The following is a 72,089-nucleotide window of genomic DNA, read 5'->3' as shown; positions in this document are numbered from 1 at the left end:
CATATGAACGACGATTCACAGAGTTATGCTTATTGTGTCCGGGAGCATTCGAAGATGAAGAAGAGAAGATCGACGCATTTGTAAAAGGGTTACCAGTAAGGATTCAAGAAGATGTGAGTTCACACGAGCCCGCTTCTATACAGAAGGCAAGTCGAATGGCTCATAAACTCATAAATCAGATTGAGGGAAGAATTAAAGAGCAGGAGGCCGAAGAAGCCAACACGAAACAACTCAAGAGGAAGTGGGAGGAAAACGGTGACAAGAGTCACCAGTACAACAACAACAACAATTACAACCACAATCGCAACAACTATCCCAACAACCGCAACAACAATCGCAACAATAACCGCAATCCTAACAATAACTACAACAAACATCCCAACAACAACCTCAATAACAACAACGGCAACAAAAACTAAAAACAGCCATGTCATAGGTGTGAAGAAAATCATCAGGGGTTTTGTACGACATTTTGCAACAGGTGTAAAAGAAATGGTCATAGCGCGACAAAGTGTGAGGTCTACGGATCAAAGTTTAACAGAACTAAAGGAACAAATAATGTCGGAACAAGTAATGCCGAAACGAGTAGTTTCGGAGCAAGTAATACCAACGCTGTTTGTTATAAATGTGGAAAACTGGGCCACATTATTAGAAATTGCCTGAATCAGGGGAATACTAATGGGCAAGGCCGTGGAAGAGTTTTCAATATTAATACGGCAGAAGCACAGGAAGACCCGGAGCTTGTTACGGGTACGTTTCTTATTGACGATAAATCTGCTTATGTTTTATTTGATTCGGGTGCGGATAAAAGCTATATGAGTAGAGAATTTTGTGCTAAATTAAGTTGGCCATTGACGCCTTTGGATAGTAAATTTTTACTCGAATTAGCAAATGGTAAATTAATTTCAGCAGATAATATATGTCGGGAGAGAGAAATTAAACTGGGAGATGAAACATTTAAAATTGATTTAATACCAGTCGAGTTAGGGAGTTTTGACGTAATAATTGGCAGAGACTGGTTGAAAAAGGTGAGAGCAGAGGTCGTTTGTTACAAAAATGCGATTCGCATTATGCGTGAAAAAGGAAAACCTTTAATGGTGTACAGAGAAAAGAACAACGCGAAGTTAAATCTTATTAGTAGTTTGAAGGCGCAAAAACTAATAAAAAAAGGTTGTTACGTCATTCTAGCACACATCGAGGAAGTTAAACCTGAAGAAAAGAACATCAGTGATGTTCCCGTCGCAAAAGAATTTTCCGATGTATTTTCGAAAGAATTACCGGGATTACCCCCACATTGATCCGTTGAATTTCAAATAGACCTTGTACCAGGAGCAGCCCCAATAGCTCATGCTCCATACAGACTCACACCCAGCGAAATGAAAGAATTACAAAGTCAGTTACAGGAACTTTTAGAGCGTGGTTTCATTCGACCAAGTACATCACCATGGGGAGCTTCTGTTCTGTTTGTCAAGAAGAAAGATGGTACATTCAGGTTGTGTATCGACTACCGAGAGCTGAACAAACTTATCATCAAGAACCGTTACCCATTACCGAGAATCGACGACTTATTTGATCAACTACAAGGCTCGTCAGTTTATTCGAAGATCGATTTAAGTTCTGGATATCACCAAATGCGGGTGAAAGAGGATGACATTCCGAAGACTGCTTTTAGGACGCGTTACGGTCATTACGAGTTTATGGTTATGCCGTTTGGATTGACTAACGCACCAGCTGTGTTCATGGACCTCATGAACCGAGTGTGTGGGCCATATCTTGACAAGTTTGTCATTGTTTTCATCGATGACATACTTATTTACTCGAAGAATGATCAAGAGCACGAAGAACATTTGAGAAAAGTGCTAGAGTTGCTGAGAAAAGAAAAATTGTACGCTAAGTTTTCAAAGTGTGCATTTTGGTTGGAAGAAGTTCAATTCCTTGGTCATATAGTGAACAAAGAAGGTATTCAGGTGGATCCAGCAAAGATTGAAACCGTTGAAAAATGGGAAACCCCGAAAACTCCGAAACACATACGCCAATTTTTAGGGCTAGCTGGTTATTACAGGAGATTCATCCAAGATTTTTCCAAAATAGCAAAACCCTTGACTGCATTAACGCATAAAGGGAGGAAATTTGAATGGAAGGATGAACAAGAAAAAGCGTTTCAATTGTTGAAGAAAAAGTTAACTACGGCACCTATATTGTCATTACCTGAAGGGAATGATGATTTTGTGATATATTGTGACGCCTCAAAGCAAGGTCTCGGTTGTGTATTAATGCAATGAACGAAAGTAATTGCTTATGCGTCTAGATAATTGAAGATTCACGAGCAGAATTATACGACGCATGATTTGAAATTAGGCGCGGTTGTTTTTGCATTAAAGACTTGGAGGCACTACTTATATGGGGTCAAAAGTATTATATATACCGACTACAAAAGTCTTCAACACATATTTAATCAGAAACAACTGAACATGAGGCAGCGCAGATGGATTGAATTGTTGAATGATTACGACTTTGAGATTCGTTATCACCCGGGGAAGACAAATGTGGTAGCCGACGCCTTGAGCAGAAAGGACAGAGAACCTATTCGAGTAAAAGCTATGAATATAATGATTCACACTAACCTTACTACTCAATTAAAGGAGGCGCAACAAGGAGTTTTAAAAGAGGGAAATTTAAAGGATGAAATACCCAAAGGATCGGAGAAGCATCTTAATATTCGGAAAGACGGAACCCGGTATAGAGCTGAAAGGATTTGGGTACCAAAATTTGGAGATATGAGAGAAATGGTACTTAGAGAAGCTCATAAAACCATATACTCAATACATCCTGGAACGGGGAAGATGTACAAAGATCTCAAGAAATATTTTTGGTGGCCAGGTATGAAAGCCGATGTTGCTAAATACGTAGGTAAATGTTTGACGTGTTCTAAGGTCAAAGCTAAGCATCAGAAACCATCAGGTCTACTTCAACAACCCGAAATCCCTGAATGGAAATGGGAAAACATTACCATGGATTTCATCACTAAATTGCCAAGGACTGCAAGTGGTTTTGATACTATTTGGGTAATAGTTAATCGTCTCACCAAATTAGCACACTTCCTGCCAATAAGAGAAGATGATAACATGGAGAAGTTAGCACGACTGTATTTGAAGGAAGTCATCTCCAGACATGGAATACCAATCTCTATTATCTCTGATAGGGATGGCAGATTTATTTCAAGATTCTGGCAGACATTACAGCAAGCATTAGGAACTCGTCTAGACATGAGTATTGCCTATCATCCACAAACTGATGGGCAGAGCAAAAGGATGATACAAACGCTTGAAGACATGCTACGAGTATGTGTTATTGATTTTGGAAACAGTTGGGACCGACACCTACCGTTAACAGAATTTTCTTACAACAACAGCTACCATTCAAGCATTGAGATGGCGTCGTTTGAAGCACTTTATGGTAGAAAGTGCAGGTCTCCGATTTGTTGGAGTGAAGTGGGGGATAGACAGATTACGGGTCCGGAGATAATACAAGAAACTACCGAGAAGATCATCCAAATTTAACAACGGTTGAAAACCGCCCAAAGTCGACAAAAGAGCTACGCTGACATTAAAAGAAAAGATATAGAATTTGAAATTAGAGAAATGGTCATGCTTAAAGTTGCACCTTGGAAAGGAGTTGTTCGATTTGGTAAACGAGGGAAATTAAATCCAAGGTATATTGGACCATTCAAGGTTATTGATTGTGTCGGACCAGTAGCTTACCGACTTGAGTTACCTCAACAACTCGTGGCTGTACATAACACTTTCTACGTCTCGAATTTGAAGAAATGTTTTGCTAAAGAAGATCTCACTATTCCGTTAGACGAAATCCAAATCAACGAAAAGCTTCAATTCATCGAAGAACCCGTCGAAATAATGGATCGTGAGGTTAAAAGACTTAAGCAAAATAAGATACCAATTGTTAAGGTTCGATGGAATGCTCGTAGAGGACCCGAGTTCACCTGGGAATGAGAAGATCAGATGAAAAAGAAATACCCGCACTTATTTCCAGAAGATACGTCAACACCTCCAACTGCTTAAAATTTCGGGACAAAATTTATTTAACGGGTAGGTACTGTAGTGACCCGAACTTTTCCATGTTTATATATATTAAATGAAATTGATATTTATATGATTAAGTGTTTCCAACATGTTAAGCAATCAAACTTGTTAAGACTTAATTAATTGAAATAGGTTTTATATAGACAATTGACCACCCAAGTTGACCGGTGATTCACGAACGTTAAAACTTGTAAAAACTATATGATGTCATATATATAGATATATATATAGCTGACATGGTATTATGATAAGTAAACATATCATTAAGTATATTAACAATGAACTACATATGTAAAAACAAGACTACTAACTGAATGATTTCGAAACGAGGCATATATGTAATGATTATCGTTGTAACGACATTTAATTGTATATATATCATATTAAGATATATTAATACATCATAATATCATGTTAATATAATAATTTAACATCTCATTTTATATAATAAACAATGGGTTAACAACACTTAACAAGATCTTTAACCTAAAGGTTTCAAAACAACACTTACATGTAACGACTAACGATGACTTAACGACTCAGTTAAAATGTATATACATGTAGTGTTTTAATATGTATTCATACACTTTTGAAAGAATTCAAGACACTTATCAAAATAATTCTACTTAACAAAAATGCTTACAATTACATCCTCGTTCAGTTTCATCAACAATTCTACTCGTATGCACCCGTATTCGTACTCGTACAATACACAGCTTTTAGATGTATGTACTATTGGTATATGTAGTGACCCGAACTTTTCCATGTTTATATATATTAATTGAAATTGATATTTACATGACTAAATGTTTCCAACATGTTAAGCAATCAAACTTGTTAAGACTTGATTAATTGAAATATGTTTCATATAGACAATTGACCACCCAAGTTGACTGGTGATTCACGAACGTTAAAACTTGTAAAAACTATATGATGACATATATATGGATATATATATATATATATATATATATATATATATATATATATATATATATATATATATATATATATATATATATATATATATATATAGTTAACATGATACTATGATAAGTAAACATATCATTAAGTATATTAACAATGAACTACATATGTAAAAACAAGACTACTAACTTAATGATTTTTAAACGAGACATATATGTAACGATTATCGTTGTAAACACATTTAATGTATATATATCATATTAAGAGATATTCATACATGATAATATCATGATAATATAATAATTTAAAATCTCATTTGATATTATAAACATTGGGTTAACAACATTTAACAAGATCGTTAACCTAAAGGTTTCAAAACAACACTTACATGTAACGACTAACGATGACTTAACGACTCAGTTAAAATGTATATACATGTAGTGTTTTAATATGTATTTATACACTTTTGAAAGACTTCAATACAATTATCAAAATACTTCTACTTAACAAAAATGCTTAATTACATCCTCGTTCAGTTTCATCAACAATTCTACTCGTATGCACCCGTATTCGTATTCATACAATACACAGCTTTTAGATGTATGTACTATTGGTATATACACTCCAATGATCAGCTCTTAGCAGCCCATGTGAGTCACCTAACACATGTGGGAACCATCATTTGGCAACTAGCATGAAATATCTCATAAAATTACAAAAATATGAGTAATCATTCATGACTTATTTACATGAAAATAAAATTACATATCCTTTATATCTAATCCATACACCAACGACCAAAAACACCTACAAACACTTTCATTCTTCAATTTTCTTCATCTAATTGATCTCTCTCAAGTTCTATCTTCAAGTTCTAAGTGTTCTTCATATATTCTACAAGTTCTAGTTACATAAAATCAAGAATACTTTCAAGTTTGCTAGCTCACTTCCAATCTTGTAAGGTGATCATCCAACCTCAAGAAATCTTTGTTTCTTACAGTAGGTTATCATTCTAATACAAGGTAATAATCATATTCAAACTTTGGTTCAATTTCTATAACTATAACAATCTTATTTCAAGTGATGATCTTACTTGAACTTGTTTTCGTGTCATGATTCTGCTTCAAGAACTTCGAGCCATCCAAGGATCCGTTGAAGCTAGATCCATTTTTCTCTTTTCCAGTAGGTTTATCCAAGGAACTTAAGGTAGTAATGATGTTCATAACATCATTCGATTCATACATATAAAGCTATCTTATTCGAAGGTTTTAAACTTGTAATCACTAGAACATAGTTTAGTTAATTCTAAACTTGTTCGCAAACAAAAGTTAATCCTTCTAACTTGACTTTTAAAATCAACTAAACACATGTTCTATATCTATATGATATGCTAACTTAATGATTTAAAACCTGGAAACACGAAAAACACCGTAAAACCGGATTTACGTCGTCGTAGTAACACCACGGGCTGTTTTGGGTTAGTTAATTAAAAACTATCATAAACTTTGATTTAAAAGTTGTTATTCTGAGAAAATGATTTTTATTATGAACATAAAACTATATCCAAAAATTATGGTTAAACTCAAAGTGGAAGTATGTTTTCTAAAATGGTCATCTAGACGTCGTTCTTTCGACTGAAATGACTACCTTTACAAAAACGACTTGTAACTTATTTTTCCGACTATAAACCTATACTTTTTCTGTTTAGATTCATAAAATAGAGTTCAATATGAAACCATAGCAATTTGATTCACTCAAAACGGATTTAAAATGAAGAAGTTATGGGTAAAACAAGATTGGATAATTTTTCTCATTTTAGCTACGTGAAAATTGGTAACAAATCTATTCCAACCATAACTTAATCAACTTGTATTGTATATTATGTAATCTTGAGATACCATAGACACGTATACAATATTTCGACCTATCATTTCGACACATCTATATATATTTCGGAACAACCATAGACACTCTATATGTGAATGTTGGAGTTAGCTATACAGGGTTGAGGTTGATTCCAAAATATATATAGTTTGAGTTGTGATCAATACTGAGATATGTATACACTGGGTCGTGGATTGATTCAAGATAATATTTATTGATTTATTTCTATACATCCAACTGTGGACAACTAGTTGTAGGTTACTAACGAGGACAGCTGACTTAATAAACTTAAAACATCAAAATATATTAAATGTGTTGTAAATATATTTTGAACATACTTTGATATATATGTATATATTGTTATAGGTTCGTGAATCAACCAGTGGCCAAGTCTTACTTCCCGACGAAGTAAAAATCTGTGAAAGTGAGTTATAGTCCCACTTTTAAAATCTAATATTTTTGGGATGAGAATACATGCAGGTTTTATAAATGATTTACAAAATAGACACAAGTACGTAAAACTACATTCTATGGTTGAATTATCGAAATCGAATATGCCCCTTTTTATTAAGTCTGGTAATCTAAGAATTAGGGAACAGACACCCTAATTGACGCGAATCCTAAAGATAGATCTATTGGGCCTAACAAACCCCATCCAAAGTACCGGATGCTTTAGTACTTCGAAATTTATATCATATCCGAAGGGTGTCCCGGAATGATGGGGATATTCTTATATATGCATCTTGTTAATGTCGGTTACCAGGTGTTCACCATATGAATGATTTTTATCTCTATGTATGGGATGTGTATTGAAATATGAAATCTTGTGGTCTATTATTATGATTTGATATATATAGGTTAAACCTATAACTCACCAACATTTTTGTTGACGTTTTAAGCATGTTTATTCTCAGGTGATTATTAAGAGCTTCCGCTGTCGCATACTTAAATAAGGACGAGATTTGGAGTCCATGCTTGTATGATATTGTGTAAAAAAACTGCATTCAAGAAACTTATTTTGTTGTAACATATTTGTATTGTAAACCATTATGTAATGGTCGTGTGTAAACAGGATATTTTAGATTATCATTATTTGATAATCTACGTAAAGCTTTTTAAACCTTTATTGATGAAATAAAGGTTATGGTTTGTTTTAAAATGAATGCAGTCTTTGAAAAACGTCTCATATAGAGGTCAAAACCTCGCAATGAAATCAATTAATATGGAACGTTTTTAATCAATAAGAACGGGACATTTCAGTTGGTATCAGAGCGTTGGTCTTAGAGAACCAGAATTTTGCATTAGTGTGTCTTATCGAGTTTGTTAGGATGCATTAGTGAGTCTGGACTTCGACCGTGTTTAATTGAAAAATGATTGCTTAACAAATTTTGTTGGAAACTATATATTTTTAACATGTGAATATTATGTGATATATTAATCTCTTAACGCGTTTGATATTATGTGATAGATGTCTACCTCTAGAACAAGTCCTATTGACTCACCTAATAATAAAGAAGAGTCAAATGTAAATTGGAATGATTCGTGGACTGATTCACAAGTTCCCGAAGAGGAACCGGAAGAAGAGTCGGAACCGGAAGAAGAATCGGAACCGGAAGAAGCATCGGAACCGGATGAAGAAATAGAACCGGTGGGGGAAATAATAAAACGGTTAAGTAAAAGAAAATCCTCAACCAACCGACCAAGGTTAATTATGGTCAATGGTGTTTCCGCCAAGGAAGCAAAATATTGGGAGGATTACCAATTCTCCGATGAATCGGATTCCGACAAGAATTCCGATGATGTTATAGAAATTACCCCAACTGAATTTAAAAAGGCAAAAGAAAATAATAAGGGAAAGGGCATAAAATTAGAGAAATCTAATTCCAACCCCGATGAACTTTATATGTATCGTCAACCCCCGAAGTCCTTAAGTTGTAACAATGACCCGGGAACCTCTAAACCACCAGGTTTTTCTAAACCAATGTGGAAAACGACGGCTCGTATTAGGGGAACATCATATATCCCTAGAAACTTGGCAAAACGAACCAAAACCAAAGAAGAAGAAACAAGCGAGTCGGAATAAGATAGTTGTATTCGTGTGGTGTAATATATGTAATATAGTGTGCTTATGCTTTATGATATATGTAAAAATTGCTTGTATTAATAAGTATTTTTTTATGAATCTAACTCTTGTCTATTTTACAGTATAAAAACACAAAATGGATAGACAACCCAATATTTTAAGAGACCTACCCGGAGACATGATTGATGAAATCTTGTCTAGAGTCGGTCAGAATTCTTCGGCACAACTATTTAAGGCGAGATCAGTTTGCAAGACATTCGAAGAACGTTCCAAGAATGCCTTGGTTTATAAAAGGCTTTCGTTCGAAAGATGGGGGATATCACATTGGGAAATCCATAAGTTACGATGTGTTTACTTTGACGCATATATTGCGGGGAACCCAAATGCTATTTTACGCAATGGGTTAAGAAATTATTTTGACTCAATATATCCGAATATTGGACTTCGTGATTTAGAAAAAGCGGCTAACATGCAACATAAAGAAGCATGTTATGCTTACGGATTAGTAATGTTCGCTTCTCACCAAAGTGAGAACAAGAACATCGGGCTACAACTATTAAACAAAACGTTCCCACAAGTGACGGAGTCGGTAATTGGGGTAAGAAATGAGGTTTTTAGATTGTTACGGGACTGTTGGACATTACGTAACCCTCACCCCTTTGACGATGTTACAACACGCTGTCTTATCAACGGCCATAACGGTTATGTTCCACAAGACCAAGGATGGGAAGTAATCCTAGTAAAACCAGAATGCATGACTTGTTTCTGGACGTATGAATTACGTGTCTTTATTGCCTTTGCTGAACGACTTGTGTACTAGCTAGAATTATCTTCACAACCATCTTGTATCAAATTTATTGTGTGCTATATTTCATGCTATATGTAAAATAAGCGGTATTGTAAGTTCGTAAAATATTGTGTAAAAGTTTGAACGCGAAATATTATTATAATCAGTTTTTCATATAGAATTGTAGTAGTTGAATTGTATATTAGCTACTAAGTATGAACTTAACGGGTAGGTACTACCCGAATTTAAACTTATAAAACGCTAATATGAAGAAAAAGCTTTTATAAATGAGTTCATATTATGCTACGAAATACTATTAACTACTCTTAATATTATGTATGATTAACTTGTTCCATTTGACTATTTTGAAGGAAATGGCACCGACTACTCGACACACCGTGAATATGAATGAAGAGGAATTCTGTACTTTTCTAGCTTCAAACATAGCCGCAGTACATGCTGCGCTACATACCAACAATAACCTTAGATCTAGCAGTACAGGAAATCGTGTAAGATGCACCTACAAAGAATTCACTGCCTGCAAACCTTTGGAATTTGATGGAACCGAAGGACCGATCGGATTGAAACGGTGGACCGAGAAGGTCGAATCGGTGTTTGCCATAAGTAAGTCTACTGAAGAGGACAAAGTGAAGTACGCTACGCATACCTTCACAGGTTCTGCGTTAACATGGTGGAATACCTATCTAGAGCAAGTGGGACAAGACGATGCGTACGCACTACCGTGGTCAGCATTCAAGCACTTGATGAACGAGAAGTACCGTCCCAGAACTGAGGTCAATAAGCTCAAGACAGAACTTAGAGGGTTACGAACCCAAGGATTTGATATTACCACGTACGAAAGACGATTCACAGAATTGTGCCTATTGTGTCCGGGAGCATTCGAAGATGAGGAAGAGAAGATCGACGCGTTTGTGAAAGGATTACCGGAAAGAATCCAAGAAGATATAAGTTCACACGAACCCGCCTCCATACAACAGGCATGTAGAATGACTCACAAACTAGTGAACCAGATTGAAGAAAGAATTAAAGAACAGACTGCTGAAGAGGCCAATGTGAAGCAAGTCAAAAGAAAGTGAGAGGAAAATGGTGATAAGAATCACCAATACAACAACAACAGCAATTACAACAATAATCGCAACAATTATCCCAACAATCGCAACATCAATCGCAACTACAACAAACGGCCCAACAACAACAACAACAACAACAACAACAGCAACTACAACAATCATCCCAACAACAATAATAACCGCAACAACAACAACAACAATCAGAAGCAGCTATGCCAAAGGTGTGAAAAGTATCACTCGGGGTTCTGCACCAAATTTTGCAACAAGTGTAAAAGAAATGGTCATAGCGCGGTGAAGTGTGAGGTCTAAGGACCAGGGGTTAATAGAACGAAAGGGACAAATGGTGTCGGAACGAGTAATGGCGGAGCAAGTAGTGTTGGAGCAAGTTATGCCAATGTAGTTTGTTATAAATGTGGAAAACCGGGCCACATTATTAGAAATTGCCCGAACCAGGAGAACACGAATGGATAAGGACGCGAAAGAGTTTTCAATATTAATGCGGCAGAGGCACAGGAAGACCCGGAGCTTGTTACGGGTACGTTTCTTATTGACAATAAATCTGCTTACGTTTTATTTGATTCGGGTGCGGATAGAAGCTATATGAGTAGAGATTTTTGTGCTAAATTAAGTTGTCCATTGACGCCTTTGGATAGTAAATTTTTACTCGAATTAGCAAATGGTAAATTAATTTCAGCAGATAATATATGTCGGAATCGAGAAATTAAACTGGTTAGCGAAACATTTAAGATTGATTTGATACCAGTAGAGTTAGGGAGTTTTGATGTGATAATCGGTATGGACTGGTTGAAAGAAGTGAAAGCAGAGATCGTTTGTTACAAAAATGCAATTCGCATTATACGAGAAAAAGGAAAACCCTTAATGGTGTACGGAGAAAAGGGCAACACGAAGCTACATCTTATTAGTAATTTGAAGGCACAAAAACTAATAAGAAAAGGTTGCTATGCTGTTCTAGCACACGTCGAGAAAGTACAAACTGAAGAAAAGAGCATCAATGATGTTCCCATTGCAAAAGAATTTCCCGATGTATTTCCGAAAGAATTACCGGGATTACCCCCACATCGATCCGTTGAATTTCAAATAGATCTTGTACCAGGAGCTGCACCAATAGCTCGTGCTCCTTACAGACTCGCACCCAGCGAGATGAAAGAACTGCAAAGCCAATTACAAGAACTTTTAGAGCGTGGTTTCATTCGACCAAGCACATCACCGTGGGGAGCTCCTGTTTTGTTTGTCAAGAAGAAAGATGGTACATTCAGGTTGTGTATCGACTACCGAGAGTTGAACAAACTTACCATCAAGAACCGCTACCCACTACCGAGAATTGACGACTTATTTGATCAACTACAAGGCTCGTCTATTTATTCAAAGATTGACTTACGTTTCGGGTATCATCAAATGCGGGTGAAAGAAGATGATATTCCAAAGACTGCTTTCAGAACACGTTACGGTCATTACGAGTTTATGGTCATGCCGTTTGGTTTAACTAATACACCAGCTGTGTTCATGGACCTTATGAACCGAGTGTGTGGACCATACCTTGACAAGTTTGTCATTATTTTCATTGATGACATACTTATTTACTCAAAGAATGACCAAGAACATGGTGAACATTTGAGAAAGGTGTTAGAAGTATTGAGGAAGGAAGAATTGTACGCTAAGTTTTCAAAGTGTGCATTTTGGTTGGAAGAAGTTCAATTCCTCGGTCACATAGTGAACAAAGAAGGTATTAAGGTGGATCCGGCAAAGATAGAAACTGTTGAAAAGCGGGAAACCCCGAAAACTCCGAAACACATACGCCAGTTTTTAGGACTAGCTGGTTACTACAGAAGGTTCATCCAAGACTTTTCCAGAATAGCAAAACCCTTGACTGCATTAACGCATAAAGGGAAGAAATTTGAATGGAATGATGAACAAGAGAAAGCGTTTCAGTTATTGAAGAAAAAGCTAACTACGGCACCTATATTGTCATTGCCTGAAGGGAATGATGATTTTGTGATTTATTGTGACGCATCAAAGCAAGGTCTCGGTTGTGTATTAATGCAACGAACGAAGGTGATTGCTTATGCGTCTAGACAATTGAAGATTCACGAACAAAATTATACGACGCATGATTTGGAATTAGGCGCGGTTATTTTTGCATTAAAGACTTGGAGGCACTACTTATATGGGGTCAAAAGTATTATATATACCGACCACAAAAGTCTTCAACACATATTTAATCAGAAACAACTGAATATGAGGCAGCGTAGGTGGATTGAATTATTGAATGATTACGACTTTGAGATTCATTACCACCCGAGGAAGGCAAATGTGGTAGCCGATGCCTTGAGCAGGAAGGACAGAGAACCCATTCGAGTAAAATCTATGAATATAATGATTCATAAAAACCTTACTACTCAAATAAAGGAGGCGCAACAAGGAGTTTTAAAAGAGAGAAATTTAAAGGAAGAAATACCCAAAGGATCGGAGAAGCATCTTAATATTCGGGAAGACGGAACCCGGTATAGGGCTGAAAGGATTTGGGTACCAAAATTTGGAGATATGAGAGAAATGGTACTTAGAGAAGCTCATAAAACCAGATACTCAATACATCCTGGAACGGGGAAGATGTACAAGGATCTCAAGAAACATTTTTGGTGGCCGGGTATGAAAGCCGATGTTGCTAAATACATAGGAGAATGTTTGACGTGTTCTAAGGTCAAAGCTGAGCATCAGAAACCATCAGGTCTACTTCAACAACCCGAAATCCCGGAATGGAAATGGGAAAACATTACCATGGATTTCATCACTAAATTGCCAAGGACTGCAAGTGGTTTTGATACTATTTGGGTAATAGTTGATCGTCTCACCAAATCAGCACACTTCCTGCCAATAAGAGAAGATGACAAGATAGAGAAGTTAGCACGACTGTATTTGAAGGAAATCGTCTCCAGACATGGAATACCAATCTCTATTATCTCTGATAGGGATGGCAGATTTATTTCAAGATTCTGGCAGACATTACAGCAAGCATTAGGAACTCGTCTAGACATGAGTACTGCCTATCATCCACAAACTGATGGGCAGAGCGAAAGGACGATACAAACGTTTGAAGACATGCTACGAGCATGTGTTATTGATTTCGGAAACAGTTGGGATCGACATCTACCGTTAGCAGAATTTTCCTACAACAACAGCTACCATTCAAGCATTGAGATGGCGCCGTTTGAAGCACTTTATGGTAGAAAGTGCAGGTCTCCGATTTGTTGGAGTGAAGTGGGGGATAGACAGATTACGGGTCCGGAGATTATACAAGAAACTACCGAGAAGATCATCCAAATTCAACAACGGTTAAAAACCGCCCAAAGTCGACAAAAGAGCTACACTGACATTAAAAGAAAAGATATAGAATTTGAAATTGGAGAGATGGTCATGCTTAAAGTTGCACCTTGGAAAGGCGTTGTTCGATTTGGTAAACGAGGGAAATTAAATCCAAGGTATATTGGACCATTCAAGATTATTGATCGTGTCGGACCAGTAGCTTACCGACTTGAGTTACCTCAACAACTCGCGGCTGTACATAACACTTTCCACGTCTCGAATTTGAAGAAATGTTTTGCTAAAGAAGATCTCACTATTCCGTTAGATGAAATCCAAATCAACGAAAAACTTCAATTCATCGAAGAACCCGTCGAAATAATGGATCGTGAGGTTAAAAGACTTAAGCAAAACAAGATACCAATTGTTAAGGTTCGATGAAATGCTCGTAGAGGACCCGAGTTCACCTGGGAGCGTGAAGATCAGATGAAGAAGAAATACCCGCATCTATTTCCAGAAGATTCGTCAACACCTTCAACAGCTTAAAATTTCGGGACGAAATTTATTTAACGGGTAGGTACTGTAGTGACCCAAACTTTTCCATGTTTATATATATTAATTGAGATTGATATTTACATGACTAAATGTTTCCAACATGTTAATCAATCAAACTTGTTAAGACTTGATTAATTGAAATATGTTTCATATAGACAATTGACCACCCAAGTTGACCGGTGATTCACGAACGTTAAAACTTGTAAAAACTATATGATGACATATATATGGATATATATATATATATATATATATATATATATATATATATATATATATATATATATATATATATATATATATATATATATATATATATATATATATATATATAGTTAACATGATACTATGATAAGTAAACATATCATTAAGTATATTAACAATGAACTACATATGTAAAAACAAGACTACTAACTTAATGATTTTTAAACGAGACATATATGTAACGATTATCGTTGTAAAGACATTTAATGTATATATATCATATTAAGAGATATTCATACATGATAATATCATGATAATATAATAATTTAAAATCTCATTTGATATTATAAACATTGGGTTAACAACATTTAACAAGATCGTTAACCTAAAGGTTTCAAAACAACACTTACATGTAACGACTAACGATGACTTAACGACTCAGTTAAAATGTATATACATGTAGTGTTTTAATATGTATTTATACACTTTTGAAAGACTTCAATACAATTATCAAAATACTTCTACTTAACAAAAATGCTTACAATTACATCCTCGTTCAGTTTCATCAACAATTCTACTCGTATGCACCCGTATTCGTATTTGTACAATACACAGCTTTTAGATGTATGTACTATTGGTATATACACTCCAATGATCAGCTCTTAGCAGCCCATGTGAGTCACCTAACACATGTGGGAACCATCATTTGGCAACTTGCATGAAATATCTCATAAAATTACAAAAATATGAGTAATCATTCATGACTTATTTACATGAAAACAAAATTACATATCCTTTATATCTAATCCATACACCAACGACCAAAAACACCTACAAACACTTTCATTCTTCAATTTTCTTCATCTAATTGATCTCTCTCAAGTTCTATCTTCAAGTTCTAAGTGTTCTTCATATATTCTACAAGTTCTAGTTACATAAAATCAAGAATACTTTCAAGTTTGCTAGCTCACTTCCAATCTTGTAAGGTGATCATCCAACCTCAAGAAATCTTTGTTTCTTACAGTAGGTTATCATTCTAATACAAGGTAATAATCATATTCAAACTTTGGTTCAATTTCTATAACTATAACAATCTTATTTCAAGTGATGATCTTACTTGAACTTGTTTTCGTGTCATGATTCTGCTTCAAGAACTTCGAGCCATCCAAGGATCCGTTGAAGCTAGATCCATTTTTCTCTTTTCCAGTAGGTTTATCCAAGGAACTTAAGGTAGTAATGATGTTCATAACATCATTCGATTCATACATATAAAGCTATCTTATTCGAAGGTTTAAACTTGTAATCACTAGAACATAGTTTAGTTAATTCTAAACTTGTTCGCAAACAAAAGTTAATCCTTCTAACTTGACTTTTAAAATCAACTAAACACATGTTCTATATCTATATGATATGCTAACTTAATGATTTAAAACCTGGAAACACGAAAAACACCGTAAAACCGGATTTACGCCGTCGTAGTAACACCGCGGGCTGTTTTGGGTTAGTTAATTAAAAACTATGATAAACTTTGATTTAAAAGTTGTTATTCTGAGAAAATGATTTTTATTATGAACATGAAACTATATCCAAAAATTATGGTTAAACTCAAAGTGAAAGTATGTTTTCTAAAATGGTCATCTAGACGTCGTTCTTTCGACTGAAATGACTACCTTTACAAAAACGACTTGTAACTTATTTTTCCGACTATAAACCTATACTTTTTCTGTTTAGATTCATAAAATAGAGTTCAATATGAAACCATAGCAATTTGATTCACTCAAAACGGATTTAAAATGAAGAAGTTATGGGTAAAACAAGATTGGATAATTTTTCTCATTTTAGCTACGTGAAAATTGGTAACAAATCTATTCCAACCATAACTTACTCAACTTGTATTGTATATTATGTAATCTTGAGATACCATAGACACGTATACAATGTTTCGACCTATCATGTCGACACATCTATATATATTTCGGAACAACCATAGACACTCTATATGTGAATGTTGGAGTTAGCTATACAGGGTTGAGGTTGATTCCAAAATATATATAGTTTGAGTTGTGATCAATACTGAGATACGTATACACTGGGTCGTGGATTGATTTAAGATAATATTTATCGATTTATTTCTGTACATCTAACTGTGGACAACTAGTTGTAGGTTACTAACGAGGACAGCTGACTTAATAAACTTAAAACATCAAAATATATTAAAAGTGTTGTAAATATATTTTGAACATACTTTGATATATATGTATATATTGTTATAGGTTCGTGAATCAACCAGTGGCCAAGTCTTACTTCCCGACGAAGTAAAAATCTGTGAAAGTGAGTTATAGTCCCACTTTTAAAATCTAATATTTTTGGGATGAGAATACATGCAGGTTTTATAAATGATTTACAAAATAGACACAAGTACGTGAAACTACATTCTATGGTTGAATTATCGAAATCGAATATGCCCCTTTTTATTAAGTCTGGTAATCTAAGAATTAGGGAACACACACCCTAATTGACGCGAATCCTAAAGATAGATCTATTGGGCCTAACAAACCCCATCCAAAGTACCGGATGCTTTAGTACTTCGAAATTTATATCATATCCGAAGGGTGTCCCGGAATGATGGGGATATTCTTATATATGCATCTTGTTAATGTCGGTTACCAGGTGTTCACCATATGAATGATTTTTATCTCTATGTATGGGATGTGTATTGAAATATGAAATCTTGTGGTCTATTATTATGATTTGATATATATAGGTTAAACCTATAACTCACCAACATTTTTGTTGACGTTTTAAGCATGTTTATTCTCAGGTGATTATTAAGAGCTTCCGCTGTCGCATACTTAAATAAGGACGAGATTTGGAGTCCATGCTTGTATGATATTGTGTAAAAAAACTGCATTCAAGAAACTTATTTTGTTGTAACATATTTGTATTGTAAACCATTATGTAATGGTCGTGTGTAAACAGGATATTTTAGATTATCATTATTTGATAATCTACGTAAAGCTTTTTAAACCTTTATTGATGAAATAAAGGTTATGGTTTGTTTTAAAATGAATGCAGTCTTTGAAAAACGTCTCATATAGAGGTCAAAACCTCGCAACGAAATCAATTAATATGGAACGTTTTTAATCAATAAGAACGGGACGTTTCAGTATATACACTCTAATGATCAGATCTTAGCAGCCCATGTGAGTCACCTAACACATGTGGGAACCATCATTTGGCAACTAGCATGAAATATCTCATAAAATTACAAAAATATTAGTAATCATTCATGACTTATTTACATGTAAACAAAATTACACATCCTTTATATCTAATCCATATACCAACGACCAAAAACACCTACAAACACTTTCATTCTTCAATTTTCTTCATCTAATTGATCTCTCTCAAGTTCTATCTTCAAGTTCTAAGTGTTCTTCATAAATTCTATAAGTTCTAGTTTCATAAAATCAAGAATACTTCCAAGTTTGCTAGCTTACTTCCAATCTTGTAAAGTGATCATCCAACCTCAAGAAATATTTCTTATTTACAGTAAGATATCTTTCTAATACAAGGTAATACTCATATTCAAACTTTGATTCAATTTCTTTAACTATAACAATCTTATTTCGAGTGGAAATCTTACTTGAACTTGTTTTCGTGTCATGATTCTGCTTCAAGAACTTTCAAGCCATCTAAGGATCCTTTGAAGCTAGATCTATTTTTCTCATTTCCAGTAGGTTTATCCAAAAAACCTGAGGTAGTAATGATGTTCATAACATCATTCGATTCATATATATAAAACTACCTTATTCGAAGGTTTAAACTTAAAATCACTAGAACATAGTTTAGTTAATTCTAAACTTGTTCGCAAACAAAAGTTAATCCTTCTAACTTGACTTTTAAAATTAATTAAACACATGTTCTATATCTATATGATATTCTAACTTAATGATTTAAAACCTGAAAACACGAAAAACACCGTAAAACCGGACATACGCCGTCGTAGTAACACCGCGGGCTGTTTTGGGTTAGATAATTAAAAACTATGATAAACTTTGATTTAAATGTTGTTCTTCTGGGAAAATGATTTTTCTTATGAACATGAAACTATATCCAAAAATCATGGTTATACTCAAAGTGGAAGTATGTTTTTCAAAATGGTCATCAAGACGTCGTTCTTTCGACTGAAATGACTACCTCTTACAAAAACGACTTGTAACTTATATTTCCGACTATAAACCTATACTTTTTCTGTTTAGATTCATAAACTTAAGTTCAATATGAAACCATAGAAACTTGAAACACTCAAAACGGATTTAAAACGAAGAAGTTATGGGTAAAACAAGATTGGATATTTTTTTGATTGTTTTAGCTACGGGAAATATTGTAACAATTCTATACAAATCATATCCTAGCTAACTTATATTGTATTATACATGTATTCTAATATATTATGTAATCTTGGGATACCATAGACACGTATGCAAATGTTTTGACATATCATATCGACCCATGTATATATATTATTTGGAACAACCATAAACACTCTATATGCAGTAATGTTGGAGTTAGCTATACAGGGTTGAGGTTGATTCCAAAAATATATATACTTTGAGTTGTGATCTAGCCTGAGACGTGTATACACTGGGTCGTGGATTGATTCAAGATAATATATATCGATTTATTTCTGTACATCTAACTGTGGACAACTAGTTGTAGGTTACTAACGAGGACAGCTGACTTAATAAAATTTAAAACAGTAAAACGTATTAATAATGTTGTAAATATATTTTGAACATACTTTGATATATATGTACATATTTGTTATAGGTTCGTGAATCGACCAGTGGCCAAGTCTTACTTCCCGACGAAGTAAAAATCTGTGAAAGTGAGTTATAGTCTCACTTTTAAAATCTAATATTTTGGGATGAGAATACATGCAGTTTTATAAATGTTTTACGAAATAGACACAAGTAAATGAAACTACATTATATGGGTGAATGATCGAAGCCGAATATGCCCCTTTTGCTTGGTAGCCTAAGAATTAGTAAACCGATCTACTAATTGACGCGAATCCTAAAGATAGATCTATTGGGCCTAACGAACCCCATTCAAAGTACTGGATGCTTTAGTACTTCGAATTCGTTTATATCATGTCCGAAGGATTTCCCGGAATGATAGGGGATATTCTTATATGCATCTTGTTAATGTCGGTTACCAGGTGTTCACCATATGAATGAATTTTATCTCTATGTATGGGATGTATATTGAAATATGAAATCTTGTGGTCTATTATTATGATTTGATAATATATAGGTTAAACCTATAACTCACCAACATTTTTGTTGACGTTTTAAGCATGTTTATTCTCAGGTGATTATTAAGAGCTTCCGCTGTTGCATACTAAAATAAGGACAAGATTTGGAGTCCATGCTTGTATGATATTATGTAAAAACTGCATTCAAAAAACTTATTTTTGATGTAATATATTCTTATTGTAAACCATTATGTAATGGTCGTGTGTAAACGGTATATTTTAGATTATCATTATTTGATAATCTACGTAATACTTTTTAAACCTTTATAGATAAAATAAAGGTTATGGTTGTTTTAAAAATGAATGCAGTCTTTAAAAAACGTCTCATATAGAGGTCAAAACCTCGCAACGAAATCAATTAATATGGAACGTTTATAATCAATATGAACGGGACATTTCAACTGTGATATATAATGGTAGTAGGATGTTCCAGGTTAATGGCCCACATAATGATCTGATGGTGGTTGACATGGGTCAAGAGACATGTGCTTGTAGAAAATGGGAACTAACCGGTATGCCTTGCAAACATGTTATTGCTTGTATTTGGAATATGAGGGCAAATGATCCTAAAGTTCCAAGACCAGAGGCTTGGGTTCACCAAGTTCATCACCTAAAAAGATGGTTTGACACTTACCAGTATGCTATTATTCCATTGAATGGAAGGAGTATGTGGCCTAAGTGAACTGTGAAAATACCAATACTTCCACGTTTAAACAGGGCTACTGCTGGGAGACCCAAGAAGAATAGAAGGAAGGGACTGCATGAGAATGATGAGATAGTTTCTGGTAGTAAGTTGTCAAAAAAAGGGCAGGTTATTCAATGGTTTTGGGCATAACAGGAGGGGTTGCGACAAAAATGGTGTCAAAGGTGATCAAGAAAGTGGATCAAACAAGAAGTCGAAGTCTAAGTAATTTGTTTCTTGTCTTTAATTTTTTTTTTTTTTTTTTTTTATTTCAGCAACTATTGTTGAACTTTTTTTTATTTTTATTTTTTTATTTATTTTGTGGAAGTTGTCTTTTGAACATGTATTTTGATTCAGCACAACATTTATGACTATGTTTTGATCAAGTTATATTTAATGCCTTTATGGATTTTGGATATTTTGTTGACTTTGGTTGATCTTCTGCTTACTGTTAATAACATGCCTAGTTGTTAGTTGTTAAAAAAAGGTCATAAAATTTAGTCTTTTGGTGAAGAACATGTTATTTGTCTAGTTAGGTCAAAACCGGTCAAGAACAGTTCATTTGACAGTGTTGCAGGTCATCATGTCATGACAGGTCATTTGACAGTGTTATGGCAGGTCATTTGACAGTGTTGCGGGTCATAACAGATCATTACAGTGTTCTAAAAAAAGAATTCCTGGTCATAACAGCTCAAATAGGTCATTTGGTGATGTTGTGAGAAAGTACTACCAAGTCATAACAGTATTCTCTAATTAAAAAAAAAAAAAGGTTGAAACACTTAAAACAGGCATGACCTGCAAAGTTGGTCAAAACACTTAAACTTTGTTATTTAGGTCAAAATTGTGCCCATTTTATCATTTGGGTCAAAACAGTGCCCATTTGATCATTTGGGTCATATCTGTGCTTATTTGATCATCAGGGTCAAAACAGTGCCCATTTGATCATTTGGGTCAAATCTGTGCTCATTTGATCATTAGGTTCAAAACAGTGCCCATTTGATCATTTGGTCAAACTAGGTCAAAACAGTTCAAGTGGTACTAAATTGTGGTACATTTTGTGAAGTCACTTTAAATTTGTGTCAAAACAAGTGGCACTAAATTGTGTGAACTACACAAACTTACTATTGCCACTTGAAAAGGTCACAAAGTTGACTGCACTAAACTGTGTGAACTACACAGACTTACAATTGTCACTTGAAAGGTCACAAAGTTGACTGCACTAAATTGGTCACTTGAAAAGACCATAAATATATTTGGCATTTTGTCAAAACAAGTTAATCTGATTCAAGTAGTACTAAATTGTGGTACATTTTGTCAAGTCACTTTATATGTGTGTCAAAGCAAGTGGTACTAAATTGCGTGTCAAAGCAAATTCTTGTTGTATACAATGGGTGTCAAAGCAGATGTTGTGTGAAGTTGGTCAAAACTGGTCAACACCAGTTTATTTCCAGCTTTTTTCAGTTTCATAACAGTTGTCATTAGGTCACAATGCATAAATTGAAAGTACTACCAGGTCAGTATGTGTGTAAATTGGTCATTAGGTCACAATGTTAAAACTAGTCATAATAGTCATTGTGACTAGTTCTTATATCATTAGGTCATTATGTGTGTCAATTGGTCACAAAATTGTGTTATCTGGTCACAGAATTAAATAGTCAATGTACACTTGCATATGTAAATAGTGTCATCTGGTCACAGTAGTAAACAATCAAACTGTATTAATTGTAAGTTATGTATAAAGCTAAACATTGCAAATTGTAAGTCAAACTGTATAAATTAATACTGTACAAGCCACGAAAACATAATACACTATAAATGACTAAACTTGGAATTTGATCAAAATTTATTCGTTCATAATGGTCTGGAAATACAATACACCAACAATGGTCTGGTAATACAGTACATAACCAAATTTAAATACGTAGTCCACTTAAACCATGAAAACAAAAACAAAAAAAAAATCCCTAGCCAAGTACTACAAAACAACAGAATCTTCAACATGAAAGCTTGAGTTTCTTGCATTCTTGATTTTAGCATCACTCTTATTCTTTGCTTTTAGCAGACCATGTATAATCATTTTCGCACGATCACAAATTGGTGGATCATACCAACCAACAAACCTTCAACTTGATCCCTGAAACAGCAAGCAATGCATTCAATTTAATAAAAATAGGTAAAATTGAACAAAATAGAAAAAGAAAAAACTATGACCTGGATTCGTATTTGCCCAACCTGTCGTGATGATAGCGGTACGACCACACCATCATTGAACCATCTCAGTCTTCAATTCGGGCTATTAATCAATTTGGACGATTGTTACAAATTAGGGTTTTGACTTTGTGGAATTGGGAACGATGACAGAAAAGAGGGAGTACATATGCAATCAATCGTCATCTTGCTTATGTTTGATAGAAAAGAATGAATCGATCGTCATCTTGCTTATGTCTGATCGTGCCTTCTTTTTTATTTTAGGTTACGTAAGTCGTAGGGTTTTTGAGGATGAAACAATTGTACGTATCTGACAATCAAGGATTTACATCATACACTTTATTTCAGTAACTGGACGATCTTGCCCTGCACGTGAGTAAATTTAACGCCAGATAATTAACAGTGTTTATCCATCGGGTCGTCCATGTCAAGGGTCAACGACGCTAAAAATATAGATAAAGGTTATCTGTGCAGTTTGATACAAACATCATGAGCCAACGGTGCAATTTTGTCTATATTATGGTTACGTTGGTTTACAGGATGGCAGGGATGATGATACGATTGGAAGAGTGCTTGAAAAATTTGTTTAAAGACACATAAGTGGGTGGTTCGTGCAAGTGATCTTTATGTGGGCTCGAGTTCGAGGCGAGTGTTAGAAAAATGGGCTTTTTCGAGGAGCTTAAAAAGCACGATTTCAATTCGACGGGTATTCTCACCGGTGATGGGACCGAATATGGTTCAACCTTTTCGTTCAAGGCTTGTTTGGGAGATGGAATCGATAGTAACAAAACCGGACAGAAGGATGACAAGTCGGTTAATGAGGTTTGGTGTTAGTTTGTAATTGGTAGTTTTTAGTCTTATTTTCTTGCTTGTAATTTTTTCGTTGGCTCTCGATGGGGCTCAGGTTTAGTCACCTTTTGCTCAATGTTTGTACTTAGGTTTAGTTTACTGCTTTCGAGCTTTTTCGATTATAAAGTTTACGTTATTTCGCAAATATATATATATATATATATATATATATATATATATATATATATATATATATATATATATATATATCCCCTACATCACATAAAGCGTAACATCAAATCCGATGTGTCAGACCATTAGCTACCCCACTTCCAAACTTACATGTGTCCTACCCCACTGATTTTGTTTTATTTATTTTTTATTTCCACAAAAAACAACAGCAAAACACGTGTCCTAGACAAACTTTCTCATTATTTCATTCGTTCATGTACTGCAATCTCTCTCTCCTCTTCAAATTACACATATCCAGAACACAAAATCACGCCATTTTTACAGACCTTCAGCATCAAAATCATATGGGAACATCACAGTATTACTAATCAGATTTTTACAAATAGATTGGTATAAGTTTGGAATTTACGCGTTGAAATTGGTCACATACGATTCACTTCGAACACATCATTTCCGATCCATTTTCCGTCATCATACAAATGCTGTGTTGCGCAACAGCCCTAATAAATTCATTCATTTGGTTCAACTTACGATCGATTCATGCACTTTCTATCTCCACGGGTTTTATGCTTTGTTCCTCAATTCAGACACCAATTTTGCCCTAAATATATTCTCAGTTATTCCCTAAATCGAATCTCATTTTTGCCCTAAATTGAATCTCAGGTATGCCATTCAAGTCTGATTTAGTAAATTAACATTCGTTTACTATCGATCATAAACTTAAAGTCATGGATTTTCATTTTAAGGTATGTAAAATTCATTTATTATTGATTTGTATTATATTGTTTCATAATGGAAATTAGGGCTTTGATAAACCAGTTGTACCACATTTGGATACAAATAATATAAGTTTTTTGTTGTATAAAGGTAAATTCTTTGACTGGAATTATACTACTGTATTATGCATGTTTGGGTTTCATACTAAATTATATTGATTTGGGTTGTTACGGGTAATGACTTTAGTTTAAACAGTGTAAAAATCATTTAGTTATATTGATTTTTATGATTCTAATGTTACTCTTTTTACGATTACTTTAGTAGACAATTATACAATAATGAAATCGCTTTATTAATATATCAATTGTATTAGATAGTTAAATACTTAGTTCTGCCAATGGACAGGGAGTTGGGTTGATTAGTGTGCAAACTGTATTCATGATTACCTTATCATGATTAAGTCCTTTTGAGTTAAAGACTAGAAGTGTCAAATTGGGTTGTATTGTATATTAGACGTAAAAACTTAATTTAATCATTTTGTTTAGTATTAATGCAGGCACTAAGAAAAGAGCATGCATCTGTTTATGGTGATGGGAAACACACAAGAAATTTCCAATCAGAGATTCTGATTTGGTTAGTATACGTTTTTCTTCTTCTTCTCTTTATCAAATTTGTAGCTACCTTCATTTTAAGATGATTAATTTTTATTTTACTTTATATGTATTTAGTATCTTTCCATTGAGATATGGAGTATATTATGTATCGTCACTTAGTACTATGTGGCTAAATTGCCTAACTGTCATCTCGAGTTTGTTTTTTGGCATTGCGTCTACTCGGGATTATTCATTTAAAGTAAAAAAAAAATTAGTATAGTTCACCCAGCTGTTCACAGTCAGCAAAAAGTATGTTAAAGGATGCTTTCTGATTGATAGTAATTGAGTTGACCCATATTTAGGGTAGCAATTAGGATGCATAAAGTACACAGGTTATTATATATTAAGAATTACAATAGGATGACATTTGATCATATTTGGAGTCTCTTTTTGGCTAAAGTAGTAGGACAATTCAAATTAATGAATTCCTTGTGCATATTTTGATGAGAGATGCTAGCCTTACTTAAAGTTTACAAAGAAATATACATAATGTATTATAGTGTATCTAGGTGTAATGCTTATTGCTTATTCTTGCGTATTCTATGTGCATATCAAAGTAGTATTTAGTCTCCATTACATATAATTCTATAGATCATCATCTTTAAAAGTAAATATAATAAATTTCAAAATTTGGCAGGTTGTAACTATTTTTTGATTTTTTTTTTTTTTTTACTATTTTGACTTTTTTGACCTTTTGGCATTTTTACTAATTTTGAACTTGATAATTGACTGTTATTGTATTAGTATTATTTGAATTAGAATATCACATCATAAAAGAGGTTGAAACTCTTTTTTAGTTTTTTTTTTAGTTTTTTTACTATTTTGACTTTTCCACTAATTTTGAACTTGATAATTGACTGTTATTGACTTCATTAGCATATCACAACATAAAAGAGGCTGAAACTGTTTTCTGAGTTTTTTTTGTACTAATTTGACTATTTTTTATTTTTTTTTATTCTTTTACCTTTTTGACTAATCTTGAACTTGATAATTGACTTTTTTGACTGCATTACGATTAACATTATCACTAAAAAATCACCACAGAAGAGGTTGAAACTGATTTTTGGGTTTTTTTTTTTTTGTCTATTTTTACTTTTTGACTTTGTTGAGTGTTTTTTATCTTGATAATTGATTGTTTTTTACTACATTATGTAACAACCCAAACCAATAAACAACCGAACGCGCAAACCAAATTTGTTTATTTTTTTTATAACAGTGGAGTGCGCCACGCGCACCCCCTCAGGGTGCGCGGCGCGCACAGGTCAATTTCAGTTCTGTCCGGTTTTGCAATTTTTCAAATAAAGATCTCCCACTTCCCGACATATTTAGACGAAATGCTTTTCACAACATGATATAATAGTTAAAACTCACACGATCAATAATAAAATGAGTTTTACAAAATGGGGCCCACATTGGCCGTTTTACGAGTTTCGTACAAATCATAAGTTTCGACCACATTAGTTTAATTTCCAAACGACACTATGAGCATGGTGTTTGGGGTTAAACTACCCAAGTCTCGGTCAAACTCCAAAAACTATCAAATCCCAAAAGCGTCCCCTAAACAACAAGCGGGATCTCTAATTCAATCGAATGCCCTTACCCTTGTCAACGCCGGAGCCTATAAAAAGATAAACAACGAGAGGGTAAGCAAAGCTTAGTGAATGCAATAATTATACACATACATATATAATATACCTACTTGCAAACACTCATACACATACCGCATACATGCTAGCAACACAATTTGCTTATCATCAATACGAGGCTACCAACCTCCAATACCACAAGCTAACATAACAATCACATAAATATATATATAATTCGAACAATATAATATGCTTTCACTTACAACACAATAACCATGGTTAACCAATCGTACAAGGGAATGACGCTCGCGAAAGGCCATCGGAGTTCATAACGTCCATTAGTGTACTTAGCACCTCGTATCACTAAACCCTAGGGTGGCACCTTAACACCTCGGTACTTCACCCCGAGTGGCATCTTAACACCTCGATGCTTCACTCTTTACTTTACGGAGTGCGTCTTAACACCTCGACACTTCACTCCTAGGTGGCATCTGTGATGACCCAGAAATTTCGACTAAATTTAAACTTAATCTTTGTATGATTAACATTCCGACACGATAAGCAAAGTCTGTAAAACTGAATCTCAAAATTTTTGAATTACTTTTATATATTTAAATACCTTCGGTTGTTTTCGACGATTCGCGAACAATTATATGTAAAAAGATACATATATACTATAACATGAAAAGGTAACAATGTATTAATTGTTTGATACCGTACATTAAACTTATTGGTTTAAATATCTATTTTAATGTATATGATAAATTTAAATATTTATTATTAAAATTTATTTATAAATAACGTCCAATGTGTATTTAAAAACTGATTTATGTATATTAAAAAGATATATACATATATATAATAAACGATAGTAACATTCGTTTATTGATTCAATTGATATTTAGATAAGTTAACTAAAGCGTTTAAGATGAACCAGTTAAACACTAATTTGCTACAGTGTTTTCAAATTGCCACATTACTCAAAATGCTACAGTGTTTTCGAAAATCACTATTTGCTACAGTGAAATTGACTTTGCTACAGTGAATTGCTACAGTAAAATTTGACTTTGCTACAGTAACTTTGCTACAGTAAAACACTATTTTAAAATGTATTTTTAGCAAATAACGAGATGATGATTTATAGAAGTAAATGACCAAAATACTCGAAAGTTTAAGATATACTATGAGTGGTATAGTTTATGGATAACTTAAGGCTATATTTTGACAAAGGTACGTGTCACGAAACGTAAAATGCAAGTTTTCTCAGCGTACGAAAGGACATTCGAAAAACCAGAACCGGGACATAAGTCGAGTGATGACGTACGACTTATCGGAACAAAAATTACAAGTCAACTATGCACGTGAATTTAATATAATATATAATTAATTATTTAAATTATATATATTATATTAATATTTAATTATGTCGACGAGCTAAATTACAAATCAATGTGAGCTGTCCCTGGTCCTCATGCGAGTCGCATGGCCAGAAGGCCATTTCCATGCGAGTCGCATGACTCCAGATTTCAGGCCAAGTGCTATAAATTCTCGAGTTTTGGCCAGATAAATCACACACACATATATATTATTTTTACTCCGTATTTATTTATTTTATTATTATTATTATTATTATTATTATTATTAATAATAAGATTATTATTAATCTTATTATTTTTATTATTAGTGTTATTATTTTTGCGATACAAAAATAATAATGTACATAAAATATTACGACGGAGTGCTGTTCAAGTATTTTTCAAAATGAGTTTTCGAGCAAGCTAGAGCTAAGGAAATTATGGGTTATTGCCAAGGAGGTTATGGGTAATGTTCGGGGGTATTTTTTTTTGTGAATCAAACCTCGTGTTTATCATCTCCGATGCGTCTACGTGCTTTCCTGCAATATTGTATATCAATATTAAACAGTGAGTTCATTTGATCCCTTTTTACATATATTTTTGGGCTGAGAATACATGCAAATGCTTTATTAACCGATATACAATATTTATATGCGTGAGTTTCATTACTCCCTTTTTATATATATTTTTGGGACTGAGAATACATGCGCAGTTTTATAAACTGTTTTACTAAATGGATACAAATACTAAAACTGATTTTGTGTGAGTTTCATATGATCCCTTTTACTCAATATATTTTTGGGCTGAGAATACATGCGACTGTTTATAAATACTGAAAATACCAGATTTATATGCGTAAGTTTCATTGAACCCTTTTTAATTGCTTTTGCAATATATTTTTGGGCTGAGAATACATGCACTTTATTTTAAACGCAATGGATACAAGTACATACTAAATTCTACACTGAGTTTGAACCGAAAATCCCTTAACTTTGGTAACTAGTAACTGCCAGTTATAAGAACTGGTGGGCGCGAGTAGTAGTATATGGATCCATAGGGCTTGACATCCCCGTTCGAGCTAGAGCGCTAGCCTTTTAACGGACGTATGCTATTTGAGAAGCGTACACGTTGGTTTGCGTGTATTATTAAGATGATTATACAGAGGGTACAAATTATATAAACGTTAAAGTTTAGTTACCAGGGTGCTCAATTTTGTAGAACCGATTGATAAACATTTCGGATGAAACAACTGAAATCTTGTGATCCACCTTTTATGTAAAACCTATTGATAAACGTTTTGAATAAAACAACTGAACTTTTGTAATCCACATTGATATACGGATTATGTGTAATATTAAAACTATGAACTCACCAACCTTTGTGTTGACACTTGAAGCATGTTTATTCTCAGGATTCTAGAAGTCTTCCGCTGTTTGCTTATACGTGATACAAGATATGTGCTTGGAGTCATACATGCTATATACAAGAAACTTGCATTCACCAAACCATTACCATGTATCTTATTTTGACTGTATTGTCAACAGATGTATTATTGTAAACCATTTAAATGGTGATTGTCTATACGTAGAAATCATCAGATGTTAAAAACCTGGAATTTATATATTCATTTATGAAATACCTTTTCAAACGAATGCAATGTTACAAAACGTATCACATAGAGGTCAAATACCTCGCAATGAAATCAATGAATGACGTGTTCATCCATATGGATTTGGAGCGATCGTCACAGCATCTTAACACCTCGATGCTTCACCCCGAGTGGCATCTTAACACCTCGATGCTTCACTCGTCAATTACTTAGAGTGACATCTTAACACCTTGATGCTTCACTTGTCACGTGAAACGTGGTGTCTTAACACTTCGACACTTCACATCTCACGCTACAACAAATAAATACATTATATACCTATGCATATAATTATTCCACTCACGTTAGTACCTTGAACAATGCAATACCAAAATCCGAAATCGTCAATGGAAAGCACCTATTCCATTAATCACATAACAACAATACAATTAGGGTGGATTTACAAACCAACCCAATTTAACACTTAGTGCAATTTCGACCCATTAGCACTTACTTCCAATTTGACTAAGTCAAATCTCGCCCAAAACACTCATAATCGTAATCAACTAGTGATTAGGTTCTAACACTACATTTTACTCAAAGTTTCATCAACAAAATACTTACTTGCATCATTATGACACAAAACCCATTTTGACCAAATCTCAAGTCAAAACACCCATTTGCAAATTTACACCACTAATCACTTATAACCTAAGTTAACTAGTGATTTTAACACCCGAACATGATTATCAACTAATCAATTTCATCATCCAACCTAAAACCCACCAACAATGGTTATTAGCACCATTTACTAGCTCAATCATCCAATTATCAACTAGTGGGTTTACTCAAGAACACCCATTTCAAAACCCCAATTATGAACACTAATCATGCTATGAAAACTTGGAGTTAGAACTTACCAGTACTACCACAACGTAACCGTGAACAAGATGAACAACTTTAATACTTGTGACTTCGATCAATTCAAGCTTCTTCTTCTCCAAATGAAGCTCTCTCTCTAAACTCTTTTTCTCACTCTAGGGTTTGAGGTTGAAGATGAGAGAATGGAGATAAGTTTATGGACTTGAAAGAGTCCACCAATCTGCCTTTTATGGCCTAAAACCGACCCTCAAGTGAAAAGACCAATATGCCCTTCATTGAACTCAAAATAGAAAAAGCAGAAAACTGTAGCTGGGACAGTGCGCCGAGCGCACACCTGAAGGTGCGCTGCGCGCACACACTCATTTTCAGACAGTGAGTTCCAGTTTGCTACAGTTTGATTATTCGATGTTTTGGTACACTTGTACACTTGGGTTTAGGGTCTTACACATTAGCATTAGCATAACTTAGAAGAGGTTGAATCTGATTTTTGATTTTTTTTTTTTTACTGTTTTGACCGTTTTTGATACTGGTAATATTTTTTTTCTCATGCCAGTTATCTTCGTCTGCGTTTTTTCTCATGTGTTTTGGTAGTTAATGATGGCAAATTTTATGTTGGTCTATGCTTTGATCCACAAAAATGTCACAGAGTATCTAATTTTAAAGGTTGTAGATATCAATCAGGTTTTTCTTATATACTACACATAAGGGTTGTGAACTGAGTCCTCCATTTTTAGATCATAATTTTTGCTTCAGTTGGGTGTTGTTTATTTGCTTAATATTTACTCTATTTCACGAATCATATTTACTCTATTTCACGAATCATATTTACTCTATTTCACGAATCATATTTACATGAAATGTTTTTAATAGATACATGTTTAATGTAAGTAACAATATCATATTTATTCATGTAATCTTATTAACTAGGTTTTATGTAGAATTCTACTACTTTGTTAGTTATGTTACAGTTACTTTATGTTATTTGCATTAAATAGTGTTCATGCATTTTAAGGCTATATAAGTTACTTCATAGAACTACGGTTTTGTGTTCAATTTTGTTAGTTTTGGTATCTTGTTTTGTTCCTTTTTAGTAATTGGATTTATAGTTCGGTTGTTTCGGTGCCAAAATGGGTGGGTCTGTTCCGGTGCCAAAATGGGTGGGTCGAACAGGCAGGTAAATGGGTCAAACAAGCGCTTTTATTACGGGTTAGACCAAACAACACACGTGTTACTAGGATATTAGTCTAAATTCTTTGTGTTTTAAATCTGGTTATCTATTGGCAAACTAGGTGGGCTTGTGAATCATATTTGGTTGACTTGAGTTCTCTTCATTTTATATATTGTTTTGTTAGTTGTTGTGCATATAGGTTAGCTGCTGCTATAAGTTTATTTTCTTTTGATGTTCTGTTGTTTTTTTTAATTGGATTCGAACTCATAAGATACCCAATAAGTACGTATAGGTGTGATAGTATGCGGATTGCCAGGTCGGGGGATTAGATAACATACATGTGATTTTTCTTCACTGTTGAACCTAAAATAAGTTACTTTAATTGCTTGAGAATTATAAGTCAAGTGACAAAATAAACAATCGTGCAACCAACACACATGTAAGTTTATTTTGTTTATGGGTAAATTATATTAGTAGTCCTGGTAAATTTATGTAAGCTATACTGTAGATGCATGCTAATGCTTAGAAATTAGAAATGTATATATCACAATAATAAAACACATAGATATATAGTTAGCCAAAATGCCATTTAATATTGTTGCATCAATGTGGAACCTACATAATGGTAATTACATCTTACTGCTCTAAAACTACTCCTGTATTAATCTTCTTTGTTTATATATATGTTTCATCTTCTTAAGAATTGTATATTTTTATGCAACTTATGTGTTTACATAAAAAAAAAAATTCCTTTTTAATATATTAACTCTTATTTATCATAATATCTATACACTAATCTTAATTTGCATATACGCGTGTTACCATCTAACATTACATATTTACACTCACTTTACTAACAAAATAACAAACCTTATTGCAAGAATAACAAACCTTATTGCATACTGATCAATTATGTGATTATTGTGTTACATTACCGGATCTCTTGTCAACCTTTGATTAATCTTAGCATATGCTTATTACATGTCATTGCATTTATGTAGGGCAATACATTATAGATGGATTCAAGTCAAGGCGTTCAACAAGACGACACGTTCAAGTACAAGTTGGTAGCTTGATTACAAGCTGAAACCATGTATGACATTTTAAATTCATTATAATTGTATCATATACACCTAATTGGCATAAATACGAACATTTTCAAATACTATTTTATAGAGTTGTCGTGCAACGTACGGGCTCTTAATTCGGCTATCATATGCGATGACTAAGTAAAATTATATGTTTCTAGTTTGTTTGATTAAGAGTCGCCGTGCAACGCACGGGCTCTTAAAGGCTAGTATATATATATATATATATATATATATATATATATATATATATATATATATATATATATATATATATATATAATGGTTGGTATTTTGTATAAAATATATGAATGTTTACTTTAATAAAGTTATAAACTCTAAAAGTATACATTTATTTTTTTATATTTAGTGATATTCTATACAATTTGAGTAGTGTTTTTATAAATAAAAAAAAAAATTCACAATAGTAAAATCCAGTATCCTTACACGTTATAACCTAGGTTCGATATTCTTCGTTTTTAGTTTAGTCCACATTCATATCCATGAGAACATTTGTTTGCTCTAAAGGATTAAAAAAAAGAGCTTTATAAGCGTCATTGCCCTTCTTCACTCACGTGAGATTGTATGAAAATCGAACTCTTTTCATCTCATACTACAACAACACTTTGAATCATATAGTAAAACCTATTATTTAAAATGGCGATGACATATTTGAAAATAAGACTAAATGAACACGTTAAATATAGTGTTAAATTTTTACATGAATAAATATATAATTATTTGATGATTATTTATAATGAGAGGTGATAATTTTACTTTCCATTTTACTTCATCCATCGTTATTTTATGTTTTTTTTTTTCAAAAATATCCTCCAGTGAATTATGACAAAATCTAATACACCATTTTTAAGGATAACTTAGGTAATTTATGTGGAACTATCAAAAATGGTGCAAGATATATCAATTTCCATTCATAATAAATATATCAACGGAGGTGAAGGAATAGTAACCGAGGTTATTAGGTAACTTCACCTGCTTCTCCTCCTTGTAGTAAATCACACTGATGACGTAGGGTTTAGTCCAATTAGGGTCTACACAATTAACTTGGCCCCAAGTTAATTAATCCTAATTCCCATCTATAAATATGGGGCAAAACCTACATCAAGTTCACAATCTCCCAATCGCATACAACTCTTACTCTCTCAATGAAAGCACCACCTCATACGATCATTCGATCACACCGCAACGCCGCCACCGCAAGTCCGCAACGCACACGGCAGTTATCGCCGGATCTTCTGCACGATCGTCTTCACGATCGCAACTCTAGGGTTTTTACCTACGGGTCTTGTAGGGTTTTTTCTCCCTTTGCCGTCGATAGGGTCCGACTATCGACCGGCGGGCAATTCGTTGGCCTCCCTCCCGAGATCATCATCTCGAGTACGGGTTATTCACGGTAACCGGACCGGAGATCAACGGCGTTGACGCCTAAAAAAACCCTTTCACATTGATGTCCGTGTGTATGTTTTCCCTTGGAAAAAATATGCATGAACACACACCACCACCCACCAACCATTCATAAGTCATCACTATCGCTCATTCAATATCACCACACCCACAACTGATACCACAACTCATAAATAAACGCACTAAAAATTTAATGATTGAGTACATCCAACATACGTCAAGCAAGATTGTGCATTAAGAATATACAATAACAACAACATCAAACCTCGCGCTGGCGAGATATGAGAGAGATGAAACATAAACAATCCTTCCTGTATCCTATAAACTGTAGAGCAGTCGTGTCTCCACCTACGAAGAAACTCTTAATGCATAATTTTGAATTTTTATGTGACTTTTTTTTTATGATTAGAAAGAAGAAATCAAAGAGAATAAAAAAGATTTGTTAAAAAATAAACATAATAATTCAATATCAAACAATTTTAACTTTATTAAAGAGAGTAAGAGACCGTTAAATTTTAACTTCATTTTCTTTTTAATTGTATAATAAAATCACTCCATCTGTTCCATTACAAGTGTTCAATATGAAATTACACAAAGTTTAAGGAAAATCCTCTTAAATTCATTCTCTATCAATACAATTTCACCAAGATATTACGTATGCGCTAAGTCATCACCACGTAAGCTTAACAAAACTTTATCAGATCAAACTTTAAATATGTTGGTAATAACACAATGTTTATAACATACACTGTTTTTCAATGGGGGCTAATTCGTCCACAACTAAATTTAGCCATACACCACCAAATATGCATTACAGTGTTGTACAGTACAATGTTTTAATGCACCATTGGTGGTGTATGGCTAAAATCTAGTGGTGTACGAATCATCTCCCTTTTTTAATAGCTTACATTGGAATAAAAATAAATGTATATTATCGATTTGTAACTTTAACTCTTAGTTCTTTTAAATACAACGCTAATAATTTGTTACTAAATGGGCGGGATTAGTTTCTTAATAAAATTCTTTGTTATTTATTTTGAAATAGAGTGACGGTTATAAAATTACAGAAGATGTATACGCATTTTAACAACACGTTTGAGGCTATTGTTAGAATAAAATAAAATTCAAATATATATCCAATCCCAATCCCAACCCTACATTATAATAAAATTAAAAAAGAGATACATTTAAATTTTTCCCCTAATCTCAACCATTGGATCAAGAAAATTACCATCACCTACCCATTATCTACGCTATATAATTATAATTCAATAACTACACTATCAAAACTTTCTTTCCCCCTACATTAAAAAAAAACACTGGCAATTAAAAACATACAGAATACACCAGCAATCGACACCTACAATCGCCTAAGGTAATCGACACCTACAGTCAATCGGAACATGTAATCGCCTCAGGTCATCGACTTCTTCGATCATTAGATTTTTCATATATCATCTCTGATTTTGTGCTATCTGTTATCATCCATCGAACCAAAAAGTAAATATTTGCTTCGATCTTTTAGGGTTTTACGATTCTGCTGCCTCATATATCATGTGATTTAGTCTTCGATTAATTGCGGTTTATAAAGTGTTAGAATTTGTGTAATCATCTTGATTGATTCCAGATCCAATCCGGTTAATGTTCAGGTTTGTATTTGTTTTTTTATTACTCAGTTTTTAGATTTGTTTTGAGTGAATTACAACGATTGTATTAAATTTCATTGTCGATCGTATTGAATTCGTTTTTGATCTGTTTTTTCACATCGATGTGTTAGTATACGATCAGATAATTAGGGTTCTTGAAACTGATATTGATATCTAATACGAGAATCATCTGTTCTCTATCAAATTAATATCAACATTTCACGAAAAAAACAGGAATTTTGACTGCAGGTGAGTGTTGTTTATGGGTTTGATTTAATTTAATGGGTGTTCATCTTTTTTAGATTGAGAATTTCTCCTTTCTATCTCTGTTATTGTTTATTTGTTACTGTGGGTATATTAGGTTATCAATAGAAAGAAGAAGTGTGTCTGTCTATATCTAATGATTGATTTCTGTTAATTCAGAAGAAGTGTATGCGTTTTTTTTGTTTTTTTTGTTTTTTTTTGTGTGATTGCAGCAGCCTACTATGACTGATTATATTGTTGAAGTCGTCCCTTCTCAACAAACATTCAAATACTGATCAATTATGGAGGTATGCATTTTACTTAGATTAAAAACATGATTACAACACATGATAACCTTAAAACACACGCATAGATCATGCTGAAGAAACAAAGAGGTGATCTCAGGATGAACATCCCTGTTAGAAGTTAGACGCAATGCTTATTGTAACGATTTGATTTCGATTTTAAATTTAACATGAACATCCCTGATAAATTTAACATGTTTATTCTGATCTTTCTTAGACCAAAATGTGGGGATCCAACAACCAACAGAGAGAAAAAACGAGAGCGCTCAATGAGAAAAACACACCAATTATCCACCTCATGTTTATTGAAGAAGACCTCAATTTTTGGGCTCATGGGTTCTACTTTAACATATGTTACATATATTTTTTCAGCTTTGAACTTTGTTTTTCAGTCGGCCTTGGACGAGATGGAAATCTGACCTTAATATCACGTGTGAGGAACACCAAAGAGAAACGTTTTAGTTTCTCATTTTCTTTTCGTACGTATCTATTTGTTTTCGAAATCAGGTATTATGCACAAAGTTGTAAGCTTATTCTGAACTTTCTGATGTTGACTATGACTGTAACTTGTTGTTATGTACCAATGAAGTGAGGATTGAAGGGCTGGAAACAGTGGATTACCTGTAATTTTATTTACTTTGACTGTAATTTGTTGTCACTTTTATTTATTTCAGTTTGAGCTTGTGCATCTTAGATCACCAAATTGTGTTGCTGTAACTGATCATGAAAAAGCCGCACATTTGTCAGAAAGGAAGGGCTACCAGATGTAAGTAAGATTGCTTATACGTATAGATATTGAATACATATTTGAGTTGCCGATGTTATAGTCGATTTTAAAATTTTGGGTTTTATATTTGCAGATAAATTTACGATTTTATTATGATTTGAGACCGGCTAATACGGGTTCTACTTCACTTACTGTCAGTTGAATTATTATTGCAATATGTTTTTATTTTGGGGTTTTGTTATTTTGTTATTATGTTTTCGATTCCTGATGTACATCTTTAGGGTTTTGTTGTTATGCTAAAATGAATTCGATTTAATTTACTACATGTCTAGGTCAAATGTAAACACCATTAATATGAAAACTGAAACTACTGGATTTTTTATTTTGGATTTGTTGTTTTTTTCTATAGAGTTTGATTTTGATTTAGTACTATGTTCCTTTGGTGTAAATAATTGTGTTAGTTTGTTTTGTGGATTTTTATTGTTTCTTTTATTCTTTGGTGTCTTTCTAATTTCGTCATGTTACTGATTGTATTTTGGTGATTATCTTTGAAAAGGTATTTATATTTATTTTGTTTTTATGTAATTTTAAAAAAAAAACTTTTGTTACTTTATTGTTGTTTTAGCAATTCTGGTATGGATGCTTTTTCAAAATCTTCACATGATGAAGATGATGAAGAAGCTGTTAATGGGCTTCACCAGAAAAGTTACCGGCTTGCAATTGTTTGAGAAAAGGTTTACTATTTGGGTCAACTGGACCACCTAATGAAGTTGATATTTGGCAATCTTGGAGTAGATGATAGAAGGCATTTACTTGATAGACTGGTTAAAATTGCTGATGAAGATAATGAAAAGTTAGCACGTAAAGCTCAGGGTCAGGTTTGATAGGTACCAATTAATCATGTTCATTTAAATTAATAATAATATGTTTTATTTTCTGATTTATGATCATGATCATTAGTATATACGGAGTATGTTAAAATTAAATATTATGATTTGTGTAATGTTTATAGGGTTAGGATTAAATTGCCAACAATTGAGGTCAAATTTGACCATCTAAATGTGAAGGCTGATGTTAATACAGGAAGCAGAGCATTACCCAATTTTATAAACTTTTACATTGATCTTTATTGAGGTATGAATGAGAGACATAAATCATCAGAAGTATTATTTTGTTCTTGATCATTTGTTTTAATGAAGTCTCTTAATCTTTGCTCATCACAACAACCGTAACCCCCGCAATAATCAGTTCCAAATAAACCTGACGTTGATTGGAACTATGAACAGCCACCACCGCAACCACCATCACAACCACCATCATAACCTCCACAACAACTGTAACCGCCGCGGTAGTCATTGTTCTGGTAAGCAATAAGCAATCCAACACACCTTTTCTGTTACTTTTTGCTTAATTTATTTTTTTGAAGTAAATAACTCCACCTTTTTAGTTACCTGATTGTTCCAGATCTTTTAATTTCATTTAAACTTTGCTGGTAAAACCCTAACCCCCTAACTCTAGCATTGAGGTAGCTAAAGTGAAGATAATAATAAAGAGAAGGAAGTTAATCGACTATAGGGTAATAGGGTATGCAGTACACTACCACCAACTTTTGTAAGTTTCTAGAGTCAAACTAATTTTCGTATTTTCATCTTTTATTGTGGTTATCAAGTTGGTGTTTTTACGAGTATGTTTCATGTTGTATAAAGAGTTGATTGGATAAACTATGCAAATATAATGAAAGAGAGTAAGTATTCTTATGGCTGTTTATTCATAGTTTTATTTAATATATTATTGCAAAAATGGTTTATTTCACACAACTAATGATTTTTGTTCAGGTATTTGTATCTTTGATAAAGTTGTCGGTATATGTTTTTATTTTAATTAAATGGTAGGTTAGCTTCATTTTAAATTGTTTATGCCCTCTTCTTTCTAATGTTTTCTTTTTTATGCATAGGTGGTAAACTGAGCGGGTCATCAAGCTTTGTATAATGCAACCTTCGCTTCCCTATAAGACAACTCCAATATATAAACCCTAGTTTGATGGCTAATCAATCAAGTTTCTCTTTACCTTAATAGATGGTTTCTCATAAGCTGATAATCACCAATTGGATGAGAATGCGAATTCTTAGAGACATTAGTTGCACAAGCAAATTATCAACTATTCTATTCCCAATGATATTCACCATTGTGTCATTTTCTGTGTTATTTGGGCGATATTCTTATAGATATTTATTAGTAACCTACTTCTATAATGTTAAGAGTGACCCATTTAGTAATCAAAGCTCTGATTCATTTAGTAAAATGCTTTTAAAATCCCTGGTATTTTTAATGTTTTTGGTAACCTGCTTATTAAGATAATGCTATCTAAGTTTTTGACCCATGTAGTCACCTCTTTATAAACGATCAGATGGGTTATTTGAATTAGTAAAGATATGTTGGGTTGTTATAACGATTCTATATTTAATCGCATGTTCTATTTGAATTTTCAAATCCACCTTTTATTGGTAATGCATTCGCAAAAACTTGATGTATATCTATATGTGTACTATGTTGTATATGTATTGCATGTAGTGATTGGACAAGAGTTTTGGAGGACTGAAGGAAGGCTTGGTAAATCTTGCAGTTTAACTTTTGTATGTATATATATGTTATGTCAATAAATTATATATTTCATATTTTCACTTTAACATAACATACTGCTTTCAATATCATTGTTGCAGTCATAGTTTGACTTGAGTCAACTTAAAAAGTCAAAATTGTGGAACAAAGTTGTTTTTCTAATGAACAAGCTATTTCAAGTTTGTCAAATAATTTCATTGATAAAGTTAAATAGTGGGACAAATATTGGGAAAGATATATTAAGATCAATATATGTTAAGCTTATATGTATTGACATGTTTACTTACAGGCTATTGGAATCACTTTAACACGTCTTTAGACCATTTGGTATATTAAGATCAATATATATTAAGCTTGATCAAGTCATGTTTGAATCTATCTATTATCTATTATCTATCTATCTATTATATCTTATAAAAGGGAGTTTAAGCTGAGGTAATCACCTGCTTCAATAGGTTGTAAGATGTGCTTTCAAGGTTGTAACATGTCACATGCTTATGTCATATATTATCTTTTTATATTTTTATAATTATCTGTACATAAAATAATAAATGAATCTGTATCTCAATGTTGGGTATACAGATACAAATTGAAACATTACAGAAATCACGCCTCCTAATTCAAATTTCCATCTGTATTTGAAATTCAATTTATTTATCCATCATCTTCTTCATTTATTATTCATTAATCATCCATATTTTCTCATTCAAAAGAATATGGTCAGTCATCTACCCAACAATTCATCTTCCTCTATTTTTTTTTATCGGCGATTTCAATTACATCTGATTCACTCCAGATTCGAGTTATCTTGAATATGTATCGTGGTTCTTCAAAAAAGGCCCTGCTAAGTGTGTAATTTTTTCTAATTATTATTATCGTCTTTCTTTGTGGCTCGCTCAATCATTCATTCAGTTACTCATCTTCAAAGGCAGTTGCTGATTCCATCTTGCTAAGGTTACTATTTCGATTAATTTTCCCTTTTAAGTTGCAATCGGTTTTTTAATCTCTCATTCATATTTTGCCTCCATTGAAACTAATTTTAATTTCTATTATGTTTAATTTTTATACGAAGGTTGTTGATGATGATTCATATTTTAGTAAACTGTGCAAGTTCATGCTTTTTTTGTTGATTTTTTTTCATCTTTGCAAGCTTTATCTTTGATAAGTTAAAGACTTACAGTCGTAGAAATTAGTTATGACCGCCATGTGTTCGATTAAATGCTTAAATGAAATTGAAGATCTAAACATTAAACTGCTTTCTATGTTGATTTCATGTGAATGAATTAAGAGTGTTTATCATGAGTATAGTGTCTACTAAGAGATATGGAGTTAAGGTGTTTTGCCATGGGTATGGTGTTCATTTGTGAGGATAACAAAGAAGCATTAGATTGTGTATTTAAAAGGTATTTTCTTGTGCTTAGATTTTCTCTGTACCTACTTTCTTTGTTTCACAAAACTTGATCAATCTGAACAAATAGTTTATTTTCTATAGTTTATTGTTTTTATATAATGTTGTTACTGATTCCAAAGGTTTAAATGGGCCAGAATGCTCTTTGCTATTGGATATAGTTTAATATATTATTTTTGGTTTGATAATGCAATTTAGATCCATTTGTTGGAGAATTATTACCCACTATATTACCCAATATGTTATCATATATTATGCCAATGCCAATGTATTCTTTTTCATGATGCAACAGTGTATTAATGCTTGCTTAGATAAACCATGGAGCTTATCTTAGGTATGAAAGTACTCTGAGATATTTCATGAGAGAATAACACACATTAATATTTGGTATGAAAGTAGTCTGTTTTTTGTTTTGCTTGAATTTCGTAGTTTACAGTTTTGTTTTAGTTTTAGTTTGAATAATACACATCAATAACTCATGAGCTTATGTTTGGTTCAGTTTTGTTTTAGTTTTTAGTTTTAGCTTGAATAATACACATTAAAATTTCATGAGCTTATATTTGGTTCAATTTTGTTTTAGTTTTGCTTGAATTTCGTAGTTTACAGTCTTTAGTTGTTTTTGTAGTTAGTTCATATTGTTATATCTTCTTCTCAATCTTTTTCATTTGTATGTTTTTTACTATTTGATAATTTGGTTATTAAAATATATTCAAGTCAAACATATGTAATTTTTTATATGATGGTGAGAACATGACCTATTGATGGACATGAGCATCGACAGTGTGATACAGATGAATAATTATTCAAATTTCTTAATGTTTTATGTTAATCTATTATGAATAATTATTATTCTCATCCGTGGAAGATATATCATACTCCTATATTATAAGCTATTTTAAAATAGTTCAACTTGAAGGTTTATGATTCAATATTTATGTTGATCGTCTTTTTACGGAGAGATAAATATTAATTAATCGATCAATGACACTAACATTATTATGTAGATTATTTCATCAACCCGTGAATTCACGGGTCAATAAACTAGTTATACTTAATTTGTACTCAATCCGTCCCAAATCTATTGTCGAAAATACACACAGTTTAATAAAAAGTACCTAACATATGTACTTTTTTGTTAACTTTTCAGTTTTACCTTTTACTTTTTACTTATATCTTTGTCTTACTTTGTATAAAGTATGGGCACAATAAAACTTTACCACTTTTTTCTTTACCATTTATGAAAATGGACAATTAATTTGGGACATCCCAAAAAGGAATACTGGACAATAGAATTGAGACGAATATTTAGTGGTGGTCAGGGAAGGGTTGGAAACAGCCAGGGAGTATGTAACATCCCGCCTTTTTCCGTTTACTTTTCCGTTTAACTATTTAAGTTCCGTTATATGTTTATAACATCTCCCGTTAATACGCGTTACAATTATCTTGTTTTAGGTAATTTAACGCACCCGATTGCAACTTGAGGGACTAGTTTCGCCAATACACTAAAGAGATGACTAGCATGTGACTAGTCAACCCCACCTCTTCTCATTTCCATTTTCATTTTATCTTTTCTTTCTCTACTTTCTCATTTTCCTTCAATTATCCAATTCAAGAATTCATCATCCATATTAAATCGATCAAGCTTCGGGCCAAACAAATTACATATTTGAACTCCTCGTGATCTCCTCTTCGATTCCATACCGATCTCATCAAATTTGGGTAACTTTCTAAAATCACTAATTTTATGTGTTCTTGAGTTTTTGAGTTAAAAAGGTTGTTAATTAGTGTCTATGGCTCAAGTCTAGTATGATTATGTGTTTGGTATGCTTGTTCTTGCTAGTTTGGTGTAACTAATTCATATTGAAAGAATGCTTGCTTAATCTTGAGTTTTAGGTGTTCATATGTTGTTTAAAGATGAAAGATCATGTTTTAATTGTGTTCCTAACATCACTAGCTTCAAATTGGTATGTAGGTTGACATGGATTAGTTCATAAACTTGATTATGAAATTTGGTGAATATGGGTTAGGGTTTCATGAACTTGAAATGGTTTTGTAATGCTTTGAATGACATGTAATGTTGTTTGTAAGTGTTTAGATACATTGTATGCGTGATTATCTACACAACGGCGTATTAAATGGGTGTATTAAATTTCCGAATCATTAAATTGCATTTATGAACTTGGAAGTAATAAATGTGAGCATTAATGGTGATTTTGATATGAGTTTGTTTGGTTTTGATTGAGTAAATGCATTTAGTTATCTTCCTTGTCAAATTACCTTTCTAATGATATATGATATGCGTTTTAAATGTTTTCGGTGCATGAAATGTGTTAAATTGTGTTTTGGGTCGTGACTTAGACCAATTTTCTGCAAACAACATGTTTCCCAGGTAGTGCGCGCCGCGCACATACCTGCGCGCCGCGCATAATCAAAAATCCCAGATGTCTGCCTTCTTGGTTAATTTCTGACCAGGATTTACACTTGGGTGCGCGCCGCGCAACCCACAGCGCGCCGCGCATTTGGTCCAGCTCATTTTTGTCATTGTTTTTCATATCACAAAATGTTCCCGCTTAACTATAATCCTGTTTACCATGAGACTTGACTATTATGCTCATATATGATTTCTCATCATGAGAAAATTGTCGGACACCCGACCCGACCCCGTTGACTTTGACTTTGACCAAGTTTGACTTTAGTCAAACTTAACCAAACAATTATACAATCGTTCTAACATGTTTAACTACTTGTAACGTGCATGAAACTTGACAAATTGCTTCACATGCTATATTAATCGAGTCGTATTGAGCCATAGGACTAATTGAACATCTTTGACCTTTCGTGACTATCGATATTGATACAACCTAATTGTTTAGGTCAAGACTAGCATTGTTCTTTGCACACGTTACTTGTCGAAGTACTTTTTGTTCGTGCATACAAGGTGAGATCATAGTCCCACTTTTACTCTTTTTGAACTTACTTTTGGGATGAGAAAACATAAACGTTCTTTTAAACTACGTGAACACAAGTACAGGGAAAACAAACATTCTACATACGAGTTTGAACACAAATCCTCAATTCGATTATCATTAGTTACATCAGATGGTGTAAGCGAGAACTTATGTTATATGGCCATATGGGTTTGACAAACCCTCACTTCGGACGGTTCGCTACCGTCTACGGGTGAAATATATTTTCGAGAAACAGTGTATGTTCTAACACTATTATTACGGGGTTCAACGGACGGAATGTTAAGCTTTGATAATTGAGTGCTCGTGAATATTAACTTTTAGAATGTACTATGACTTTATCGATGTTGCAAATCTTGTGGTTCAGCTTACTTTTACTCACTTACTTATTTAAACCTGTGATTTCACCAACGTTTTCGTTGACAGATTCTCTATGTTTTTCTCAGGTCCTTGAACTTAGGTGATATATGCTTCCGCTCATACTTTTGATACTTGCATTGGATGTCGAGTATACTTGCATACGTGGAGCGTCTTTTTGACTACTTTTAATCGTGTCGCACGTGTTTCATACAAACTTTAAACATTGTTATGTACTTGTTATGGAAACTACTTTTGTAAACTTTGAAACACCCTTATTTATGAAATGAATGCGACATACTTTTCGGTCAAACTTTGTTATAAAGACTTACGACCATGTAATGGGACCATACGTAGATGACGCCGTCATTTGACGATTTGTCGGGGTCGCTACAGAGTAATCCTGCTGGGCTGCGTACATCGAGTATGGGGTCGGATTACTCGCCCTTCCGGGTACCTTTTACCTTTTTCCTTTTTAGAATTGAGACGGAGGGAGTATATGATAATGTTTAACTACATTCTTTGGCTTCATTTGTTTATTATACAGAATTTGTGGTGAATTTTTACATGAGCTAACACACAATTTATTATATTTAAAAATGCTATTGACGAAACCCGCGATTCCGCGGGTCTTAAGCTAGTAAATAAAATAAAAGAAAGTAAAAAAATACTCGTAATGAAGTGAGAAATAAAGCGAATAACGACATTCTAAAGATATTTGATGACCCTTCAAGAGCTCCAAAGCGAGTGCGAAGAAACCCGTTGTTGAAGATTCGAATTGAATAGTTTCCTCTCCCATTTCGGAATTACCTTCTAAGGCTTCGATGAGATGAATCAAATGGGGTTTGTGAAGGTCAACGTCATTCTAATTAATTCTAATAACGTTCAAAGAGCTTTGATTAAAATAAAAAAATAAAATGAAGAAATACAACGGTTCATCCAGTTCGTAAACGATATTTGATTTGTTCTACGGTCATGGTTGCTAGTGTATCCTTACTTTATATGGTTTCAATTTTTTGTATGCGTTTCACCCTCTTTATTTTATTGTTTGTTGTTGTGATGTGTTATGTAGGTTTTAGTTTGTAATCGTGATCTGATGTTTAGTTGTGAGTTTTCGTTTGATTTTGTAGTTAGTCGAGCTCGATAATTTAATTCGATTTGTATGTTTAAGGGTCTATCTTTTAGATGAATCTTTTTTTTTTTTTGGTTATAAAAGTTTATAGTTTTTTTGAAAAATAAAAAATCAACGTTTTATAAAGAAATAATTTTTCTTTTACGTAAGTAAATACAAAAAACAATAGTTTAAAACAGCCGACCCGATTTAGGTATTCGGGTAAATCCTTTAAATGCCAAAGGCGAAGAAGCAACTAGGGTTTAAAAGCCCCATATTTTTCTCTAACTCCTAAAACCCTAACAATACTATTTATACTCCTCTAATTAACCTGCAACCATGAAATTTCGTTTCTTTAAAACCCTAGTCTCCTTGATCGCAAATGACCCAAATTAAAGCACAACGTGAATCCCTTATAGATTTTGAAGACTACCCAGGAGATTCCTTTATTGATTCTTTGTTGAACTTTGACGATTGGGTTGAACATAACCCAATTTTACCTTCATCGCCTATTTTCGAAAAAATGAGCAATATTTCTGAAAAAGAAGAGATTTTTGGGTCCGAGAAGCAAGCAGAGGATTTGGGTTGTTGTAGTTTGATTCAAGAAGAAATGGGTAAGGTTTCTTTAATAGTAGCAGGTGATGATGTTGATGTAACTAGTGGTGGTGAAAGCAACATAAAGAGTGATGATTTGAAGCTGCAAGATGTGAGTGTTGATGGTGGGGTTAATAATGAGCATGTTATTGTACAAGATGGTGCTCAAATCAGCTTGAAGAATGATGAGAATGATGTTGTGAAAGATGGTGGTAATACTTCTGCGGAAGAATCATCTTCATCATCTTCTGAGTCTTCTAGTAGTGATGATGATGATAGTGATGATGATGAAAAGGGGAAGAAAGTGATAGATGAGGATGAAATGGAAGAAGGTGAGATAGCAGAGGAAGTGGTAGCTGCTTGGAGTGATGATGAAGATGGTGCTGATGTTGTAAAAGGTCCGATTCGATCCAAGAATGAGGTTCAGGTAATAATATTACTATATGATAACTGTGAATTGTTTCTATTTCATTAACTTGTTTTTATTTAACTGTTGTTCAAGTAAAGTTACTAGCTTTTGATTAAAAAGCTAACCTAAACTGAACAATTTGAAGTTATTTGCTCTGCTTTACTGAATAATGATTATCTACATTAGCTTTCTGGTATGCAGATGTGGTTGTGATATCTGCATCTTGTGAATTGCAGTTCTCTTGTTAAACCATGTCGAATTTTAACCAGTTCATGCTATGCTCAGTTTAATGTGTTAAGGATAATATATATTTAAGTGCTTATACAATGCAAATGGTCTCATAGTTTACATATCGTCACATGTCTGCAGGGGTAGAAATATGCAAGGGGCAGGGGGCACCTGCCCCTAATGGATTTGTAATTTTTAGTGGAAATTTTTTTGGATTTTTCGCTTATGCTCCCCGTGGATTTTTTTTCCCAAAAGTCTTTATATTTTGCCCCCAAAGCCTCCATATTTTGCCCAAAAACATCCATATTTTGCCCAAAAATATTTGCTATATTTTTTAAAAAAAGTCGCCCCGGGTGAAAAAAATAAATTCCTGCTTCCGCTTCCGCCACTGCTTGTCTGTGTATGCCGACTTATATGTTTGTTATAGTTCTTGTTACATGATGCTATGTTATCATTTTGATGACCAACCTCCGTTTTTATACGAATTAATTGCAGGATCTCCCTCCGGTCCCACCAGTGAATGTAACCATACAACCTCATCATCAGACACTTCCAGTTGGTGCTGTATTATCGGTTAGCTTATTTATCGCTAAAAGATTTACTTTTTTTTTTCCTTTCCAAAACAGTGTCCAATTAACTCTCGATTTCATAAGTTAATAAACAAGTGTTTGCATATGTACAGATTATGGGTACACAGGTGATTGTAGAAGGAGTCGATAATCACAACCCGTTAAGTGAGGGTTCTATTTTGTGGATCACAGAAAGCCGATCACCATTAGGGGTTGTAGATGAAATATTCGGACCCGTAAAAAATCCATATTATATCGTTAGATACAACTCCGAAAGTGAAATCCCGACTGGGATCGAACAAGGCAGCGCTGTCTCTTTTGTTCCTGAATTTGCAGATTATGTTCTAAATAACAACAACAGTCTTTACAAAAAAGGGTACGATGCTTCTGGCGAAAATGACGAAGAGTTATCCGAAGAATTGGAATTCTCAGATGACGAAAAAGAAGCCGAGTACAAGAAAATGATTAAAATGTCAAAAAGAAACTCAAGTGATCAGAAAAATGGGAATAGGAAAAAGGACAAGAAGTCAAGAAATCGGGGCGGTAACTGGAAATACGATCAGCAGCCGTCGTGTAACTCACAAGTGAATGGTTCTACTAGCGGCCCACAAGCGTTTTCACCATCACAAGTTAACAGTTCGCAGCAGGCGTTTTCACCATCGCAAGTAAATGGTTCTTCTGTGGGACCTACTAGTGGTCCACAAGCGTTTTCACCATCACAAGTTCACAGTTTACAGCAGGCGTTTTCACCATCGCAAGTAAACGGTCCTTCTGTGGGACCCACTAGTGGTCCACAAGCGTTTTCACCAGGTCCACAAGCACCTAACTTTACTGGACCGCCATCTGGAGTTTGGCCAAACGGGTTCTCACCCATGCAGCCACAGAATATTGGGTTTCTTCCAAATGGCTTTCCATCTAATGTGCCGTTCATGCAACGGAACTTTGCTCAACAACCTTTTCAGAATATCGGTTTGACGAATTTAGGACCTTTTCCTCCTCAGTTTAACTCTAATGCCCCAATGTTCCCTTGCAATAATTTCGTTCAAGGTGGTGTACCTCCAAATTTCGGAGCAAACCATCCGTTTGTGCCCCAATCTTGGCCTGTAGGTATGCCTCAGAATAACTTCAACCCGTCACAAATTGGGCCGCCAATGGTGTTTCAGGGCCCACCACAAGGAGTTGCATTGCCTAATGGGCTTCAAATGGAAAATACTGGTGCTATGAGACCCCCGTTTGTTAGTGGAACCGCTGAAGCTTCGGAAAATTCAAATCAAGGTAACGGATTTCCGAATCGTGGAGGACGAAAACCGTTTCAAAGGGGTGGTGGTCGTTTTAGAGGCGGCAGAGGCGGCAGAAGTCGGACGCAATCGAAGTGAACTGTAAGCATCATGCATAGCAGTTATGTAATATTCTGATTATGTGTATTGTTTTATGGTTTTTATGATAATGGTATTATTAGGGGTGAGTGCTACTTTTAGTTTTGTTTTGTTTGGATGTATAATTGACTGATATTTGTTTAAATCTGCCTTTCAATAGAATTGTAAACATTCCATATAATATGCTAAGGAATCAACCTGAATTCCTTTGTTTGATGATATTTGATTGATCCTAATTATTTAAAGTTCTATGAAACACAAATATAATGAATTTGAATTAAAGGGAATTAAATTGAGATGTCTATGAATTATATGACCAAACAAGATACCATAAGATCATCCTACTGATCTGGGTTTAAGCACAAAATTAAATATTAAATATTAATTATATATAAGAATTACAAAATTGATCGATTATATATGAATCCATCACGATTAGTGAACTTTTTAATCTTTTTCTTCATTTCGTGTTTTAATCAGTAAATTATATAAGCATCATGGTATGTTTAGCACAATACTGGATCCTTCGTCTGTGAAGAATGTCCAATCATCAGAGGTCTTTAATCAATTCGTTTCGTTCAAAAATGCGTCTCGTTTCGATAAAAAATGCGTTGCTTAGTTAGGGTTTGGATGACAAAACTCTTACCAATTCAGTGGATGAAGCGTTTGCCAAACTTGCTGATATTAGTTAATGTTGCTTTAGATGTAAACGAGGCCGGTGAGGTGGATGTTGAGCTCGCGAATTTAGGTGACTCAGTGGCGCATGTTGGTTTATCTGAATCTCATGTTAAGGGCTCAAATTCGCCGAAAGATTGTTTATGTTGTGACATATGGGCGAAACGTGCGGGCTAATATGGATTTGTGTTCCGTGGTTGCTAGTAAGGTTGATGGGGGATCGTTTGTTACTACCGCGATGAAAAAAAGAAAAAAGAAAAAAAAAAGAAAAAAAGAAGAAGAAATGATTAAGCCACGAAGTCAAGACTATAAGCTTTAGCGTGAAGACTTTAAATGTATTTTTAGTTTTATTATTTTCACAATGTTTATGTTTATATCATGTATTTATGTATTTATAGTCCTGTATGAACGCCTGTAATCTCCTCTTACTCAAACAACGAGAAAGTAGTAGAGTATGTGAATAGAATATGAACTGACCCAACTTAATTGTATAGATGAGCTTGGTCCAATAGGAAGTATACATATTTGTACTCTATAAATATTGTTTCAATTATACATTATATTTTATGGGGTTCTATTCTTCTACATTTCTAGTCCTAAACTTGTGTCAAAAAAGAATGTTAAGTTGAAGAATCCGGCTGCCAGCGATTCTTTTGTTTTGCAAGACATTGATGAAGATGAAGAGATGATGGTTCCGGGTAACTTGTTAGGCGTTGGTGGTTTAGAAGTCGGCTCGTCCTTGGGAGGGACTAATCGCATGGAGCAAGATCGATGTTGGAAAGACGGGTGTGGGATTTTCTTATGGTTTATTCAATTCGGTTATGAAGGATTTTGATGTGTATAAGGTTGAAGCTATGTTGCTAGATTCTGAGCTCAAAGGCAAGCCGAAGAAGGTGAAGAAGGTGCACTGAATTGAAGAATTTATACGTCGGTGGCATTTGATCGCGGTTTGTTTTGTTTGGTGCTTCCTTTGGGACGTCATTTTATTGCGTTTCCGTAGCGTTTTTTGGTCTCCTTTGTGTAGTCATGTTTAGGTTTGTTAGTGTTGCATTTGTGATGCTTTTGTTGTGGTCCCGAGTTCATTTCTAGTGTCTTGTTGGCAGTTTCTGTTTTTCTTTTTTTGTACCTCGTTTTGTTTTGGTTCAATTAGGCTAGCTTGCTTGGCCCCTTTATTTAGTTATGTTAGACTAGAGCCTGCTTTCTTTGTTGGTTGTTGGCCCTTCATCAGTTTGATGAAGCGCTCTTCTTCTTCAGAAAATATAAATAATTTTTTTTTTTGAAGCTTTGGTGAGTGGTCAATTCATGCAAGTCAAAGTGGCTTCTTGTAAATGGACTCAAGCCCAGTTTATTCTTGGCCGATTTCTTCTCAAGCCTGGCTCTTCTCAAGCACATTTGTCATTTTCCCAAATTTACGCTCGTTTAATTTTGGATTTTAGAAATTGTATCTTTAACAAAATCATAGTTCTATTAACAAAAAAGCTTAGAACGTCACAATAAAAAAGTTGTTGTGAATTCAAGAAGACAGACTTTTTCGTAATCATAACGGATGGTTATTATTATAATAAGATGAAACAAGCACTTTAAAGATATTTGAGCGCGAGTACTTTTTGTGTTTTAGTTATTATATTATAATTATATTATAATTATAAATATATTCGATACAAAGTATGTTTTTACTATTCATAGCATTATTTTAACAGTAAAATTCGATTTTTTAAAATGACCTTCAACTTTGATTAAAATATAAATCGGCCCCCAATTTTAGTCAAAATACAAATTGGCCCCCAATCAGGGGGGCAAAACGTCAGACCAAAATTCTCTTAAAATTTTTTACATAAATTCCACCCAAATTTTCAACGGGCCATATCTTCTCGCTCGCCGCGAGTTAAATTTTTTCAACAATACCGTTCAACTCGAAATAATTTTACGAAAACAACGCAACTAACTACTCGCAAAACGGATGCTTTTTAAAAAACGCTAAATAGTTAGGTCCACCTTTCATACACGTTGATTTTTTCTTTTTTTCAAACACTGGGTTTTTCATTAGAACCTCCTTTGGAGTTCCGGTGCGAAGCGCGGGCTCCTTAACTTGTTAAAAATAAAATAAATAAATGGTCATTAACTTATTGGTATCGAAATAATTCATTAACACTTTTAACTTTTTTTTAACTGCATAAATATATTAAAACGACAAACCCTCCTAGCGAGCAATAGGAGAGGGCAACGAACAAACTTACAATGACTTTTACAAGTCAATCGTCCCAACGAATATTACATTTAACTCTATTACAATACCAATTAAAAGAATAATTAGGAATTGAATCCAAATCAGTTCCTCCTTCAATGTTGGTGACGCGAAAATAACTCCGTTACGATACTTTCAAATGTACCAAATAGTCGTCGCCACGAATGTATATAATTTGTCCTTCCTATCAAACGAAGCTTGCCAGGAGTCGTACCACACTATCCATCCAGACCCAACGATAACTTCCAGCCAACGAACATCAATCCAAGCCTTTATTTTACACCAGAATTCATTGGCTAACGAACAACCAAAGAATATATGATTCACATATTCGACAGAAATTTTAACCTTGTTGGAAGTCTATCCAAAGTCAATCTCCAAATTAAGATGTGGATTTTACGCGGAATGCATTTAACCCACGTAGTCATGACATCCGAACTAAGCAAGGTAATGTCATCCATATGGTTTCAAGTACCACTAACCGAGAATAAACCATCGTCCGAAAGACACCAGTACCATGTATCATCTACGTTCGATAGAATAATATTACCTAGGTCCGATTCCATGTTGCGGACTAGCTGATAGTTCCGGGCTCCAATATCCTGCCTAGTCCAATGTCAATTCCACCCGTTCAACGTGATTCTATCAGCTACCAAACAATTCTTATCGTGTTCGAGATGAAAAAGTCTGCTATAACTAGAATGAAGAGTACCATTGCCACGCCAATTATCACATAAAAACTTGGAAGAACGAACGTTACCCAAATTAACTCGAAGAACATTGTCAGGAAGGATGCGGTCACATTTAAGATTTGTGAAGAGATTCACAATAATTGTAACGACTCGACAAAATCGCCATTGACGGCGCCGTTAACTTAGGTCCCGTTGCGTGGTCATAGTCCCTATATGAGACTCGTTTGACCAAAATTATGTCGCATGTAGTGACCCGTCCTAATCCATCTGGACGAAGTCTTCAACAGCTGGTCCCATTGCGAGGTTCTGACCTCTATATGCCCTGAATGAATCCATGTAATATGAGCAAATTCACAGCGAAAGGTTTCTTTAATACCTGAGAATAAACATGCTTTAAAGTGTCAACCAAAAGGTTGGTGAGTTCATAAGTTTATCATAAAACAAAAAAATTCTGTAATTTTGATAGACCACAAGATTTAAATGCTGCATGGTACAAATGGGCCCGAATCCTATACCCACCTGTAATGTACATGCGATATCTTTTAAATACAGTACACCTTTCTCGTGTACGAAATCATCTTTCATAAATCTTAGTAACCGTACACATATCTCGTGCACAAAAATAACATACACATAACCTGTGTATAAAATCATTCTCTCGATACATAACATTCACTTTTCATTGCTTTCATAACTTGGCTTGGTAACCGACCTTAACATATAATGCGCATAATAATATCCCCAAAACAGAACATCTCGTCTGTATAATAATCATATAAACTTCGAAGTACTAAACACCACACCCACTAGCCCTTCCGTCTAGTGAACATTCTGGGTGGGGGTGTTAAACCCGGTAGCTACCTTTAGGATTCGCGCCAATTAGGCATGCACTAATTCTCAAAATTAGTGATGTTCCCTAATTCTTAGGTTACCAAGCAATAATAATCAGGGGAAAAATATTCATATCAATTGTGACAATTATCACGTCCACATAATTCAATGGTGGCAATTATCACGTCCACATAATTCATTCAAGGAATGTTTTGCTTGTGTCTATCTCGTCAAACATTTATAAAAGCATTTCATGTATTCGCAGTTCAAAATGTATTTCAAAAACATTTAATAAAGCAGTTGTAAAAAACAGCGCATGTATTCTCAGTCCCAAAAATGTAAAGAGTAAAATGGAGCAAATGAAACTCACCTATTGTATTTTGTAGTAAAAATACATATGACGTCATTTAATAAGTGTAGGGTTGACCTCGGATTCACGAACATATATTATTCATATATTTATTAAAACATATACTTGTAATCAAACAAATATATATATATATATATATATATATATATATATATATATATATATATATATATATATATATATATATATATATATATATATATATATATATATATATATATGTTATTATTGGTAATATAATTTATATATTTAATAAGTTATAAGTTTCATTACTTATTTATATATTTTCATTTTTGTATATACATAAATGTTAATATAGTTAAGTTATGTGTACAAAATATATTTATATATATATAAAAAAATCTTTATTTTCATACTTATAATTTTTAAATACGTCATTAAAACTTTTATTTTTATAATCATACCTATTTTAAAGATATTGATATTGATAATACTGATAATAATAAGATGATAATTTTAATGATAGTAAGATAACAATAATTTTAATAGAAATGATAATAATAATAATAATAATAATAATAATAATAATAATAATAATATAAAGATAGTAATAATAACAATAATAATAATGATAATAGTAATACTACCTCAAAGAATAAGTTCCAAAAATAAGTGCCCTTGCCGGGGCTCGAACTCGTGATCTTACGTTAACCCGAATCACTTCTAAACCATCTCGCTGTTTCAATTTTTCGATATTAACTCGCGTTACCAACTATATATCTCGATTCGAGTGACCCAATTCTAAAAAGCCTATTAAATTCACAAAGCCCAATATTATTCTAGGTATCTTTAATCACCACGGCCCAAATTGTATTAAGTGTGAAAGGAGCCCAACAGATTGTTTTAATGTATTCATGGTCACGGCCCAAGAAAAAATACAATCCATCACAGAATATTTTTAATGGAATTCGCTGGATTTTTGGGATAGTGGGGTTCGGTTTTTGTCAATGACAACAACATCAATCATCATTCATAATCACTAACTTTCCTTTTATTATTTTATGTAACCTTCATCACCTTTTTCCTAATACAACATCATCATTTTCTAATATTTTTTTTACAGCGTGTCTTATTACCATCATCTTGGTCTCATCCGCTTTATCATGACACCATGCTAAACACTCTTGCTAAACAGAAGCTGAAAAAGATATAGCCATATCGCTGTAATAGTCCACTGGTTTATGGGTTATTATCGAACGGGTGAAAAAATATATATATATATATATAGTGAATATGGTGTTTCATGGCTGTGACGGATTGAAACAGAAAAGCAATGGAATGGTTTGATTAGGAAAACAGAAATAATTAGAAGCAGCTCATTGATCGAGCCATAATAGTTAGATGATCGATGGTGGTGGGTTTTGATGAACCGTTGGTGATGTTCATGGTTGAAGAGAGTGGTGGTGTTGGAAGTTTGCGGTGGTTATGGAGGTGAAGGTGATTGATTGTGGTGGTTTAGTGGAAGATCGATGGTGAACTCAAACTAGAAAAAAGGAAACAAACATGGTGATGGTGGTGGTACATTGATGGAGAAAGGTGGTCGTGTTCACGGCTCAAGAGAGAGATAGGATGATAGAGAGATACGACGATTGTGATAGTGGTTCTTGGTGGCTCCGGTGACTATCGGTTGTGATGGAAAGTCACAAGGAAGTAAGGTGTTCTTGGTGATTTCGATTAGTAACCGTTCCGGGTTTGGTGGTTGTTGGTTCAAACAAACTAGAGGTAATGTTCTTGGGCGAGTTTCAAGCAAAAACAGAATTGAAGCAGTTTACAAGGTGGTTTCAATTTAAACATAAAAATGGAAGTGGGTTTGTGGTTTTATGGTGGCAACGATGGTGAGTCATGGTGGCCAAAGGTAATGGCTCATGGTGGCTTCGATTGACATGAATAATAAAATATAATTGATGATGATTGTCAAGGTTTGGTCGATTAAAATGGTAGTTGATAATGGTGTAGTTGGTTCACTTCAGGAACAAGAGACATATATCAAGTAACAATAAAACATGTGATGGTTTGTTGGTATCTTTAATGCATATATTAGTTTATATATAGGAGAAAAAGATGTAAACTGTCAATTAAAAGAAAAATAAGAACACTCTTAAGTTAGTTGGGGAATAACAAGTGGGGAATATATTACTCCGTAAACTTATGATGTAGTGGGAAATCAAAAGACAAAAACCAAAACAGTAATTTAATTTTATCATTCAGAATCCAATCATAAATCAATCATAAATAGTGAAGTCGTTGAACATTTGGATTCTAATTACCGACAGTTTTCACGGACTGTGTATCGTGCACTATTTGAAATCAGGGGCGGATAAAAGTGTTCAGAAAAATCCCGTATTTTAAAATTAACTATATTTATTTATTTTGGTCATTATGATATAAAATTCGATCATAAATTATTAAATAAAAATTACATCAACTGTCCCTCTCATTTATGGGTGAAATATAAAAAATGTTGAAATTTATTAGTTAGCTTCTAAATATATTTTTAATAAACCCTAAATTTATATAGCTCATTTTCGGATCACCGTTTATTTTAAAATTACATAAGTTTGAATTTAACTTGCTTAATATTAATCGAAACATCAAACGAGTATTACAATCATTTAATATTTATTTTCAATATACTTTATTTATATATAGAGATATATTTTAAATAATGATTATTATAATATCCTTTTTTTATTTTATTAATTTTTTTAATAATAACACCATATAATACATCAATTTATATTTAGAATTATTATTTATATATATATATATACACACATAGCTATTTACAATTAATTGTTCGTGAATCATCGAGCATAGTCAAAGGGTAATTGATTACATGAATATAGTTCTACAACTTTTTGAGACGCAACATTACAGACTTTGCTTATCGTGTTGGAATCGTATAAAGATTAAGTTTAAATTTGGTCGGAAATTTCCGGGTCGTCACAGTACCTACCCGTTAAAGAAATTTCGTCCCGAAATTTGAGTGAGGTGGTCATGGTTAACAATAGGAATGTTTTCATGATGAATATGAGTTGGTAATTAGAGTTTTATCACTATAGGGTAATAAGGATAAATAATTCAATTCTTCGAAACGTACGAATGAAGCTATCACAAATAAATGAAAATGAGTAAATGCATATTTGAATTAACCGGTGACGTAGTCCTGGTTAAATTCCAGGTTGAATTCCGGAATTCAAGGGATTTAAAAAAAATCTTCGAAATCTAAAAGATTTGATTCTTCGGCGAGTAAGGAAATTAAGATCTCTATAATTAAATACGGTGATCTGCCTCGATTAATCTGTCTGATATTTTCATTATAAATTAAACTCTTCCGTTCCATTATTCTCACCATTCCTATATTTTCTTTCTTAATTCATACATCCAAAAGATTATAAAAATGCTTAATCCAGTTCTGATCCTTGTCCTTATCCTTACTATCGTAACAATCATTCTCCTTTTCCAACTTCCACTGGAGGAATCTGTTTTCTTCTACTTCGCCCTTGGGGTTATAGTGTTTTTAATTCTCCCGTGTCTTTATGTTGCGATAAACATTGATATACACGGTTTGTAATTTCCGTGTTGTTATTGGGCTTTATATTTTCTCTTATATTTTGAAGCTCTTTGCCTTTTTATTATCTTCTCGACCTCTATTAAAGCGAGTAACGGTCCAGAATTCGTAGATATAGAGTTTTGAATGATTATAATGTTCTTAGCAGGAAGGAACGTGATAGCACGATTTGATTTTCAAATTTATCAACATCACGGAAGATAGATCCATCAAGAATACATTTTCTTGATATATTCAGAAGTTAAGTAGAATGAAAGAGTTATGTAACATGGCACATGATGACGTTATGTTCTGTGAATCATCACGTCCCATTAGAAACTCAGCATGACTTACTGTAATATAATCACGTTGGCCAAGCGTCATTATATTATACTAACCCATGCTTCAATTCCCAACACTTCTCCACAATTCATTCATAATTTATACTTAGATTTTACAAAAGTTTACAATATAATGGAATACAGAAAACACGAAGAGGTAAATAATTTCGGACAAGAATATTTATGATAATATCCTTAGAAATATCAAAGATATTTATGATGATATTTTGGAATTTCTAAGTTCGAAGGTTGATGAAGAAAAATTTTTCGCAAGATTTTAACATGACCTCGGAGCAAGATATTCTCTAAAGATTTCATCGGATCCAGAATTACCTGGATTCTTTGAGTATAGGGTTTGGTCCTTGTATTTTTCCTTGGTCTCCTTCATGGTTAGCTCAATCTGTTTTTTCAGTACTAAATTTTCTATCGAGCGTTCCCAACATTCCATTCTTTATTATCAAACTTTTGGCCATTTAGACCATCTACAATTTTTCTGTTTCCTTTGCATTTTATGCTATCATATCTGAATCATCGGTTATCATTCCGAGGTGGTTTCAAGAGAATTGTGTTTTTAGATGATTAAACGCTGATGGTAATATGGTGAAATATAAAAGGTTCCCCGGTAACAATAAAAGAGCACACATATATATCAAGGTTATAATAAGGTTGTTTTGAATGAAAAGTCGAAGTTGTCCTGTTGGAGCTGTGACAAAACTTGTTACGCCAACGAAGCTAGCACAGATACGTGTTAGACGTTTACTCAGGTTCTGAGTGTTTCCAGGTGTATGACTATATGCATCAATCTTTTCTTCCGTAAATGAAGTGCAGTTGGTTCATCCTCTCGATCGAGGTGTTTTCAAGAATCAGGAAAGGTTTGAACGCAGATTGTAATCGTCGAGATACAAATGAGGTTTAAGATGAAATCAAGTGGAAAACTTGAAGAAATGTTTAGTTTCATATGTTATAACCAATATATTAATTCATTTTAATTGTCCAATATTATTAGTCCACAGTCGATAGTCCACAGTTAACAGTCCAATAATTCATATATAGTTTAATATATAATATTCTAATTAATTAATACGTATCGTAACTGATAACTCTAAAAACGAACATATATTTCATAGCATTATTCCTCAAGAAAGACAAGCTTTTAGTTGCAATTGTTCTATTTAAAAGTGATATTCGTTTAAATAATAAAAGGTGAAGACAAAAGACAGATTCGACGAATTGAAGATGCAAACGACCAAAAAGCTCAAAAGTACAAAATACAATCAAAGAGGTTCCAATTATTGATAAGAAACGTCTCGAAATTACAAGAGTACAAGATTCAAAACGCAAAGTACAAGATATTAAATTGTACGCAAGGACGTTCGAAAATCCGGAACCGGGACCAGAGTCAACTCTCAACGCTCGACGCAACGGACTAAAAATTACAAGTCAACTATGCACATAAATATAATATAATATTTAAATAATTCTTATAATTATTTAATATATTATATTTATTTATAAAACCGTCGGCAGAAGAAAACAACCAAATATGAGCCTCCCCAGCTGGCCATGCGATCGCATGGCCTGGAAGGCATAAATCCATGCGATCGCATGAGCCTCAGTTCCAGCCCACATGCCTATAAAAATCGAGCTTTGGTGCACCACAAAATCCATCTATCTTTCTCTTCTCCATTCATACGTAATATTTATATTTATAATTTATATTTTAATTTTAATTTTAATTATAATTCTAATAATAAGGGTATGTTAGCGAATGTTGTAAGGGTGTAAGTCGAAATTCTGTCCGTGTAACGCTACGCTATTTTTAATCATTGTAAGTTATGTTCAACCTTTTTAATTTAATGTCTCGTAGCTAAGTTATTATTATGCTTATTTAATCCGAAGTAATTATGATGTTGGGCTAATTACTAAAATTGGGTAATTGGGCTTTGTACCATAATTGGGGTTTGGACAAAAGAACGACACTTGTGGAAATTAGACTATGAGCTATTAATGGGCTTTATATTTGTTTAACTAAATGATAGTTTGTTAATGTTAATATAAAGATTTACAATTGGGCGTCCCTATAAATTACCATATACACTCAATCGGACACGATGGGCGGGGTATTTATATGTACGAATAATCGTTCATTTAACCGGACACGGGAATGGATTAATAGTCACTAGAATAATTAAAACAGAGGTGAAATTATGTACAAGGACACTTGGTATAATTGATAACAAAATATTGAAACCTTGGGTTACACTCAGTCGACATCCTGGTGTAATTATTAAACAAAGTATTAAAATCTTGTTACAGTTTAAGTCCCCAATTAGTTGGATTATTTAACTTCGGGTATAAGGATAATTTGACGAGGACACTCGCACTTTATATTTATGACTGATGGACTGTTATGGACAAAAACCAGACGGACATATTAAATAATCCAGGACAAAGGACAATTAACCCATGGGCATAAAACTAAAATCAACACGTCAAACATCATGATTACGGAAGTTTAAATAAGCATAATTCTTTTATTTCATATTTAATTTCCTTTATTTTATATTTAATTGCACTTCTAATTATCGCATTTTTATTTATTGTTATTGTATTTAATTGCACTTTTAATTATCGTACTTTTTAATTATCGCAAGTTTATTTTATCGCACTTTTATTATTCGCAATTTCATTATCGTTATTTACTTTACGCTTTAAATTAAGTCTTGTATTTATTTATTATTTTACATTTGGTTTTAACTGCGACTAAAGTTTTAAAATCGACAAACCGGTCATTAAACGGTAAAAAACCCCCTTTATAATAATAATAATATTACTTATATATATATTTGTATTTTTATAAAAGTAAACTAATATAGCGTTAAGCTTTGTTTAAAAAGATTTCTTGTGGAACGAACCGGACTTACTAAAAACTACACTACTGTACGATTAGGTACACTGTCTATAAGTGTTGTAGCAAGGTTTAAGTATATCCATTCTCTAAATAAATAAATATCTTGTGTAAAATTGTATCGTATTTAATAGTATTTTCTGTAAAAATATAAGCTATTTTATATACTACTCTGCTAAAACATCAAGTTATTTTTGGCGCCGCTGCCGGGGACCTCTTAAACACCGGAAGCGCAACGCTAATATAAAAAAAAAAAAGAAGATTTTTAGTTTACTTTTATTAAAATTCGTTTTTATAAAAATACGTTTTAAATATTCGAAAATATAAAAAAGAAAAATAAAAATATAAATATTTTTTTAGAGTTTGGTAAATATTTAAGTTTTATAAAGTTTCTTTATTTCTATTTTTTTTATTTTGTAAAAATATAAGTTTTATTTAATTAATAAATATATTTTATATTTTACAGCAAAAACAGAAAAAAAAAAATTATTAATTCGGCCTGTACTGTAGCAGCCCACTCTGTGGCCCGAAACCCTAGCCCATGCGATCGCATGGCTGGGCAACTGAGGACTCATGCGATCGCATGAGCCCATCTGACACGCCAGACTGCAGCCTGCATTAATTACGGATAATAATTATTATTATTATATTTAAACCCTAATTAGGGTTATATATAATATATATTAATTTAGTTTTTATTATTAATTTATATTTTAGTTAAATTAGTTTAATTAAATTGTAAAATTAGTAGTTTTATAAAATAAATAATATAAAAATAATATTTTTATAAAAATTGTAATTTTTACAACTTTTTGTATATTTTTATATTTTGTCCCTTTTTAATCGTTTTAGCGTAACTTTTGTATTTTTTGCTCATATTTAGTTTTAATTCATAGTCTTTGCCATAGTTATTTTTACTTCTAGAATTTTAGGCTTTGCCGTAGAATTCCTTAAGTGCTTTTTCTTTAGACTAAGATTTAAGTGCTTTAAAATTTTGCGACGTAGTTTTTAGATTTTAGTACCTTTTTAAGTTATTTCCATTTGGGATTTAGTTTTTCCTGTAAGCTTTAATATTTTTAGACGACTTTTTCCTATGTATCAATTATCATTCCAATTAGTAATCTCAATTTGCGATTATAATTTTAAGTTAGTTGTAGTAATAAGGTTAGGTTAGTCAAGTGTTTTAAGTTTTATAAGTTTCTTTTATTTTTCCGTCACCTTTTATTTTTCAACCATTTTTCTTTTTCGACCTTTTTCGACACGCTCTTTTTCTTTCTTATTTCTCGCTATTCTAGTTTTAGGACATAGATTTTTATTCTACTTCTTATCTAAATTTCTTAAAATTACGAAAATTTATTTTAAGTGGTTAAATTGATAGACATCAAAATTTTCTGGTTCGTAGTAATAGTTGGATTTGTACGTGGACCGGGTTATTGGAGCCAAACAGTCCTCAATTATATTGAGACCAAACGAATCCTGCCCCTCTGCTGCATCTTTTGGCTATTCGAAACGTGGGCAAAATCAGAAAAGTCTATTGATTGAATAACTTATTATAATTTTTCTTTTCTTTTAAAAACTAATAGGATATTCAGTGAATGCACCGAGCAAGACGTTCACCACCTTTTGTACGTTCACCACCTGTAACTAGATCAAGACATTTAGCAAATATTACCACCGTTGATTTTTCTTTAGAATTGTCATCCAGTCGACCAAGTACTCCAGTTCAAATTTCCGATAATCCATTTTTTGAACCCGACCTCACAATTGAGAATCCGGAGAATATTCAGGAACGATTCATAGATCCTGAACCACTAAACTTTCCTCCGGAACCACCAATCATTCAAACAGAGATTGTTGAGGAACGAACCATTAAATCAGAATTCTCTAGTGATTTCGATTCAACAAATTCAATTATGGAGAATCTGGAACCTTTAAGTATGGAAGACCGAATGAGAGCTAAACGCACTGGCCAAGGTCACGCAATTACTCATCCAGACATTAATGCGCCAGATTATGAAATCAAAGGACAAATTCTACACATGGTGAATAATCAATGCCAATTTAGTGGTGCGCCGAAGGAAGATCCAAATGAACATCTACGTACCTTTAATAGGATCTGCACACTATTTAAAATCCGAGAAGTTGAGGATGAACAGATATATCTCATGTTATTTCCCTGGACTTTAAAGGGAGAAGCCAAAGATTGGTTGGAATCGTTACCTGAAGGGGCGATTGATACATGGGACGTTTTAGTTGAAAAATTTCTTAAACAATTCTTTCCTGCATCTAAAGCCGTAAGACTTCAAGCAGAAATTGTTACGTTCACACAGAAGCCAAATGAAACTCTGTATGAGGCGTGGACAAGATTTGAAAAGTTATTAAGAGGATGTCCGCAACATGGTTTAGACACCTGTCAAATAGTACAAATATTCTACCAAGGATGCGACATCACTACAAGGAAAGACATAGATATAGCAGCTGGTGGTTCTATTATGAAGAAAACCGAAACTGATGCTTACAAAATTATTGATAACACTGCTTCCCACTCACATGAGTGGCACCAAGAAAAAGATATCGTTAGATCATCTAAAGCAGCTAGAGCCGATTCTAGCCATGACTTAGATTCCATTTCCGCAAAGATAGATGCTGTCGAGAGACGAATGGAAAAGATGACTAAAGATATTCATTCGATACGAATTAGTTGTGAGCAGTGTGGAGGACCACATTTGACAAAAGATTGTCTCAGTATTGAATTAACAATGAAACAAAGAGAGAATATTTCATACATAAACCAAAGGCCTGGAAATAATTATCAGAATAATTATCAACCACCAAGACCGATTTATAATCAAAACCAGAATTATAACCGAAATATTCTATACAACAACCAACAAGGTCCTAGCAAATAACAAGTATCCAATAATACTTACAATCAGCAAAGACCTAATTTTCAAAACAAACCACCACAACAAACCGATGATAAAAAGCCGAATTTAGAAGATATGATGACGAAGCTAGTTGAAACTCAAACGCAATTTTTCACATCTCAGAAACAAACTAATGAACAAAATGCTCAAGCATTTAGAAATCAACAAGCTTCTATTCAAAATCTGGAACAAGAAGTAAGTAACCTAGCAAGGTTAATAGGTGAAAGAAAACCGGGAAGTCTACCTAGTGATACAAATGCTAACCCCCGGAATGAAACAGCTAAAGCTATTACCACAAGAAGTGGTACAACACTTAAACCACCTGAAATACCTGTAACTTCTGATGAAGCTATTCCTACTCCACAAGAACCACAACCAAATCAAGATAAGGAAAAAGAACCGGTAGTTGAAAAGGTTAATGAAGACTTCACAGTTAAGGCTAAACCTTATGTTAAACCATACCAACCACCACTTCCTTACCCGAGTAAAATGAAGAAAGAGAAACTTGAAGCCGAGCAATCCAAATTCTTGGATATGTTTAAACAGATAAATGTAAATCTTCCTTTCATTGATGCGATTTCAGGAATGCCTAGATATGCTAAATTCTTGAAAGATCTAATCTCAAATAGAAAGAAAATGGAAGAACTCTCGGCTGTTACTATGAATGCTAATTGTTCAGCAGTGCTGTTGAATAAGATACCAGAAAAATTATCTGATCCAGGAAGTTTCACAATTCCATGTTTTCTGGGTAGTCTTAGTTCAATAGAAGCATTGGCAGACTTAGGTGCTAGTATAAATCTAATGCCGTATTCACTATACGCTAAACTAGACCTTGGAGAATTGAAACCAACAAGAATAAGCATACAACTAGCCGATAGATCAATAAAATATCCTAGAGGGATAATGGAGAACATGCTAGTTAAAGTTGGTACTTTAGTATTTCCAGTAGATTTTGTTGTTTTGGACATGGAAGAAGATTCTCAAGTTCCTCTCATATTAGGAAGACCATTCTTAAACACGGCTAAAGTAATGATCTGCAATGCAACAACCATAAGAAATTGACCCTAAGTATAGAGGACGAGAGTGTTACCTTTTCAGTTGATAGAGCAATGCAACAACCATGATCTGCAGATGATACATGTTATTATATTCAAACTATAGATGCACATGCAGAATTATTAGAAGAATTTCCAGAATTACAAGGAACAGGAGAATGTTCTTTAGGAGAAGGTAATGAACCAATTGATGAAGCTGAAATGTTAGCTACACTTATAGCTAATGGATATGAACCAACAACAGAAGAAATTCAAATGCTAAAAGAAGAAGACAGATATCGATACAAATCATCGATAGAAGAACCTCCGAAATTAGAGTTAAAGCCACTTCCAAACCATTTGGAATACGCTTATTTACATGGTGAATCTGAATTACCTGTAATAATATCGTCTTCTCTTACTGAAAATGAGAAATCACAACTCATTTCTGTGTTAAAAGCTCATAAACCAGCCATTGCATGGAAAATTCATGATATTAAAGGAATAAGTCCTTCGTATTGCACACATAAAATCCTTATGGAAGAAGGTCATAAAACGTATGTGCAACGCCAACGAAGACTAAATCCTAATATGCAAGATGTAGTTAAGAAAGAGATTATTAAACTGCTAGATGCAGGTCTAATTTATCCAATCTCTGATAGTCCATGGGTAAGCCCAGTTCAATGCGTGCCTAAGAAGGGTGGCATGACTGTCATTACAAATGAAAAAAATGAGCTTATTCCTACTAGGACTGTAACAGGATGGCGTGTATGTATTGATTATAGAAAATTAAATGACGCCACCAGAAAAGATCACTTTCCCTTACCTTTTATAGATCAAATGTTGGAAAGATTAGCCGGAAATAGTTACTATTGTTTTCTAGATGTATTTTCCGGATATTTTCAAATTCCAATAGCACCCGAAGATCAAGAGAAAACCACGTTCACGTGCCCTTATGGTACTTTTGCTTACAAACGCATGCCATTTGGACCTTGTAACGCCCCTGCAACCTTTCAAAGGTGTATGATGGCGATTTTTCATGACATGATAGAAGAATGCATGGAAGTTTTCATGGATGACTTTTCAGTCTTCGGTGATACATTTGAATCATGTCTAGTTAATCTTGAACGAATGCTTATTAGATGCGAACAATCAAATCTAGTACTTAATTGGGAGAAATGCCATTTTATGGTTAAAGAAGGCATCGTTCTTGGTCATAAAATTTCAAAAGAAGGAATTGAAGTGGATAGAGCTAAAGTAGATGTAATTGCTAAACTTCCACATCCCACCAATGTTAGAGGAGTTAGGAGTTTTCTAGGGCATGCCGGTTTTTACCGACGTTTCATAAAAGATTTTTCTAAAATTGCCACTCCTATGAATAAACTCCTAGAAAAAGATGCTCCATTCATCTTTTCAGATGAATGTATCAAATATTTTAATATTCTTAAAGAGAAACTCACTAATGCGCCGATCATGATAACACCAAATTGAAATCTACCATTTGAACTAATGTGCGATGCAAGTGATTTTGCAATGGGAGCCGTTTTAGGACAAAGAATTGAAAAACGATTTCAACCTATATATTTTGCTAGTAGGACGTTACAAGGAGCACAAACGAACTATACAACTACTGAAAAAGAACTCCTTGCTATTGTCTTTGCTTTTGACAAATTTCGATCATATCTCGTTCTAGCAAAAACGGTGGTCTATACCGACCATTCTGCTCTTAGATACCTATTTTCAAAACAAGATGCTAAACCAAGATTAATCCGTTGGATCTTACTCTTACAAGAGTTTGATATTGAAATCCGAGATAAAAGAGGAGCAGAAAATCTCGCCGCTGATCATCTTTCTCGTCTTGAAAATCCTGAATTAGAAGTACTAAATGAATCGGCCATATAAGACAACTTTCCTGATGAATATCTATTGAAGATAGATTATAAAGAAATCCCATGGTTTGCAGACTATGCAAACTACTTAGTTTGTGGATTCCTTGAAAAAGGATTATTGTACCAAAGACGAAAGAAATTCTTCAGTGATATAAAACACTATTTTTGGGAAGATCCACATCTGTTTAAAAGTTGTTCCGATGGAATAATACGTCGATGTGTATTTGGAGATGAAGCTAGTAAAATATTAAACCATTGTCACACAGGACCAACAGGAGGGCATTATGGGCCTCAACTAACAGCAAGAAAAGTTTATGATGCTGGATTCTATTGGCCTACAATTTACAAAGACGCACACCTTCTTTGCAAATCCTGTGATGATTGTCAAAGGGCCGGAAAAATAAGTCAACGTGATGAAATGCCACAAAATGTCATCCAAGTATGTGAAGTATTTGACATTTGGGGTACTGACTTTATGGGTCCATTTCCAAAATCTCATAATAATCTATATATACTCGTAGCCATTGATTATGTATCTAAATGGGCGGAAGCACAAGCTCTCCCAACTAACGATGCACGAGTTGTAGTCAACTTTTTAAAACGTCTTTTTGCAAGGTTTGGAACACCGAAAGCTTTAATAAGTGATCGGGGTACTCATTTCTGTAATAATCAACTTGAGAAAGTTCTTAAAAGATATGGAGTAACTCATAAAATCTCCACCGCATATCATCCACAAACAAGTGGACAAGTTGAAAATACCAACCGAGCTTTAAAACGTATTCTAGAGAAAACCGTAGGATCAAATCCGAAGGAATGGTCCATTAAATTGGAGGATGCACTCTGGGCTTTTAGAACAGCTTACAAAACTCCAATTGGAACCACACCTTTTAGACTTGTTTATGGAAAAGCATGTCATCTTCCAGTAGAAATTGAACACAAAGCATTTTGGGCTTTGAAGACATGTAATCTTGATTTACATGAAGCCGGACGTCTACGATTAAGTCAACTAAACGAATTAGAAGAATTAAGACATGAAGCATACGATAATTCGTTAATCTATAAAGAAAGAACGAAGAAATGGCATGATAAAAGAATCAGAAGTTCAAAAGAATTTAAGGAAGGAGACAGAGTTCTTCTTTTCAATTCACGATTCAAGCTATTTCCTGGAAAATTGAAATCAAGATGGTCTGGACCATTCATAGTCAAAAGATTTTTCCCATACGGAATAGTAGAATTAATAAATTCAAATGGGATTGAATTTAAAGTTAATGGTCACAGAGTTAAACACTACATAGATAGTCCGATGGAAATTGACAATGAAGTTAATCACAATTTCGAAACCACAACTAACTAAGTGTGGGGAGAATCAAGTCTTTAAAGGATAATATGTATTTCTGTTAGAGTTAGATTGTCTGTTTTCGTGTAGTTCTCGAAAATGGAACCCGAATGGTCTTTCCCTAGCAGACCCTAAAGAACTAGTCTTCTCCCCCCATTCTGAATTTTTATTTTTTTTAGGAAATGAAGACTGCCTGTGAACTAAACCATGGTCTAATGCTACACGCTTTGATCACTAAACGTAATAATGACACACTTCCGAGTGAAATAGTATCAGTAATCAGAGAAAGAATGGACGGAGTTAGAAAAGAATCCAGATGCAAAGATAATAAGTTACAATTTGGTAAAGGAAAATCAAAATTCGCAGCAAAAAGAAGAGCACGACACCTAGAAAGATGTCACAAATGCGAAAAATGGTCACATGGAGGTAAATGTTCAAATAATCAAACCTATTCAAACACCGAATTTGTTACTTTATGCAGAGACGGACCGTTCATATGTTTAGAAGAAAAGACACTGAATGCTTGAGGTTACGCCTATGTAGCTATGGAAAACCAATTAAACCGACTATCTTATGAATGGGATAGATCATATAACTAAGAAATCTATTTCACAGGTATGTTTGTACAGTTTTTATTTTTAACCTTTTGATAATAAACGCTAATTTGTTCGCTATAAAGTATTGAATTGGTATTGAATAAAATTAGGTTTTGCGACCGAAATTATTGATATCATTCAAAAATTTATTACATCACTGCGAAATTTAACGTTTATTCTTAAGGTATAAATATCTTTAATCAATCAACCCAAAATATTTCAAAAATTCGTCATGAGTTAAATTAGGTCTTGGAACCGAAATTACTTTACCGAAAAGAGGGGCGCATATTTTTGATAATATTTGATTGATTAAAGTGGAATAAAAAGCCAAAAAGATTTTTAATTTTATTTTTACCATGTTTTTAAAATTAATATATAAATCTTAAATTAATATTGTAAACTTTGTAAAATCAATATATTTAAAATTGTAAATATTTGAAAAATTAATATAAGTTTGGTGTGAATTTTTAATTTTTAAAATATGAATTTTTAATTTTATGCATTTCAAATTTTAAGTTTGGTGTGAATTTTTAATATTAATTTTGAATTTTATATTTAAGTTGTGTGAATTTAAAAACAAAAATTTACTTTATCTCATTAAGTTAAAAATATGATTTTTAAAATTGTCGTAAGTTGAATACTAGGTCTTTGAACCGAAATTGCTTTACCCGAGGGAGGGACGATAACTTTTATTATCATTATTTTTAATCTTATTGAATTAAAGTATGCCAAAAACATTAAAAAAAAAAAACTCAAAAATCTTTACTTTTAAAAACCGCGCTTTGATTTGACAAATTTTAAAATTTTGTCGAGAGACAGACTAGGACAACGATCCGAAACGCCCTCGCTCCTAAAGGAAACCAAATTTTTAAAATTTAATTAATTATAAGTTTTAAAAAGTATAAGGTTTTATAAAAAAAAAAAAAATCAGAAATCACTGTAGCCGGCACCCCATGCGATCGCATGGGGTTTGCACTTGGAACCCATGCGATCGCATGGGGACCAAATGCAGGCCAGAAACAAATACAGCAGCGAGTTCTGCTCTTCATTCACAAAACACACACTCAACCACGAACCAACTCCAAAACACACACACTCAACCCTATGAGGGATCTCATCCTCAGGTAGAGAGAGGCTCAGACGAGGAAATGGAGGAGGCGGAAGACATTAGGGATGTCTTTCGAGATGCTATTTGTAGTGACCCGAACTTTTCCATGTTTATATATATTAATTGAGATTGATATTTATATGATTAAATGTTTCCAACATGTTAAGCAATCAAACTTGTTAAGACTTGATTAATTGAAATATGTTTCATATAGACAATTGACCACCCAAGTTGACCGGTGATTCACGAACGTTAAAACTTGTAAAAACTATATGATGACATATATATGGATATATATATAGTTAACATGATACTATGATAAGTAAACATATCATTAAGTATATTAACAATGAACTACATATGTAAAAACAAGACTAATAACTTAATGATTTTTAAACGAGACATATATATAACGATTATCGTTGTAAAGACATTTAATGTATATATATATCATATTAAGAGATATTCATACATGATAATATCATGATAATATAATAATTTAAAATCTCATTTGATATTATAAACATTGGGTTAACAACATTTAACAAGATCGTTAACCTAAAGGTTTCAAAACAACACTTACATGTAACGACTAACGATGACTTAACGACGCAGTTAAAATGTATATACATGTAGTGTTTTAATATGTATTTATACACTTTTGAAAGACTTAAATACACTTATCAAAATACTTCTACTTAACAAAAATGCTTACAATTACATCCTCGTTCAGTTTCATCAACAATTCTACTCGTATGCACCCGTATTCGTACTCGTACAATACACAGCTTTTAGATGTATGTACTATTGGTATATACACTCCAATGATCAGCTCTTAGTAGCCCATGTGAGTCACCTAACACATGTGGGAACCATCATTTGGCAACTAGCATGAAATATCTCATAAAATTACAAAAATATGAGTAATCATTCATGACTTATTTACATGAAAACAAAATTACATATCCTTTATATCTAATCCATACACCAACAACCAAAAACACCTACAAACACTTTCATTCTTCAATTTTATTCATCTAATTGATCTCTCTCAAGTTCTATCTTCAAGTTCTAAGTGTTCTTCATAAATTCCAAAAGTTCTAGTTTCATAAAATCAAGAATACTTTCAAGTTTGCTAGCTCACTTCCAATCTTGTAAGGTGATCATCCAACCTCAAGAAATCTTTGTTTCTTACAGTAGGTTATCATTCTAATACAAGGTAATAATCATATTCAAACTTTGGTTCAATTTCTATAACTATAACAATCTTATTTCAAGTGATGATCTTACTTGAACTTGTTTTCGTGTCATGATTCTGCTTCAAGAACTTCGAGCCATCCAAGGATCCGTTGAAGCTAGATCCATTTTTATATTTTCCAGTAGGTTTATCCAAGGAACTTAAGGTAGTAATGATGTTCATAACATCATTCGATTCATACATATAAAGCTATCTTATTCGAAGGTTTAAACTTGTAATCACTAGAACATAGTTTAGTTAATTCTAAACTTGTTCGCAAACAAAAGTTAATCCTTCTAACTTGACTTTTAAAATCAACTAAACACATGTTCTATATCTATATTATATGCTAACTTAATGATTTAAAACCTGGAGACACGAAAAACACCGTAAAACCAGATTTACGCCGTCGTAGTAACACCGCGGGCTGTTTTGGGTTAGTTAATTAAAAACTATGATAAACTTTGATTTAAAAGTTGTTATTCTGAGAAAATGATTTTTATTATGAACATGAAACTATATTCAAAAATTATAGTTAAACTCAAAGTGGAAGTATGTTTTCTAAAATGGTCATCTAGACGTCGTTCTTTCGACTGAAATGACTACCTTTACAAAAACGACTTGTAACTTATTTTTCCGACTATAAACCTATACTTTTTCTGTTTAGATTCATAAAATATAGTTCAATATGAAACCATAGCAATTTGATTCACTCAAAACGGATTTAAAATGAAGAAGTTATTGGTAAAACAAGATTGGATAATTTTTCTCATTTTAGCTACGTGAAAATTGGTAACAAATCTATTCCAACCATAACTTAATCAACTTGTATTGTATATTATGTAATCTTGAGATACCATAGACACGTATACAATGTTTCGACCTATCATGTCGACACATCTATATATATTTCGGAACAACCATAGACACTCTATATGTGAATGTTGGAGTTAGCTATACAGGGTTGAGGTTGATTCCAAAATATATATAGTTTGAGTTGTGATCAATACTGAGATACGTATACACTGGGTCGTGGATTGATTCAAGATAATATTTATCGATTTATTTCTGTACATCTAACTGTGGACAACTAGTTGTAGGTTACTAACGAGGACAGCTGACTTAATAAACTTAAAACATCAAAATATATTAAAAGTGTTGTAAATATA

The 72,089-nt window shown here is 33.3% G+C and overlaps 1 protein-coding gene across 1 annotated transcript; it reads left to right on the top strand.

Moving 5' to 3' along the window:
* Positions 1-45,268: 45,268 nt before the first annotated feature.
* LOC139872289 (uncharacterized) lies at positions 45,269-49,331 on the top strand. The gene is made up of 3 exons (XM_071860131.1): positions 45,269-47,005; positions 47,711-47,788; positions 47,898-49,331. The coding sequence occupies exons 1-3, from the start codon at positions 46,367-46,369 to the stop codon at positions 49,158-49,160; spliced, it is 1,980 nt and encodes a 659-aa protein (XP_071716232.1). The 5' UTR covers positions 45,269-46,366; the 3' UTR covers positions 49,161-49,331.
* The last annotated feature ends 22,758 nt before the right edge of the window (positions 49,332-72,089 follow it).

This window comes from Rutidosis leptorrhynchoides, chromosome 10 (assembly GCF_046630445.1).
Source record: "Rutidosis leptorrhynchoides isolate AG116_Rl617_1_P2 chromosome 10, CSIRO_AGI_Rlap_v1, whole genome shotgun sequence".
NCBI lineage: Eukaryota > Viridiplantae > Streptophyta > Magnoliopsida > Asterales > Asteraceae > Rutidosis > Rutidosis leptorrhynchoides.
This window is presented reverse-complemented; position numbering and strand designations above follow the sequence as displayed.

Coding starts and splice junctions, on each gene's coding strand:
- LOC139872289 (XM_071860131.1), top strand. CDS start 46,367: ATGACCCAAATTAAAGCACAACGTGAATCCCTTATAGATTTTGAAGAC. Junction 47,006..47,710: donor GATCCAAGAATGAGGTTCAG/GTAATAATATTA, acceptor AATTAATTGCAG/GATCTCCCTCCGGTCCCACC. Junction 47,789..47,897: donor CAGTTGGTGCTGTATTATCG/GTTAGCTTATTT, acceptor GCATATGTACAG/ATTATGGGTACACAGGTGAT.